The sequence below is a fragment of the Gossypium raimondii genome, chromosome 8, assembly GCF_025698545.1.
Source record: "Gossypium raimondii isolate GPD5lz chromosome 8, ASM2569854v1, whole genome shotgun sequence".
Lineage (NCBI taxonomy): Eukaryota > Viridiplantae > Streptophyta > Magnoliopsida > Malvales > Malvaceae > Gossypium > Gossypium raimondii.
In genome coordinates, this window is record NC_068572.1 from 5,177,140 (window position 1) to 5,238,087 (window position 60,948).

Consider the following 60,948-nt stretch of genomic DNA (forward strand, 5'->3'; position numbering starts at 1 on the left):
ATTCCTGAGGGCTTCTACCAAAAACAGAAGAAAATTGCTAAGAATCAGCATGTTGTTATCTTTAGCCCTTACATTTTTGGGGGTGCTGGAGGTCATAGATTATAGATTTCACCTCGTTATAGATGTCAGTTGATATGGACTCCTAGGGTTTGACAAAATTTATCTACGAGTTATGCTATTTCCTACACATTTGCTTTATTTAAAACTTTTTGTGGTGACCTTTAATTATAAATACACAACTAGACTGATGTTCTTTCCAATTCATCTCTGTTCCTGGTTTCAGGTTCTTCATACAGAAGGCCCCAGAGGACTATATAAAGGGTGAGATTTACATAAGTTTCCATTCTTTCCTTTTTCCTTTTTGATGCTTGCATTGTAAATTTGTGGTCAATAGAAATAAATGCATTATCCATGTAGTATGTAGGCCAGAAGCCGTAGAGTTAGTTGCCGGGCATTCATTGTTAAGATATATATTCATGTTCTGATTGTCATTTTCTTCTTAAAAGTTATTGTTGCTTGTATATATTTGAAAGGGATGGTGATAACTTCAATGGACTAATGAGCTCAGAGAATCTGTATAGATTTTTTCTTTTGATCATGGTGGGATGGTGTAGGGTTGCTAGAGTTTGAACCTATATTGCTTCGACCTTCCGTTTTTCTTTAAATACTCATGTCTAACACTAGTTTTTGATACATTTGAGCATGAGTATGAGAATATGGCACTCCAAGGGCTCTCGAAAAACATGGAAAAACTTTGAAAAAAATTTTAAACATACCTGAGCCCAACACTCACGCTATAGAGTACAATTAGAAAAAAATTAAGCTCTAGAGGTTGTGGTAGAAGATTGTTAATAATTCTTAGCAATGCCATGAGGAGGTTGTTAACTACCAAAAGCTCATAAGCATCTTGCCACTAAGCTAAGAGGTTGTTAGCTTATCCTCGTTTTCCCCATTGATGTTAACGTGCTAAAGTTGGGATATCAATCTTTAAATTTTCATCAGGGGCTTTGCCATTTTTGCAAGATTGGGTCCACAAACTACGATTACCTTTATACTCTGTGAGAAACTGCGCAAGCTTGCAGGATTGAATGCAATCTAGTGGTTCGGATAGTTCATATTTAGCTACAATATTAGTTGTCTTTGATGATATGGAAAATGCTACAAAGCTGTCCTTCATTGCCAACAAAGCCCATTTTGAAGGAAGGTATGATTTTAATCTAAATTTGTGTTCATTCTTTTGGTGAGTAAGAATTCTTTTTTATCAGTATTCAATAAGCATAGGAAACCAATTTTTTAGGTTTAGCCACACTTGGAAATTGGCTAGAACTTTATCATTCATAAAATTGTTCATCAATCTGATGAATTGTTTGTATAATTACTTATTCTTTTGCCCATCAAATCCTTTTTTCTTTTTTTTTTTTGGTTTTTATGATGGGGTTTGGCTATATAATTATGAAGCCAATTTTGGTGTTTTTCTCATTATAACTGCATATTTTAGATCGCCCGAATCATGTTTGCACTTTCGTTTTGGTCACTAAACTTTTAAGTCATTTTCATTTTGGTTACCTAAAAAATATTCTTTTAAATATTGATTGGGGTAAAATAATTCAGAATTAAAGTGAAAAAAAATGTAGAAACTAAAACAATACATGTAAGTTGTCAAATTGTATTTATTTATCACATTGTTGAAAATTTTAAATTTGGATTTTGAAATATAATTTTTAAATATTAAAATTCAAAATTATAGTAACAAATTGGTTTACAATAACTAAAAAGATTTCAACATTTTATTTAATTTATTTTAATGTTTTGAAATTATTTGCAAAAACCATAAATGAAAATTATTGTTTAATATTTTCCTACAAAACCCTAATTTCTTTTGATTATATAATATTGAATCCATGTTAAACTAAAAGTAAAGAAAAATTCTTACAATTAATTAACTTAATTAAACAAAATTAATAATTTTTCCATCACTATTTTACCCAAAAGAAGAACAAGTTGCAAGGATTTTCCTTTAGTTTAGCATGAAATATTCAAGATTAAATGAGTTATTTAAGTTGATTTTGTTAAAGATAATCAGGAAAACATTAACTTAAAATTAAAAAGAGATTAAATTATTTAATTTTAATATTATATTAACCAATTGGTTGACATTATCAATGAATAAATTTTTCAACAATTTATCTAATTTATTTTGATGTTTTAAAATTTAAAATTTCAATATAAAAATTTAAAATTTTCGACAATAGGATAAACAAACACAATTTGATAATTTATGTGTCTTGTTTTAGTTTCTACTGTTTTTTTTTACTTTAATCCTTGATTTTTTACTCAATCAATACTTAAAATGAATATTTTTGAGTGATCAAAATGAAAATGACATAAAAATTAAGTTATCAAAATGAAAGTGAAAATATTATGTGACATGTATAGTTAACAATAATTAGAGATTTAACACTTGGGTGACTAAAATAAAAACATCTTAAAAATTAAACAATAAAATTACTAATATTTTATTTTGGATGATGAAATGAAAGTGTCCTAATCAACGGTGTGGTTGAAATCCCAATCAATAGTTGGAGTGATAAAAAGAAAAAAATAAATACTTGGTTTTTTTCTTTTTAAAAAAATGACTTTAAAAAGTCCTCCAATATTTCGAAAAAATCAATCAAGTTTTTAATTGCTTTTTCACTCAACTGAGTTTGTGACTGTTAAATCTTAATGTTGATCGTGGTTGGATGTTAGTTCGTAATTTTTTTTTTATGTTTGACTTTGTTACATCAGGAATGTGTTATGGTATTTTTCTATAAAAATATTTAAATTTTAACGAAAATATTTGTAAAAATATATTTTAGAAAATTGAAGGGCTTATCTATGTTTTATTTAATATTTTTTAATTTTCAAATTTTAATAAATTATATATGGGATCTCAAATCAAATTCAAGTATATGTTATTTTTTGTGAATTCAAATATTGAGGATTTAAATAATATTCTAAATTTAATTTTAAAATTATTTACTACAAAATTGAAACAGATACCTTAATACCTATTATCTAAATATACATTGTTTATTTGGATAATAGATTTAAATTAAATTTGAATACCAAAATCTACTAGTTTCAAAATGTTTATAATTCTGATCTTATATATGTAAAGAGAGAATGGATCCATAATCAATTTTTTTGAATTTAGGCATCCCAAAATGATTTAAAATTGATTTTTCTTTAAATTGAATATCCGACTTTGAATTGAATGGTAACAATAAATGGATTAAATTTTTAAACAGATTTGCATATTTATCATTCTCAAATGGACATAGTTATATTTGAAATAATAATTTATTTGACCCTCCAACTTTATATAAAAATTCATTTTAACTTTACATTTAATTTTTCGTCTCTTTTAACTTTTAAACTAAAATTATTAATCAAAACACCCAAAATGAATAAAAATTTAACTGCAATATTATATATATCACATTAATAATTAATTAATTTTTAAAACTAAAATATTTTTATACTTTTTAACAATTTTAATAATTCTTAATTTTAAATTTTTTTATTTTTAAATTTAAAAATTAATTAATTGATGATATAACATTCACATTGCAATCCAATCCACGTGACCACAAACTAAAATAATTTTTTTTAATTGAAGAGCCAAATAAGATTATGTAACTATATTTTTCAAAGCTGTATGTTTTCCTTCTAACCAATCAACTTTTTGAAAGGACTAATCGCTCAGGCAATCTTGATTTTCCTTATTTATTCCAGCATGGCGTAAGAGAAATTGTCAAGGACCAATTTTAGTATGACCACTTGAAATCATTAGATGTAATTAAATCGAAAATACTTCGGCAAAAAGGTTCCCAAAGAGGGGGAAATTACCTGTCAAGTACTTGGCCATTCTTCTTATTTACCAGATTCAAGAAGCAACATTGCTATGAACTAGTTGAAAAAGAAGATCTCAGCAAAGATAAATAATTAGGCTGTCAAGTTTCTATCCTATGCTGAACAGCTCAGTTTGGCTGTTCTGAGAAGCATCTATGTTTTTTGGTGCTCTGAGTTCATAATTAAAGCCACTGATGTCAAATGTAAGAACTATCCATGGAAGATTCTCAACTCTAAGAACTCTTTGGCTTCTGGATTATTTCTAAGCTTCCGAATAGTAGCCGGGCTTGGAGAAGCATTCCATCTATTTGCCTTCTATAGGCTAGGGGCTTAGAAGAAATTTACAAATGCCATCCTCGACTTATTTCCAAACATTAATATCAAGGATGCCGATGTGAGAAGAGCGGCTGATGTTAATGAGGTTTGGAGAGATGGAAGATGAAGGTTGCCCAACCCACTGAACAAATTCACCGAGGAGGCTCGGGAAGTCCCAAGTGCTAAGAGCACAAAGGTAAGTTGGTGTAAGCTTCATTGGACTCAAAAACATGTTCCTAGCCATAGTTTTGTAAGAAAAAAGAGGTGATGGAAATACAGCATTAAGAGAAACAAGTGAGCCTGATAATGATATTTCTCAAGCATGTAAAGCAAAATTATAATTAAACAAAATTGAAGAGCTTCTCTCCTCATGAAAATTCTCAAGCATGTAAAGCAAAAGCAAGTAATGGAGAAAACCATAAAATAACATAGAAACAAGCTTTAATTAATTTATCTTCTACCAGCAATCCTTAATAAAGGAGAGATTATACCCTGTATTTCCTGCAATGAATGCTGTATCCTTAGCTCTTCCTCGATCGACCGCTTAAGGTTTCTAATATGACCCTTCAATGCGTCCGAATTTCGGATATCTTCAACCCTCATCTCAATCACCTTTTTCGTCAACCCCATCAACAAACTAGAATACCTTGGCATTGTGGCATTCTTACTCAAAAACGTTAACAATAAACCAAGCTCGTCTGAATCCAAATTCGATACGCATTTCAGTAACTTCTTCCTTGCCACCAATTCCTCCATCACGGCAACCACATTCTCCCGGTTCTTCCTACTTAAAACGGAAACTAGTGCATCCTTATGCCTAAACTTCTTCAGTAACTTATCGTGCTCAGCCAACTTGATCTTCTTATTTCTCATCACTAAATAATCCCCTTCAGTTGGCTTCTCACTCTGCCCTCTATGAAAGTACCTAAAATACGTAGGCTTCAATACCCGTCTTTCCGATTCCGATATACTCTCAAAACCCAAAACGTTCCCCACTCTACCACTCTCCACATTCTCCTTTCCTTTCCTTCTCCCGGCAAATATAATCCCGTTCGATGTTCCGATCACTCTAGTTCGACAATCTGGCGAAAAGCTAACTGACATAAGAGGAGCAGGGAACCGCATCGAATGAGTAACCTTCATATTACCAAAATCAAAAACCTTCATGTAACCATCTAAACCAACACTCAGAATCCTATCCTCCATTGATTCAGCCCCATCATTTTCCTTCCTAACCCTTCCTACACAAATCGATGTAACAGTTTTATTATGACTTTCCATTGAATAAACCATTCTCCCTCCCCCAATCAAATCCCATATCTTCACTGAATTCCCACCAGCAGTTGCGATCAATCCACCAGAAGGCAAATAAATCACATCTTCCACTGGTTTCCCATGATTCACTTCCAAAACCGACCTCGAATTTTCTACCCTAACATCCCAAACCTTAACAGTATGATCATAAGAACCAGTAACAAACAAATCAGGACTTACCGGACTACAATCACTGCACCGTACGTAATCCTTATGACCAATCAAGTCCAATACCACGCTCTCCCCAGCAACATCCCAAAACTTAACGACCGCATCGTCACCACCAGATAGCAAATGGAGCTTGTCGAGAACCGGGTATTTAACGAACCGAACCGGACGGGTATGAGACCGGAGGCGACGAAGCGGGGTCCGGGTTTTGACATCGAAGACCTGGACGAGACCGGAGAGATCGGAAGCGGCTAAGAGGAGACCGTCGTTACGGAAGGAAATAGAAGAAACGACGTCGGAGAATGAGGAGATTGTGGAGGAAGGTGAAACATCGCCGTCGGAGAGGGAGAGCGGGGAGAAGAGGGAAACGGAAGCGGAGTAGGCGGCGGCGAAAAGGTGGGGTGGCGAAGGGGAAAAGGAAAGGGAAGAGATGGAAGAGACGAGGTTGGGGATTTTAGTGGATTTGAAAGAAGACCAGTATTTGGATTCTGGGGTTTGGGGTAGGCTTCTTGGCTTGGATTTTAGCTTGGGTTTGATTAAGAAGGTCTTCGAGATCGTTGATGCTGGTTCTTCTGCTCTGATTTCTGCCATTTTCACTCGGGATTTTGCTGCAAAAAATGGAGGGGGTTTTTTGTGTTTAGGGTTTTTGGTTATTATGTTTTAGGGTTTTGGAACTTCACCGTAACAAAACGATGCGCTGAAGGAAATTTAAAATAACTTCCCCCTGTGATGCCACGTGTAGACTAGAGTGTAATTAAGCCGAGGCGGAATACAAGCGACTCGAGACCTGCTCGAAATTCCGGGTTCATCCAATCAATATCTATTTTTAAATTAGAGCTAGATTTATTTAAGTTTAATTTTATTTATCAATTATTATATTAAACTTAAATTTAGTTTGATAATTAAATTTGAGGTTATTAATATATATTAAAGACAATAATATAATATAAAAATATTTATAATATATTACAAATAAAAAAAACACAATAGGACTTACAAGTCATCGAGCCAAGTATTTTTCAGCTCGAGATTGATTCAATAATTTTAAATCGAGTTCAATTGTTAATTGAATTTAAGTAACTTATGAACATCAATAATTCATTTACGCTCTTAATTTAGATACCAGTAATTGATTAGATGTGAAATACATATTAAAAATGTCTTTTTTTAAGTGTTTAAAAGGATTCGACTTGAAAAATAATTAATAATAAATTTATATTATTTTTATTTAAATTTAGTGTAAAATAGAAAATACTTTAATATAATTTATAGTTGTATTTAACATATGATTAGTTTATAAGTTATATATTTAGCATGAACTGAATTATAATTGTAATGATAAATGAATTTATAATTGTATTTGACATGTATAAATTATACATTTAGCGTAATTTGAATTATAAACGGATAGGGTTAAAGGTTAACCGAACTTTTAATTCTTTAACAATTAATTAAATTAAAAAATTTAAAAGAAATTGGTCAAACTGAAATTTATATGTTTTGTTAGAATAAGTATAAAATATATCAAATAAATAAAATTATAATGTTCATTCAATCAAATTAACCGAACTAGTAATAGCCTAATATCTATAATATATAACATTATTTATTAAGTTTTGTTAATTACTTGATTTCGAACTAAATTAACTGTTAACCAAAATTTCAAAAACCTATAATCGACCTCTGACTGAACTAGATTGATTAACCGACCCATTAACCGAATTAAATCGATTCAGTTAATTAATTCAGTTTTAACCGAAATTTGAACTCCCTCACAAACAAACAGAATGATAAATGAATTATACTCAAATCTTCCCCTAACATCAATTATAGGTTAATTATATATTATTAGTGCATTTGAATAACTTCTATCTCTACCTTTAATAAACAAAAAGTCATGCAAAAGATGTAATCAAACAATATTAAATTTAAGACATTAAAGCTCGAGTTTAACTAGAAAATGTAATCAAGCAAAATTAAATGTAAGAAATTAAAACTTGAGCATAACTTGAAAGAAAATTTGGGTTTGACTTAAAATTTAATGCTTAAAAGTTCTATTTAAGCTCAATTGAGTTATTGTTTTCAAAGTATTAATCAATAGGAGATAATGGTTGAATTGATTAAATAGACGTAGTAAAAAATGTGAGTTCGATTTTATTTTGAACATCAAATTTAATTATTTTTGTTTGAGTTCAAGTTTATGTTAGAAATTTGTATTAGTTATGAAAATATTAAAATTGATTAACTATTAGAGATATATGAATGAAGTATTAAGATACCCGTATTCAACTTTTTTACTAGTTCGAGCTTAATTTGAAAATGATTGAGTCGAATTGATTTATTTTTATAAGTCAAACTCAAATAATTTATCTCCAATCTTGTTGTGATGCTTATTCAATAATGTTGATTGTTAAAAGGCTTAATATAATATTTGGTGTCTATACTTATACTTTTCTTTTAATTTGATATTTTTTATTTAATTTGGTACATTAACTTGACACTTTTTCTTAATTTAGTATCTAAACTTTTGAGGGGTCAAATTTGGTACCTAAATTTATTAAATGTTATAAAATTATGCAAATTACTAACGGTGTTTTTTTTTATGCTACAAAAATATTGTCAGATTAGAGAAAATTTATGTTAAAAAAATAGGTATTGAGCTATGCTTAATGAATTAATATTAAATAAGAAAAAATTTAAAATCCCAAATTAAAAGAATTTTAATTTTTTCAATTAATAAAATAATTAATTAAATAAATAGAAAAAGTATTTGAACATATAAAATACAAAAATATCATATCATCCATAAAAAATATTTTTAGTGTATTGGAGTAATTTGTAAAACATTTGACAAGTACCGATTAAAAAAGTACTAAATTTAAAAAAAGGAGTCAAGTTCAAATACCAAATTGAACCCCCAAAGAGATTAAGTACCAACTTAATAAAAAGTATAAAGTTTAAGTACCAAATTAGGAAAAAGTGTCAAGTTTGGGTACCAATTAGAACCCAAAAAAAGTTAGATATCAAATTAGAAAAAGATGTCAAATTCAAGTACATAATGTCATATTAAGCCTTCTAAAATGATTGTTCAACATAGCATAATAAAAGAGTGAAAATAAGAGTCACCACTTTGTACACGACAGGATAATTATTGGATAATAAATTATCGACGTGATTTTTTTTCTCCAAGTCATTTGTTTTTTTATCTTTTGTTTTCCTCAACTGCGTTGTCAGCTTCCGGGCTGACTATCGCCCGCCTTTTTCCTCTCCCATCAACCATTTCTTTATTTATTATTCTCATTTACTACACACATATTCTTTCTTTTCAATTTGCATATCTATTTTGTGGGTATCTATGTTATCTTTACAAGTTGTGATTGACAGATGACGATATCTGTCGTTCGCTAAAACTCCACCAACCACCAATATTTTTTTTCTTGGAAAGTAGGTGCCTTTTTGTCAACTTCTTAATGTATTTTTGTTTTGAGAATATTTCAAAATAATAAATTATTTCACATGTCGATTTGGACCCGTATTGTCTTAAGTTTTATATTTTTTTGTTAGTTTTTCCATTGTTTAATAAGTATTTAGTTTTAGAAGTTTTTTATTGCTCTTGTAGTACATTTTTTAGTCTTATTTATGCATGTAATCTTAGTTTTACAAGTGATTTTAGGGATGATTTTCTTGTTATCCTCTCTAGTTTGGTGAATACTCGATTCTTTTGTCAATTTTTGCTCCCTGCTTTAGACTATCCGAGGTTGGTTTCCTTATCGTATTAAGTGCTTGCAATCACTCCAGATATATCGTGTTTGAGTTGTGATAAAGCCAATTGTTAACGTGTCATAATGTTCTACTAATGTTGAGGCTAAAACCTTTGTTGTATTGATGGGGCTTGTCCTTTACCATCTACAACGAGTGTTTACTATTTTTTTCTCTCTAAATTGTATAATTCCATTAATTAAATAAATTAATGAATTTACCTTAAAAAAAAACTATCAATATGAATAAAAAATGTAACTGTGATTTTTTTTAAAATGAAAATTGTTGCACATAATTAAAATGCTCAAAATGCACCCTTTAATGGTATCATCTCGTGTTTAGCAAAGTTTGAAGTATAAATTTTATGGAACAATTGATTAGATGTCCATGGGTCGAGTCGGGCTCAATCAAATTTTTAGGCTCATTTGTTAGATCTGAATTCGGCAAGAAAAATGAGCTTAAAATTTTGCCAAAGCTCGACCTAGATAAAAATGCTAAAACTCGGGTCTGGCCAGTATGTATTAATTTTTTATGTTATTTTTATATAAATTTTTTAAAAATTTATAAAATACTAAAACATTAAAATAAATATTTCCCAACAAATTGAAAACAAATTAAAAAAATATGTATATTTAAATAATACTAAGATATATACAACTTAACAAGTAAGTGCCTCTAAAATAGTGACAAAATTAACAATAAAACAAAAATTATACAATAACAATAAAATAGTAACAATATAATACTAAAATAGTAACAAAATAGTGAAAAATATGCATATTTGAGTTAGGCTTAGGTCAAAAAACTTACTTAAGGTCTAGCCCATTTTCTAAAAGGGTCTAATACTTTTATCCAATTCTATTTTTCAAACCTATATTTTATCCAAACATTCCCACTGAGTTAGACAACTTTCATCAATTTAAAATGAATTGTAAATCTCATTTGGATTTTATGTTTGAAATAAGATATCACAACTCCATGTATAATCATTGATTTTATCGTTTAGTTTTTGCAACTAAGTATCAAGCACAACATTGAAATTTGCTAGTTTAAAATAATGTTCCAATGTAATGCGGTTTTATTAACGACCAAGCTTTCCATTTTATTAACAAACCATAATCACTTCTAATAATTTCTTAACCTCTGCAAATTTGATTCCATTCAAAATTTTAAATTTTGAATTAAATAGTTTGAGTTATTTGAGTTAATTAAGTTATTCAAATCAACTTAAATAAAAAATTTAAAATATTTGCTTTTACTCGAATATGAATTACACAATTCGAGTCATTCGAAAATCTGAATAAGAAAAGGCAAAACTACATCGTTTTGATAAACATTTACATTTTCTGAAGTTAAAAGGTAAAACTACGTCGTTTTGATAAATATTTACTTGTCAAGTTAAAAGACAAAATCATTATATTATTTATATAGTTAAATGATATTGTACTTCGCCTACTAGTTAAATAATCGATCTATGTAAATACAAGATTGAGTATAAATAATAGGTTCGTTAACTCGACTCGAAATTTTTTGACTCCATTCGATTCAATTTAAACAAATTAAAATTGAGTTCGATTGCTAAAATAGAATTCGTCAACTCAACTAACTCAAAATTTTTTAACTCGATTTAAGCTCGACTCAATCGAATAATCACCCGTACACTTAAAATCAAAGTTGATGAAGCCATTCTACTCTCCTCTCATATTACTTGCATTGTAATGGCCTTATCCTAGAATATTGTGAACATTCAAATTACACTGAGAGATGGCATAAAATATTACACATCCATCCTTCAATGCAACCATGTACTTAGCATCAACAAATTCAAGAAATTTAGCATCACCATGTAACATTTTTGGAGCTTTTTCTTTATCTGTGAATACGATATCAAACTAAGCATAGCTTTGTCATGTTTTAGCTTTCCTCATCACCTCTAAGAGCATGTTCTTGAAATGTACATCAATTGAAGTTTTAAATCAAACATGTGAATATTGATTAATGAGATTTTTTTTTTTGCTCCTTTCTAACATCTTGAAAGAACAAAAAAAACTTAAAACTTGTTTTTAATTAAAAAGCAAAAAGCTTGAAAGAACAAAAAAGAAGAAAAACATGGAAAAGAGGGCATTGATTAATGTAAGATTTTCAATTCTAAATTTGGATCTTGCACTTTTTCGAAGAAGAAATTAAAAGAGTAGAAAAAATAAATTCATAAAACTAAAAATAGAAGGGACTAATTTTTAAACACGCAAAGAGTATAGGGACTGGAAGTAGAATTAGTCCTCAAATAAAACATACCAACTTTTTTTAAATCATACTAAAATACTGTTTTCAGATCCACGTTGGCAATCCGTGGCGTCCAACTCCTGTACCAATCGAAATAAACTCCTTCCCCGAAACGAGTTTCCCACTCACTTTATAAACTTCGTTCCCACGCCTTTTTCTCTCATTAATCACCAAAATTGCGCCAAAAAAGAACTTAATACTCTACAATCTCCATTAACAAAATCTAGGGTTTTCAAAAGAAGATGAGCTCAACAGTATCAACAAAGGGAGGCAGAGGCAAGCCTAAGTCCTCCAAATCCGTCTCCCGATCTCAAAAAGCCGGCCTACAGTTCCCCGTTGGCCGTATCGCCCGTTTCCTTAAAGCCGGGAAATACGCCGATCGTGTCGGCGCTGGTGCCCCCGTATATCTCTCCGCCGTCCTTGAATACCTTGCTGCTGAGGTATATCCTCTTAATCTTATTTTGCTTTGGTAATGTTGGAACCGTAAACGAAAAGTTTAATCGATTTTTTTGCAGGTTCTTGAACTTGCTGGAAATGCTGCTAGGGATAACAAGAAGAATCGGATCGTGCCGAGGCATATTCAATTGGCTGTAAGGAACGATGAAGAGTTAAGTAAACTTTTGGGGACTGTTACCATTGCTAATGGAGGTGTTTTGCCTAATATTCATCAAAATCTGTTGCCGAAGAAGATTGGTAAAGGGAAGGGTGATATTGGATCGGCTTCACAAGAATTTTAGACGATTCTGGAGCGTGAAGAAGTCTCTTTTGTTTCGGAAATTTATTCTTATAATTGGAAACAGTTAAAACGATTGGGTAATCTTATATTTTGTTTTCCGATGGGTTGTTTTGTGAGCTTTCAACTGGTCCTGTAAATCATATTTTGGGCTCGTTTTGATTTTGGTTGAGTAGGTTGTGCAAAATTGATATCCTTATATATATTTACTTTGCATTTGCAGTAATTTTTTTGCAATTCAACACACCAAACAAAACTTATATATACATATATATTCAAAAGTATTCTGTGTAGTTGGCAGTCTTCTGCCTTCCATTCTAAGCATCTATGTATATATGTTCTATTCTATTTTGCAAGTATGGGTATCTAGTTGTTCCTCAGTCTGCTGAGACCAAGGGCAGAGTGATGAAAACATTGGAAAATGGGTTACAAAGAGGAAGATCTTTGATGATTCTGTTGTCATTGCGACCACCAAGGTTAGCTTCCTTTATTTGTTGCCTTAACAAAATTAGATGATGGATTCTGATGATCGGTGTTCATTTTGATCGAAACCCATATCCTTTAATCTAGGGTTGTCTTGTTTGAGTATGATTGCACAGGCTTTTGTTTGTTCTCATTGTATGGAAAGAAGGAAAATCAATTCCATAATCTAATTTCAGTTTTACACATTTTAATCCAGGGTTGTGTAAGCACTAGTATAGTAAAATACACTGTGAATAGGTTCAATTTGAAAAGAAAATGCTTTTTTTATGCTTGCATCCCTTGGACCTTAATATACCTTTTGATCCATTGGTCTGAATAGTAACAAGTATTCCAAGAATTAGCCGTGAAGACTTAATGATGATTCCTATGATGTATAAATATAATTTTTAGATGGGTTATTTTCCTAACAATGTAAATCTGTTAATCTATTAATATTTGCTGCAGTGTATAGCAAATTGTAAGATGACTTGCCTGCCATCCAGGCAAATGAGTTGGACCTGATATCACTGAGGATTAGATAGAATGTTAGTTCTATATGTTATGATCTCCTGTATCATTGCACTGGAAATGTGTCTGGATTGTTCCTTGTTTGGAAATTTTTACTGGTGTAATTAGTGCATTAGGATATTAAGCTAACCTGCTCTGTATAATTTCATTATTACTTTGTAGCAAGGTGAATTCTTTTGCTGGTTCCTGATTGTTCTTGCATGTTAAGTTACCCTTTTAGGCCAAGTGTCTTAAAAAGCATGTAATTTATTTCCTTGAAGCTGTTCTTTCTGGTATTTTTGATATTTTGGATAATCAACCTTTTACTTGCTGAATACAATAGTTCAAACTTACCTGTCTGAATCTGGTCTTTTTGGTCTTCTTTCATAGCATGTTATTTGTTTACTTGAATCAATAGTTCTTTTTGGAGTACCTGATTGTAGAAGTTTGAAACTTATATTATTCTTATTTCTATAGATTGAATGAATAGTATATACCTGTAGTTCTGTAGAAGTGGACTACTCTAGCTTATCAGTATAAATGGATTTTAGTGTAATTATATTTGTATACCCTAAGTATAATAATCTACTTTACCAAGATTCGGGTAAATGTTATGGAAAAGCTCATCTCTTTCCAAGTTTTTCCATATAGTTGGATGATTATACTTTCATTCCATTCTTATGACTGAATATGTATTGGATATGGAAAATTTAGGAAAAGTAAAGACTCCAGATAATGTAAGACCATAACTATTACAATTTGATTTCTAGTGGAATGATATACATGCCTTTGTGGGTGGATGTGTAACTTTTTATGCTCTAATGGCTTCGAAGTGTCTGCAAATGGATTATTTTGATCTTTATCAAATCTATTCCTTTAGGGGATAGGTTGATGACCAGTGTTACTTGTGTAGGAATGCATATGGGTATGATTAGATTTTTTTTTTCTTTTTCATATATTTGGAGTCTTGAAGGTTAAATGAGTATGGTTAATTGTATTTTAGTTTAATTGATATGGGTAATATTGTCAACGTAGAATTATATGGGTTTGAGTGTACCTTCTATTTATGGGTTTACCAAGGGGTTATAAGTAATTTTAGATATTTTATCAAAAATAAAAAAGATTCAAATTTGGACTTGTTTTTGGCTTGCACACTATAAAAAGTCCATTTTGTTATTAAATTTTAATAAAATATTTAGTATATTTTTAATTAATATTTTATATTTTTAAATAAAAATAAAAAATATTTTATTATTCAAATTAAAATGGGTCAGGCTGGTTTGAAGTGCAAAAAAAACTTGTCTAAGTTAAGCCCATTGGGTTGGGTGGGCTACTTGGCCATGGACTTGAGGTTGTGGAGTTGCAAAAATTGAGCACAATATCTTTTATGCCATTTTTCAATATGTACGTGAGGTGAGTATGTGTCTATAGAGATGAATTTCATAAGTAATTTTAAAAATTGATGTGTTTTTTTTATATTTATATTTTTTATTATTTTATTATGCTTTTATAAGACACATAGAGTTCTTAGACTCTATGAAGAGATTGATAAGTGTCTTATAAAGTTGTAATAAAGAAATAAAAATAAATATTTAAGAACAGCAATCTATACCAATTTTTTAAAATTATTTAGGAAGTAAAAGAAATACATGCCAGATGCTCACTCTTATAGACTCAAAGAAGAGCAAATTTGGATCAAAGGTAATTTAAGGCTCAAAGTATTGTTGAAGCTTGATGGCTTCTTTACTAATTAAAAAGATAATTAAAGTGGTGAGCAAGCATCAAAGTTGTTAAATTCAGCAGGTTGAAGATGTTAAATTGTTGGGGTTTCTCTTTTAAACCAACACAAATTATTTTGAGACGTTGAACATTCTAGTTTTCCAGGGGGCATAATTGGACCATTTCTCATTGTCACCCAATATATCGTAATTGGTCCCCACCCTCATTTCTGACTTTTTTAATATCTTATGTTTAAATTAAACAAGTAGCCTGAAAAAAGATTTGTTAAAAATGTAACAATGATTTTGATTTTATGAATTAAATGTAATTTTTTCCTTGTTTCTTAAAAAGAATGGATAATTAATTAATTATTGGTTAAACTACTAATGAACATAACAACCCATTATGTGTTCTCTTTCGGCCAACAGCAATTAAGGGTGAGTAAAAGAATAGTTGATTTCTCAGGTTATTCACTCATGGTAATTAGTTTATGAATGTTTCTAACCTGAATTGTTTTATAATTAAGGGTAAATTACACTGATTGTTCCTAAATTTTATTTAAAATTACATTTCAATCACTCAACTTTTAAAAGTTATATAACAATCACTGATATTACCAAATTGTTACATTTTCTGTCACTCGATTGTTAGCTTCCATAAGAAAAAAAGTAACATTGCATCTCAATTCAAATGGTTTTTAGCTAATTTTGGCCCTTGAGCTATGGTTAAAAAGTCATTTTGATATTTTTGAAATTTTCTTAATAATAATTGTAAAAAAAATTCATATACAAATAAATTACGTCAAGAAAAATCAATAATTTTGTAGCTAATTTTTCACATTCAGTCTCATAACAATTCACAGTATTTGAACATTCACAAAAAGAATAAATAAATAAATACTCATTTACTTATATTTGCCTTGTTGTTTTGCGTTCTTTTCATTTTTATCTTTCTTTGCTTTTTTCTTTCCTCTTTTTTCACGCACATGACATCAACTCCGCTCTTCTCAAATCATTAAAAGCGATATATATGTGTGTGTGCGTGCATGTGTTTTATTTATAGTTAAAAGCAAAATCTTAACATGAAATTCGAGAGAAGGAATGGTGAGTTTGGATAAAAGAATAACACTTACAATTTTAAAATTTTAAAAATTACTCATAACCCCAATCAATCTAATAACTGGAGTTACCAAAAAGAAATGATAGGTTTAAAAAGTAGTATACTTTGTATTATAAATTAAAAAATTCACAAATTTCAAAAATTAAAACTTGTGAAAGAACCCAACATTTTGCTCTCCTCTCTTGCCTTATTTCTTAATTTTTTCATAATTATCAGGCAAATTCGTAGATATGTTATTGATTGTAGAAGTTTTACAATTTTCAATAATGAAAGCAGTGTTGCAATCCTAAATTTTGTTTCTTGAAAACTTTTGAATATTGCATTGAGATATATTTTGTTAAAGCCTTTAAGGTTTTGAGAAAATAAAATAAAATAAAATTTGAAAAATAATTTCGGAGTAAAACACCATGAAATTGTTAATGTGATAGAAAGTACTGTTCATTAATGGTGGAAAAATACGAAATTTAGTTAAAAATTTTAAGGTTTTTTATATAATGAAAATTTGCAAGAAATGCTCGTTTAAGATTTTCTTTTAGAATTATACATATTTAAATAAAGGGTAAACTACACCCATGGTCACTTTTGTTTACCTAGGTTACATTTCAGTCACTTATGTTTGAAATGTTACGTTTTAGTCACTTACGTTATTGTGTTGTAACATTTTAGTCACTGAGCCGTTAATTGTCGTTAATGGTGTAATGGTAGTGACGTGCACGTTAAATTATCATTTCAAATAAAAAATTTAGGTTAAATTATACAATTGGTCCCCAAAATTTTTCGTTTTGAGCAATTTAATTCTTTTATGTTCTTTTAACTTTCTTTCTTTATTTTCTTTATTTTCCATTCTCTTCTGCATCTCGCTCTGTTTTCCTACCTTCTTTATTTCTTTTAACATACCAGGAAGTCGAATTGGTAGTGAAGAAAGAAGCATGGTATGAGTTTATGGGTTTTGGTTATAGGGTTTTGGTTATAGGCAAATGATGATAGTCGACTTCCTACTTCTTTTTCCACTGCCAATTCGACTTCCTAATAAGTTAAAAGAAATGAGAAAGATATGAAAACAGAGGGAGAAACAAAAGAGAATGGAAAAAAAGAAGAAAGTTTAAAGAACATAAAAGAAAAAAATTAAATTACTTAAGACGAAAAAAATATGGGGATCAATTTTATAATTTAACCTAAAATTTTGTTTGAAATGATGATTTAACGTACACGTCACCACTGCTACACCATTAACGATTTATTAACGCTCAATGACTAAAATGTTACAACATGATAATGTAAATGACTAAAACGTAACATTTCAAACATAAGTGACTAAAACGTAACCTAAGTTAAACAAAAGTGACAATGGGTGTAGTTTACCCTTAAATAAATTTTAGAAAATATGATTTTAATTATTTTATATATTTTCTAATAGTTTTTAGTCTAAGTGGTTTTTTTTACAATTACTGTTAAGAAAATTTTAAAATATCAAATTGATTTGTTAACTAGAGCTTAGAGACCAAATTAGCTACTAACCCTTTGAATTAATGTGTTACGTTACTTTTTTAACCGAAGTTAACAATCAAGTGATAAAATGTAACAATTTGATAACATTAGTGACTATTATGTAACTTTTGTTGAAATTTTTAATGGTGTAATTAGTGCATTAGGATAATATTATGCTAACCTGCTCTCTATGATTAAAAATAAAAAATTACATTAGCTAATGAAAGTTAATTAATCTAAAAATAATAAAATGCTAACATTAATCAACTCAATTATGGTTTAGTCAAGTAAAAGTATTATGGATGTCCCTATATTAAGAGGCAGATTACAATTTTTCCCTTTTATTTAAAATGACAAATCGGTCTCGGCACGAGGGATTAAAAAGCTCTTTCTTTTGGTCAAAACCAAGGTGTCCACCTTGACCGGTGCTCTCCAAAAAGGGTGTTCAATTATTATAGGTAATGATTGAAACCTTGACCTCATAATTAAGAGATAAGATTAAGAACTACTATACTACATGGTTCGATCAATTTGCTATTTATTCTAATGTACAATGATTAATTTACCTATATTTTTAATAAAAGAGTAAAATACAATCTAACTTTTAATTAAATGACTTCCTTATCAGTTTAATCATTTTAATTTAACATACAAAATTCAATTTGGTTCAATATGTAATAATAAATTTTTCGATTATTTATGAATAAAAATCAAATTGAAAAAATATATACCTTTAATACCAACATTTAGTCTGCAAATAAAAATCCAAACAAATCCCGTATGGCTATGACTAATGTGGGAAAGAAAAGTCATTTTCCTTTTCTTTCGACGTAAGAGAAAAGTAAAAAAGAGAAAAATAGAAAAGCAAAGGGAAAAAAAAGTCTTCCGTTTTCAAGGATTTTAGTTCAGCTTTTGAATTTTATACGGTTATGTCATATTTCTTCCTTTTTAGTATAATTATAATTTTAGTCCTTAATATTCATCTTTTATCAATTTAGTCTTTATATTTTTAGTTAAATTTTATCATAAACGTTTTAAAAAGTCAAAATTGACCATCAATCTTTCAAAAAGTTGCATTATTAGTTTCTTTTATAACGAAAATACTAACTAAAATATTAATTTTTAATGATGGTAATCCGTCTGGCAAATCACATGCACTTCATGCTTCTTCTTTTTTCTTTTCTATTTTTATGAACTTTTCTATTTTTTGAAATTTAAATTTTAATAATTTTTAAATTATTTGTGATGTGGTACATAGGGTAAAATAGTGGCATGTCAAAAGAAAAAATTTTAATGTTTTAGTCCACATTTTCATTAAAAGGTAAAAATATGCCATAGGTTCCTATACTCTTTTGGATTTAGAATTTAGCCCTATATATATATTTTAAGATTTTAGTCCTCTACTTTTCGTGTTTTAAATTTCAAGTCCAATTTTAAAACTATTAAAATCAATTTGTTAAATTTAGGTTCATTACAACATCATTTTTCTAATTATAGTGCTACTAAATGAATTTTTATTATTTCAAAATGTCGCCCCAATAAATTTAACAAGTAACAATTGAATATGAATTTAGAAATCGAAAAGTAAATGAACTAAATTTCGGAAATAGGAGTACAAAGACTAAATTCCCAATTTGTGAAGAGTACAAGAACTTATAACATATTTTAACCTAATTAAAAAAGCAAATCAACCAAATTTAACTAAAAAAATAGTAAGAGTCAATTGACAAAAATACAAACGTTAAGGACTAATTTAGGATTATACCTTTATTTATTTATTACAAAGAAGGGACAGCTATACAAACACATCCCCATAAAATACTTCACGGTTTACAGTCGTCACCAGTGGTTGACCCTCTCTTTGTGGGAGTTTTAGTGGGGTCATACCACCCATTGTGTCATGTCTTAATACACAACTCACCAGCAGCCAGTTTTTTTTTTTTTTTTAATTTTTTTACTGCTCCCACCATCCCCATTTAATTTTTTCTTCCAATCCATTAACAAAGAAAAAAGATTTACTATATGCAATCAGTTTTACAACTTTCAACATGTATGAACAGTGATCTCATTTCTTAAAACCCCACAAAGAAAGTGGAATGAAAAAAAAGTGATGGTCCCAACCAAAATCTGGGTCCCCATCATTGAGCTCCCGATCTTGGGTTTTGTTTTGGTTGAAACTTAAATGAGGTTATTGTGAGAGAAGATCAGGATTTGAAGGTTTGGGTTTTGATTTTTGTTTGTGAAGGGATTTTGGGTTTCTTCTTCTTCTTTTTAGGGATGGGTTCGAAACTGTTGTTGTATCCGGCTCCGACTTACCGGACTTTGGAGACTTATTGGGATTCCGATGAGGATGCACCTGGTCCACGATGTGGTCACACTCTTACCGCCGTCGCTGCCACTAAGACGCATGGTCCTCGACTTATTCTCTTCGGTGGTGCCACCGCCATCGAGGGTGGTGCTGCCTCTTCTGCTCCTGGAATCAGTTAAAACCCTTCCTCTTTCTATCTGCCTATCGACCACCTTTTTTTTTTTTATAATTTGGATGTGATTTGTTTTAAACATTTTTTGGTAATCAGGATTAGCTGGTGTTACCAATTCAGTTCATTCATACGATGTTCTTACCAGAAAGTGGACTAGGTTTTTACTCATGTCTTGTCCCTTTTTTCTTTTTTTTTTTTCAAATCTTGCTGTGGAATTCATAGCTGATCTTTTGTTTTTAATTAAAATTTGCAGAATCAGACCAGCTGGAGAGCCGCCTTCACCTAGGGCTGCTCACGCTGCAGCCGCGGTTGGCACCATGGTTGTGTTTCAGGTCTGTAAAACAGCAGAATCATCACTAAAGATTGCTGCATTTATATCATTTTATGGTGTATTGGTTATTTTATTGGTTTATTTGTTTCATTGGCTAGGGTGGAATAGGACCAGCTGGTCATTCTACTGATGATCTTTACGTGCTTGATCTGACCAATGATAAGTTTAAATGGCATCGGTGAGTTCCAGTTCTTTGGTTTTTGGCTATTTCTCATCGTGAATTGCCGTTGTTTTGATATAATCTGATTATATTTCCAATTCGGGTTTATTTTTGGCTAGAGTTGTTGTGCAAGGGCAGGGACCCGGACCTCGCTATGGCCATGTTATGGATTTGGTTGCACAGAGATATCTTGTCACTGTAAGCGGCAACGATGGTATGAACATTTCACTTTCCAGCTTTAATTTTGTTAAAAGTGATCTGAATGCATTGAAACAAGAAGTTTTGGATATTGGTCAACTTATTCACTTTGATGACCACTCTTCATTCTTCTACAGCAATATCCTTATGCTCGTAAATCCTTTGGGATGACTTATATATGTTGCTTGTCTTATTATGTGGCAACTAAGATCAAAGCATTGTCAATTTTGTGATTTTTCATGTTCATCCGGTGATTTCCTCTTGATGATGTTTATTTGGTTGCATTAACATTTGAGCAACGGTTCTTATATTTTTAAATAGGAAAACGAGTTCTTTCAGATGCATGGGCCTTGGATACTGGCCAGAAACCATATGTATGGCAGAGACTAAACCCTGAAGGCGATAGGCCTTCTGCTAGAATGTGAGTTTGTTTATTTTAATAATATAAACAAGCCATCAACTTGTGTATGTTTTCACAATTTGCGATCTAAATGTTCCAATTACCTCTACTTTTGTTATAGGTATGCGACTGCTAGTGCCCGCTCGGATGGCATGTTTTTGCTTTGTGGTGGAAGAGATTCCTCTGGGGCGGTATGATCAATCCTTGTATAAAATGTACTTTATGCATAATACATTACGATTATTCGGTTCACTTGTCGAGGAAAAAGGGAATACTCTTATTATTTGTTACTTCAGCCCTTTATTTTTTCTTGAAATACCTGTGTCGTCTAGCGCCATGTCTGACACATTTGAACATGGATGTGGGGATATGACTGAAAAAAACCTTCGGAAGTTTTGTTAGACACAGACCTGTAACCTACACTCACACCTGAGTTCAAGTATCATGGGTTTTAATTGCTGAAGTCAAAGGTCATTGTGCATTAGGCTTTATTGGTAAAAGTACCATGGAGGTTCTTGTACTAGGAGCCAAATTGCATTTTGCCTCCTCTACTAAAAAAATAGGAAAATTAGTCCTTATACGTTAGACCAAAGAACAAACTAGTCCTTCTGTTAAAAATTCCATCAATTTCTACCATTAAATATTGGTCCTTGTATGTCAGCATGAGGTACATGTTACACATTACATGTAATTGTCTGGTTATTCTCTCAGCTACACCAGTTTTTAACAGAAGAAATAGATAGAATTTTTAACAAAAAGGACCAGCTTGCTCTTTAATCTAATATACAGGGACTAATTTGCCCATTTTTTGAGTAAAGTGGAAAAATGCAATTTGACTCCTAGTATAGGGGCCTCCATGATACTTTTATCGGCTTTATTCATTAGTGTGTGCTTTGTTTTAACATAAGTCACAATGTTTAAGTATGTTGCCCTTGAACATTATATAGCCATTTAACTTTTAGACTGAATAGTATAATTTACTCTAATTGATATTCTACGTCAAACTATAGTCGGCGCTAACAATTTTACAATGTGAGATGCTGTTTTTGAGTTTATTGATTATATATGTTCTTCAACAGCCTCTAGCAGATGCATACGGTCTGCTTATGCATAGAAATGGTCAATGGGAATGGACTCTTGCACCCGGAGTTTCCCCTTCACCAAGGTATCAGCATGCTGCGGTAAGTAGATGCCACTGCTATTGCATATAGTAGTTATGAACAATTGAACATAAAATACAATTACTTTTTTGGTGAAAACAATCAGCCTGATATTTGCTTTCTACCAGGTTTTTGTTGGTGCACGGTTGCATGTTACTGGAGGTACTCTTAGAGGAGGACGAGCAATAGAAGGTGAAGCAACTGTTGCAGGTAAGCTTTTGCTTCTCATCTTGAGATAGAGGGTATGTATCGTGCATATCTCAAATAAGTTTATTTTCCAATTTTCTCTTTGTTTTTGTAGTACTGGATACTGCTGCTGGAGTATGGTTGGACAGGAATGGGCTTGTGACTTCCTCACGGAACACTAAGGGACATGTTGAATACGATCCATCTTTGGAACTTATGCGCCGTTGTCGCCATGCATCTGCATCTGTTGGTGTTCGTATATATATTTATGGTGGTCTTAGAGGAGGTAAGGAAACAGCTGTGTCTGAAACTATGCACACATTTCACTCACTGATGTGTACAATTCCGTAGCTCACTTTTGATTTTATATGTCGAAATAAAAGTTACCCAATTATATCATTTATCTAGTCCCGTGTGTCAATTTCTCGTCTTGAATTAATTATTTGATTTTCTGCAGATATGCTATTAGATGATTTCCTAGTTGCAGAAAATTCGCCGTTCCAATCTGACATGAGTTCTCCTATATTATCCCCTGATCGAGCCTCGAGTGTGTCGAGCCCCAGATTTAATCAGCCTAACTTAAGCTCATTTGGAACATCACCAACTTCAGATGATGGTCAAGAGTTCTCATCTTCTGGGAGCATGAGGTCTGACCTGATAACTCTCTCTCTTATTGATGAACAATGCGGGAGTATTGATTGATGATTAAAATTTACCTTGATAGTATGGACAAAAATTCGATGGAGAAACTGAGGGAGGCTTCTGCTGCTGAAGCTGAGGCGGCAAGCGCTGTATGGCAAGCTGCACAGGCTGCATCTGCTGTTCCAGCTGAAGAAACATCTGTATCTGATGACAACTCACCTGCTGCTGAAACAGCGTCAGATGGTAGTGATAATGAGGGTGATGTTCGCCTGCATCCTCGAGCTGTATGTATACTCCAAGTCGTGTCTGTTCAGTTCTCTAAATGTCCAGCCATATTATTCTAATGAAGCTGTATGTATATTTTTTCCACACAGGTCGTGGTAGCTAAAGAGGCTGTTGGTAACCTAGGTGGGATGGTTAGGCAACTATCTTTGGACCAGTTTGAAAACGAGAGCCGAAGGATGATTCCCTCAAATAATGACTTGTCCTACCCTACCAAAAAGTTTGCTAGACAGAGGTCTCCGCAAGGCTTGCATAAAAAGGCAAGCATTACCGGAATTAATTAGTCGTCTGTCATTTAAAACTTCTTAAAACATAGTTGAATATTTACCATCCTTTTGCAGGTCATTTCTACATTGCTTAGGCCCCGTAACTGGAAAGCTCCGGTAAATAGGAGGTTTTTCTTGGATTCTTATGAAGTGGGTGAGCTCTGCTATGCTGCCGAACAGCTATTTATGCAAGAACCCACCGTCCTTCAGTTGAAAGCTCCGGTAAAAGTATTTGGTGATCTTCATGGACAGTTTGGTGATTTAATGCGGCTATTTGACGAGTATGGATTTCCTTCAACCGCAGGAGATATTACGTAAGTTTGATAGTCTTGCTGTCCTTCCAGATCAGATAACCCCTTGTTAGAATTGAAACTTAAGGCCTGTGACTATTACTTCCTATTATGATGTCGAGCTAGTTCTGAAAGCTTTCTTTTTGTGTGTGTGTGTGTTTTAGGTACATCGATTATCTGTTTCTAGGAGATTATGTCGATCGAGGACAGCACAGCTTGGAGACAATTACATTGCTCCTTGCTCTTAAGGCAAGCTCTGGACAAAACAAGCCTTAAATTTGAGCATGAATGCAACGTTGTGCCATTTCTCTAATTTGATTCCATTCTCTTGTTCGTTACAATTGTGCAGATTGAGTATCCTGAAAACGTTCACTTGATTCGTGGAAATCATGAGGCTGCTGACATAAATGCACTCTTCGGTTTTCGTATTGAATGCATCGAGCGAATGGTCCGAATGAGTATTCACATGCGGATTAGTTATTTATCTTTTCCAGATAAATTGTGCTCATTATTATTTATTTGTAGGGGGAGAACGATGGTATATGGGCATGGACACGGTTCAATCAATTATTCAATTATCTTCCACTTGCTGCTCTTATCGAAAAGAAAATTATCTGCATGCACGGTGGCATAGGAAGATCTATACATTCGGTCGAACAAATAGAGAAACTCGAGCGACCGATAACAATGGATGCAGGATCTATTATTTTAATGGACCTGTTATGGTATGCATGTTATAAATCTATTAATCCGATTAAAAGTAAATCTTTCTACTGACTAAATTTGGCTTTCATTTACCTTTTCAGGTCCGATCCAACAGAAAACGATAGCATAGAAGGTTTGAGACCTAATGCTCGAGGTCCCGGTCTTGTCACTTTTGGGGTATGCATGCTATTGCTTTATGTGTAAAATATAGTTTCTTGAATGCATCAGGGCAATCCTACAATGATTCATGTTGCCATATGCAGCCGGATCGTGTGACGGACTTCTGTAAGAAAAACAAGCTACAGCTTATTATAAGGGCACACGAATGTGTAATGGACGGGTTCGAACGATTCGCTCAGGGTCAATTGATTACTCTTTTTTCTGCAACAAACTATTGTGGTAAGTAAACTAACCTAACCACCTGTCACTGAATTTTCCGCTTCCTAATCCGGTAATATATATACATCTAGGTACTGCAAACAATGCTGGAGCCATATTAGTCGTTGGTAGAGGACTGGTTATCGTCCCGAAGTTAATACATCCCTTACCACCTCCCATTCAGTCTCCAGAAACATCGCCGGAGCGTGTTGGAGACGACACATGGATGCAGGTAATGCTTATATATATTAAACATCGATGTATATATACATCCCTGCACACCTCACGTACATTAACATGTAATATATTTCCATCGGCACTGCAGGAACTAAACATCCAAAGACCACCAACACCAACTCGTGGTCGCCCTCAACCCGACCATGACCGGAGCTCACTTGCATATATATGAACACGATGTTACAAATTCAAGGACTTAAAACCTTTTTTCTAATTGACAAATCTCCGTGTACGTATTATTGCTCGTGTAGTTTCTCGAAGATGGAAGCCATTGTTTATTGTATGCATGGCTATGGAGTTTGAAGATCAGTATTTAACCAGTGAAATTCAACAGATGCATATAGTTTTGTTAGTTATTTGAAGAGGGATTTTATAGGATAATTTATAGTGATTTGGGTCAACTTAAATTTTTTGTTTTCTTTTTCATCAGTGCATTGTGGCATTAATGGTGATACATCTAGGTTTTATATGAAGAAATATATATTTTTTCTTTGTACTTTGGATTTAATATTTAAGGCACTGTCTTTATAAAGTATAAAGATAGTATTGCGCTTTCAAGTTTATTATATATTCATAAGCTCAAGGTTGGTGTAAATGGTGGGCTCTATCAACATATGTTTTGATTTTGTTCTGTATTTTATATTGATTAATTTTTTTTGTAGTTATTTAAATGATAATTGTACTTGTAACTTTTTTATAAAAAATCTCAGATTTCAACTTTATTATATATATTCCTACCCACCCACAAATATTTGGAATTTGACTGTAAATTTCATTTTTGGTTCAAAGGATTTCACTGTAATATAGGGATCGGAATTGTCGATTGAGCTTATTGTTGTTAATGTAGGAAAATGAGAGTTTGAGTACGTTAAAAACACATTATTTTTCTATTTATGGGTTGGGATGAGATTATGAAAAAATAGATATAATCAGAACCACCTATTAAACCCAATGAAGGTGACATGTCTAAAATTAAAAAGATTTGTAATTGTCTTTCAATCTGCATTTCTTTTTAAAAATATAGTCAACCATAGCACTCTATTGAGCCAAGCTTCATACAGAGAAGTAAACTGTTTTTAGTTAAAAATTAAGCTCAAACCCAATGATTCATGGTGGAATTAAGATTGATGGGATATAATATTTATCTTATTTACTAATGACTAATTCATTGCCATGAAGAAATTAGAAAGAGAAGATATTTTATTTTTTTTCATATATAGATTATAGTCTGAGGATAAGAGAAAGATTGTGGATACTAACATTTAAGTTTCAAGCATTGGATATCAGGCTTTAAAGATAATTATATGAATCACTCGAATTCGAAATAATATTTTCTTATAATATAATTATGTAATTATACGATTTTTTTTCCTAAAAGAGTAAGAACAAACACTGTTTGACCTATGGGCTATTGATCACAACCTTCTTAAGCTTACCAAATCGGATAATATTCTAGACAGATAAGTAAAGTCCCCTCAACTCTTCAAAAGTCACATTATTTAGCATGCATCAAAGATCAGTTTTAACTCAATTGACATTAGTATTATACTACACTAAATATTCACCCTAAAAACAAATGCTTATTCTTAGATCTAACAACCAACATAGTTAAGCCATTTGTGTGGTTTGAGCTCACTTTGAGGAATCTATGGAGTTCAACACACATGCTCCAGCAAGATGTCAGACAATGAGTGGGATCCCAATTTGATTAACATTATAAATTTTAAGAGTCTAAAGAACAAGGTCTCTGTCTCTCTTTTGGAGAATAATACATTTGAAATCAGTAGTGAAGTGTGCTAATATACCGAATGTTACACTAACCACACACGCACAAAAAACCCCTCTAAATAGAAAGAAAATTGTTAATGATATAAAAGAATTTATTTTAACACTTATGATCACATCCAAATACACTCACGTTTCCTACCAAAGTTACAAACAAAATCACTCAATGGAACGTGCCTTCTAAAATCCATCAATCCCATGATGCAATGTTTACTTTTTCCTCTTTTAATCACAAAACTTAGATAAATTGAATTATAATATGATTTAATTCATAATTTTAAATAACTTAAATTATCAATAAATGTCACAATGTTATCACTACATTAAATATTCACATCATCGCCCTATTATTATTTAATTAACTTTGATATTATTACTTCACAAATCTAGGCCTACCAATAACAATGTATTAGAAGCGAAAGGCCAACATTTTAATAGCCTCTATCTTTATGATTCTTAAAACATTAAGTTAAATTTTTATCATTTTTAAGGGGCCCAAAATATAATTTTACCTTTACTAATTTAAAATTTTAAAAATCTCAAAGGAAAAATTTCCATTTTAGGGGGGCCAAGGCCCCTGCCACCCCTGGTTTCGCCCCTATATCTGTACATGTTTTTTAGCACTTCATAGCCTCAAAACTGAAATCCTCTCATACATTTGTCAAGAATCAAGATTGAAAAATATATTTTCGGATTTCTCTAGTAGTCGTTGACAATCCAACATCTAACAGATTATATTATTTTACCAAATTCGAATTATTGGTTTGTTTGAACTTTTCTTTTTCTATATAATCAATATTATTGTTTATATTAGTCCTTTAATAAATATTGAGCGAAAACATATTATATAAATTAAATTATTCAAAATTCAAAAATTCAAGCAATATTAATAAAATCACAAAAGAGACCTTTTGATAAATTTGTAACTACCTTATAAAATTTAGGTGATTGTTCCATGAATGAACAACTTAATATCCTTCCATATCTAAAACTTTTCAATAATATATCATTTTGTTGAGCAAAATAAAAATCAACCATATTTCAACAAAGATCTTTTAATAAAATTTAGGTGATTTAGTTTGTTCAGGTCTCGCTTTTGATTTCTCATAATAATTTTACGGTTTGTGTTGTCGACTTATTTTAATAAAATGAGCCTTATTTTAATGACTTTTGGACATTATATGGTAAAATTTCAAGAATCTTTCCATAAATATTTCTAAAAAATATTTTACATAAAATTAAAATTTAAATAAAAATAAAATTTTATTCAAATTAAATGATAATAAATTTTATATTCCATAAATCATCTAAACATTTTGATTTAAATCAATATTTAATTTCTCGATTTTTATTTTTACTTAACCCTACAAATAAAACACAAACCGAATGAGACATGAATGTAGATCTCGCACTGACATAATGCATATACTGCCAAATATAGCATATAGATCTCAACACTTATTCAATTCTACAAGATTTATAAATTAAGGGTTCCAATAAAATTATTATATACTAAAAATAATTTAAAATATATATAGTGGTGGAGATCTAGGAGTTCATAACCCTAAAATGGTAAATTTTAATTTATATATTTTATAATTTATAAATTTTAAATTAGTAATGATAACATTACATTTTGGGCCCCAAAATAATAAAAATTGATTTAACTATTTAAAATTATAAAGACATAAGCTATTAAAATGATGAAATTTTATTTTTACCATCATAAAAATATATAATTTAATTCCCGACCTCCCCAAAAAAATTTCAGGCTCTGCCACTGTGTATATATATAATCAAGTTTTGATTTGAATAATTAAGGTTTGAGTCTATCTGATGTAAATTCAACTCCAACGTTTTTCTTTTTGGTAATTTTGATCCTAATATTTTTTTGGGTTCTAAACCTTTAAAATTTAATCAAATTGTTTTTTTTTTTGAAAAAAAAATTTTGGTTGGTCTGTTAAAATTTTAGTGACAATGACATGGTAGCTTGTATGACAATTCATGTGTATTTTATTGTTGATGTGGATAATATTTTTAAAGTTTTTATGATTTTTTTTTTACTTTTCTTGAAAATTTTAATAATTTTTATTTTTTAAAATTTTGTGTAGTATACACGAACTGTCGTGCAAGTTATCACATAATTTTCATTAAAATTTGAATGATTGAGACAAATTTTTTTGTTTCCCAAATTATCTACTAGAGCGAACCCAATGACTAATTTTTCATGTTTTGTATGTCCATTAAAAGGTTAACGCTAGCCATTAGTTTTAAAACCGTTCCATACCCAAGACGAAAGTCAAACCTTTGACTATTGATTAATGTAACATTTATTCAAAGAAAAGCAAATTGACTAAAATTTGAAGGTTGAGAGCCAAAATGATTTAAAAAAAAGAATTAGGGTCAAATAGACAAATAAAAAAACATTAAGGACTAAATTTATCATTATGTCTATATAATATACATAAAACCAACCTACTATAAAAAGGGTAAAATTAGCATTTAATCCCTTCAAAATCTGTGAAATTACAAATTAATTAAATGATAAAACTACATTTTAACCCCCAAAATTTATAAATTAATTCTAACCCCTCCTTAAAACCATTTTCTGTGCTTGGCACATGTTGATGCCCTATATAGAGTGGACTTGGACCAACCTACCCTTGAACACGACATGACTGAAAACGAAATCAATAATTGTAATTTAAATATCGACAAGATCTCTTTTAATCTCAAGTTCTTTCAATTGGTTTAAGAAAAGAGATGGGTCTGGAAAATGGCGAAAGCAGTATGAAAGAGCCATTACTATTGCACCATGCGAAGAAGACAAGATCACTAGAAGTGGTGTTTCTAACTACTTTTGTTGCAGTACTGGGTTCCTATGAATTTGGCTCTTGCGTAAGTACCCTTTCACTCAATCCTCCTCTCTTTTACCTTTTCTTTGAATTTTGTTTTTGTTGTAATCTGGTCGAGTTGAGCTCAAGTTTATTTAAAATATTTGAAATTTATTGAGGAGTGTCATCTGTAGAGAATTAACAAACCCCTTCAATAGGTTCGATATTAGGATCTTATCCTATGATTTTGTCTTCTAACTTTGTCAAGAGCTCGAGCAAATTCATAGGGTAACTTTGTCTAGAGCTTTAGGAGATGACAGGTTCCAAAGTAGAAGTGCCTCCACCTACCAAAGTATTGCTAAGAGTAAACGTTGAGATTTCTTTGGTGGGTGGAGGCACTTCCGCTTTGTGAACTCATCATCTTCTTGAGTTTTCAGCAAAGTATAAAGGCAAAAACTCGAGGACAAAATCAAATACTGACACTTCGGGCCCAATATCAAATCTGTTGAGTGGGTTCATCATCCTTTCGTAGACGACACTTTATTTTTATGCTTAACTTTCAACTCGATTATTTTTTTGAACTCGAATTCAAACTGAAATTTCTCAATAATAATTCAAAATAATATAAAGCTTAATCAAACTTGTAAGTTAATTCAAATCAAGTTTTACAATACCCGAATCTGGTTCAATTGATGACACAAATTTCTCAAACTCAACTAAATAACAATAGAACGCAATTCAAATTTTATTCTTCAAATCAAATTAAATAAATTGCAAGCATAAATATCTTATTTATGCTCACACTGCTTGACTTTTAATTAAAAGGGATAAATATAAAATTATACATGAATTTTAGTTTAATGTATAATGTCATACATGAATTTTGATTTTATGTAATTTGATTTAGTTTTACAAAACACTAACAACATTATCGAATTAGCAACATTTTACGTTGGTATATTGCATACACAAATAATTATATTATTCAATATGAAAACAAATACATATTTATTTCCTTAAATATGTACAATTGTATCAAATTACAGATTAGATCAAAATTTATATATAAATTTAATATTTATTCCTAATTAAATTTTTAAAATTTTCAGATGGGATATTCAGCACCAGTTCAATCTGCTATCACAAAGGAACTTCACCTATCCATTGCTGAGGTTTGTTTAAGAAAATTATTTTATTCAAATAAATATAGAGTAATAAGTTGTATAGTAATTTCAAAATAATATCTTTTATCTATATTATTTATAAAATTTTATTGAGTTGGTGTAATCCATCTATCGGGCCTCAACTCAGTTAGGGAAAATATTTTAATATCTATTTGTATTTAATTTAAACCATATTATTGAGGATATTTTAGTATTTTTATTTGAAAAAATCAATAAAAATATGCGTATGATGAGATTTAACATTATATCAATTGGGTTAGTAAAATTTTAAAAAAAATCAATTGCGGTCATTTAGTATTCAGTAACTTGATATATTTATGTGTTTAAGTTTCGTTTTATTCACAAATTTAAATTTTTTCATTTTAATATCGTACATTAGTTTCAATTGTACGTTTTATTATTTATTGTATGTTATTTTTAAACATATATTTATAATCTAAATTCATGATTTTACACGTGTGATAGGAATTTTAATATATATAAAAATTGTAAAATAAGTTCGAATTAATGTTATTTTTAAAAGTAATTATATAAAATCGGATTAAATTATTCTAAATTTTCTAATGAATATTCATAACTTTACATTTGGAAAATATATGTAGTTTTCAGTATTTGGTTCCATACTGAACGTTGGTGCAATGATTGGTGCTATCACAAGTGGGCGAATTGCAGATTTCATGGGCCGGACAGGGGTAAATCAAATTCACTAAAAGTATCATACACCATGAATTACCATTTGTCCTTTTTCTCTATTAAAAAATAGATAAATCAATCATTACAGATTAGATTAAAAAATAAAATAGTTCTTCTGTTAAAATTTTTATCCATTTTACTATTAAAATTTGTTCTTATATCGTCATCATGAGGTGTACATGGCATGCCATATATAACTGTTTAATTTTTTCATTAGCTATGCCGCTTTTAGTAGTAAAATGGATGAATTTTTAATAGAAATGATCAATTTGCTCTTTGATTTAATGTACAAGAATTAATTTACCCTTTCTCTTATAAATGAAACAAAATATATGCTTTAACAAGTAAATTCTATAATATTTTTTCATTGTATTTAAATTATTTTAATTAAAATGATACTTAAATTATTAATTTTATCTCATTTTACTTCAAAAATGATACAATGTCAGTATTGGCTTTTGAGTAAAATGAAACAAAATTAATAAATTAAATACCATTTTCACCGAACAATAATTTTAAATATAATTTGGATTTTTACAAATAAAGCATATATAATATATATATATATTTAAAAATGATTCAGGCAATGAGAATAAGTTCAGGCTTCAGCATTACAGGATGGATAGCTATTTACTTCTCCAAGGTTTTACTCTCTTTTTTCTCATCATAAAATAAAAATAAAAATAGAAAAAAAAATTGATCGAAAGAATGGGTTTGAATTATACAGGGAGCTTTGTTGCTTGATATTGGAAGATTCCTGTGCGGATATGGAATAGGAATTTTCGCTTATGTGGTACCAATATATGTAGGTGAAATTGCGCCAAAGGATGTTCGTGGTGGCTTGGCTGCCTTGAATCAGGTTGGTTTATCTCATCTCATGTTATATAATAATAATCTCATTATAGATTCTGACTACATCTGGCTCTTTTTTATATAATATTTAGAAGTACTCATAGTCCCTTCTAACCCTTACATAGGAGAATAATGCGTTTCAGCGTACTCGAACTCACGTCCTCTTGTATTGATAACAATACTCATGACAATCGAGCTAAAACTCACACTTAAATTCAAATAATTAATATATAAATGAGAGCGCAGTAATGCTTGATGCCCCTTTAATTAATGGTAAATTTTCAACATTACATACTCCAAAGTATTAATAATTCAATTTAATCCTTTCCATTTCCTCTCTTTTAAGTAAAAAAAAAAAGATTTCGCCTCAAGAAAAAATTTCAATTAAAATTTTTTATTTTTGTCTAGACCTAAGTATGGGTCGACCCACCCGCCTAAACTCGAAAGTCCTTTTAAAAAGTGGGAATGTTTGGACAAAAGATAAGACTCATTTTCTAAACGAGTCAGGCCTCGGGTAAGATTTTTTACTCGGGCTCATTCCAACCCGAATCAATTGTTTTGATGCCATTTTACTATTATCTTTCTACTATTTTGTTGTTATTATTTGAATATTGTATAATTCTTATTTTATTGTTACTTTTGCAACTATTTTAGAGACATTTTCTTGTTAAGTTGCAATTATCTTAGTGTTATTTAAATATAAAGACTTTTATATATATATATATTCAATTTGTTGAGAAACATTTATTTTAATATTTTTAATGTATTTGATAAACTATATTTTTAAATTTATTTTAAAAAAATCTTAAAAATTTAATACCCGTAGGTTGGACTCAAGTTTAACATTTTTAATATGGGTTTTTGGTAAATACCAATCTTTAATAATTCAAATTCAATACATATTGAATTAAATATTAAAAACTCAATAATTATATTTTCAGCACTTAAAAATTTTTCATTAGTTTATTAAACAACTTAGTTCAATTATACAAAAAAAAAGTTTTATATTAATTTGGTTAGATACATGTAACTTTGATTATCCAATTGTATTTTGTGATAAATATAACTATTTTCATGTAGTAAGTAAATGTAAATTAGTGTTACATCAATCGAATGCTAGTGGTTTGTACAATAAATTAAACTGAAAAATTCATCCGCATAATTGCATAAAATTCACATATCAATGTACACCAAATGAAGGGTCATATATAATTTTAAAATTTATCCTAGATTATTATATTGTTTCAATATTGTTTACTATATAATTTTTAAATTATTTATATATTCATATAATTTTATACAGACTTATAAATTTTAATATGAACTCGAAACTCCAACTTAATTAATCTGAATCTAAATAGAACATAACTTGATTTAACGATAAAAGGTCAACAATGCGAACTCGTTCAACCCTAACCTAAATTAACCTGAACTTGAAATGACTCAAAAGCAACCCTAATTATCTAAATTAAAAATAATTCCACCATAACCCTCAAAACCAAATGAAAAAAAAAGAATTAATCAATCCAAATTAACCTAATTAAAACAAATGCAACTTGTCCAATAATACCTAATTTTTTATTATCATATTTTAAATATTTATACAAGTTCCGGTATATATTTATCAACCTACGAACATAAAGAAAAATAACATAACGTAGATATATGATTGAAGAAACACATGAATACCATAAAATGAATTAGTAAAATGTACTAATACCAAATTATATAAATTTATATTATGTTGAATAGAAAAATAATATGAATGCCAACCAAACACACGTCAAACATATAGTTTTGATCCCATAGAGTTAGATAAAAAGTAGCAACAAATCTAGTTTTATCATTCCCTAATTATCTCTCCTCAGTTTTAATCCCTTCACTGACTTGTCTCACAAATAATAAAGCATCTTCTTGGATTGCTTTATAACATGCATTCAAGATAGCTTTTATATATTTTTATAAGAACTCTCATTCTCAAAATTATCAAATAAGATCTAATCTAACTTATGATCTTAAAAATTTCTTCATTAGAGTAATTAAGATTGAAGCATAAAAAAATGAAAGATAAAATAAAAAACTCCAAATTATGAGAATAACATAACAACTTTAAATTCAAATAATAAACATAATTTTTTAAGTCTAGAAAGGAAAATGATATAGGTGCTTTAGTTTAAAAGGAAAAACTATGATCTGTGAGCAAAGTTCAACAATCACAAAACCATCCTAACATAAAATGATAAAATACTTTTCGATCAAAGGCCATAATAGAAGCAAATAGATAAATGAACTCTCATTTTCCCCAAGGGAAAACAACATTTGACTAAAGGCCATTGTTGGGGTTGATGTTGTCACCAAATTGGAACATCATCCCATTGTCTCCCACATGAGTTTGAGGGTTGTTGTTGTTGTTGCTCATCAGTTCCATGATCCATTGTTCCCTTTGCATTGGATCCATTTCGTTCACATCTGCTTGCACAATATCCTCTGTACCTGTCATCGGCATCGCTTCGGGCATTACCATTTTCATCGGTGGCAGTGCAACTAGGGACGAGGATGATGATGATGACACCCCTTGAGGATTAAGGGGTGTCTTAGCAAGTGCATCTATCCTCTTGTCAATATCACTCATTTTTTTATCGAGCAGCAAGTTGATTTCACTCAAGGCCTCAAAGTTCAAACCATGGATGACCCCTTTGCCGCAAATCGTATTGAACATGACATGGGTCATCTCCTTTTCCCAGTTTTCCTTGCAATGCTTCTTTAGCTGCTCAGCTGCTTTGGTGGTCTTTTGGGAGAGGAAGCTCTCCTGGTTCAACATATTCTTGTTTTTCTCCATCTCGGGGATGGTCTCGAGCTTGGAAAGCACTTGTTGGACTCCCATGGGGGAAGGCCAAACCTTGGGTTGGGACTCATAAGGACTGAACATGATAGAACAAGCGTCGATACCACAAAGGGAACTTAACTCACTTAGTTTTTTCATCAAACCCTTCGTTCTTTTCTTGTAGGTGGCTTTCCTTGTTGAATCATCAGTGATATAAGCAAGCTTAATCTTCTTCCCTGTCATGGCTCTCAAAGCAAAAGAGGATATTGGAATGGCTTTTTCTTTTTCTTATGTATTTATTTCTCAAACAGAAATTGGATGCTTTATATAGAGGTGAAGGGAGTGAAAATGCTTTCAAATTAAATGAAAATAATAGCCAATAATTTTAGTATATAGAAGATATCATTGTAATGCATTACAAAGAATTCAATCGGATGGGTTAGGTTTTAATTTTTAATTTTTTCCATGATTAAAGTTTCATGTAGATATATTTTATAAAGCGGCGCCATATGCATTACAACAAAAATTATTACGTATTTATATGAATCTTAGAATATAGAATAATTCGGTTAGTTATAAAACGATAAAACGACTTTCATCATGTATTTATACAAATAACGTAATATAAAAGATATGGTGCTAGTCCTTGTACAAACAAAATTTGAGACTTAGTCTGTACTTATAGTAAAAATTAAGTCCTCCAACTTTTATTTAAAATATCAGTCCAATAATTAAAATCGTAAGTATTTTCCATCAAAATTTATCAATTTGATAAGTTGATTAAGTTGTCCTCATATGAAGTGTTATATGATTGACTAAAATAGTCATGTTAAGTTGATAGATTTTAACGAAAACTACCAACCATGATAATGATGGGACTAAAATTTTAATTTTAAAAAGTAAAATGATTGAATTATTAACTTTTAAAGTATGATGGCTAAATCTTAAATTCGGTAGAAGTACATGGACTAATAGCACATTTTATCCATATTTTAAAAGAATCATAAATATTTTGTACATTAATCTATAAATGGTAATGCCAGATAAAAATAACGCATACATAGGTATATAAAAGGCAAGTGTTCACACATACCATACATGCATGTACACGATGGCAATTTTAGTTATTAATGGTAATAAAGTATATAAAAACAAAAAATTTATTTTGGAAAACTAAAAAAGGTAAAAAATAGCATTATAATACATAAATGGTATGTAGCAGTTATATAATTACCATGTTAGAGTGTTTAGTATTTAAGTAGTGTAAATTGTTAACTAAGAATTGTAATAATGTGCTATATATTTTTTCTTATAAATTTGGTAAATATTTTAATGTTATGACAAAAATAACAGAGAGATGATAAGTATGCCACCTAGACTAAGTATAACAACTTTTTTTTCTATATGAATAGTCAAATTGTGTAAAGGGTGAGCTAACCGTTGGCTGAAAAGAGATGTTGCAATCATTTATCTTCTACTAATGTTGCACCATGAACAAGATCAGATCGCCAATTAAATACAATCCCTAACGCTAACATTCATCAACTTGAAATAGTGCAATTATCAAGATGGAAGCATTGGGTTGATCTACATATCCATGTTGACGTAGTATATGTTGGTTGAATTGTTTATTATAAGCTTCTACTATATTTGCAGCTAAGCAATCAATCCAAACAACCCAAGTTAGAGTTGTGATCGTGTGAAGCCGAGCTTGAATATTGTCAAGCTCAAGCTTGAGCTCAACTTGAATGACTCGAGCTTAATCGAGCATCTATGTTTAAGCTCGAGCTTCACTCTAGATATAATTGAGCTTGAGCTCGAGTTTGATTAAACTCATTTACCAATTTTTCTGCTCAAGCTCAAACTCAGCCCAATGATTAAGCTTAGGTATAACAATATATATTAAGGCTAATATCATAATTTAATTATATAAAAATATGAAAAACTTGATAAGGTTCGCGAGCCGTCGAAGTCAAGCATTGTTAAACTCAAATTTGGCTCAATTGATAACTCAAGTTGCTTGAGCTGGAGCTCAACTTGATAATTAACAAATTGAGTTCATTTTTTAGTCAAAATAGAAATGCTTACGAAGACCACCGTCTCTTTTACACCCCCAACTCAAGAAAATGTACAAGTGCGAAACAATTGATCCAAAAATTTAGTATGTAATCTGCAAATCAAACAAGTGTCTTCAATTGACATACCTCTCTTCCGAAGCTCAACTTTAATGGAAAAAAGTTAATTGCATAGTTTCCAAAGAAATAAAATTATCTTGAATGGAACTTTAATTCTCCATAAGGATTTTTGTAACGCCTCAAAAATTTAACCTTTGCTTGCTAGATTCTATTAATGACTAAGTATATGCTTTAGTGGTTTAGAGCCTTAATTGTGTGTTGAGATTTGAAGTTTGAGTTTTTGTGTAATCAATGTGGAAGTATAATTTTTGTGCTATTCCGTAAAATTCCCCCCCCCCCCCCCGTTCCCTCTTCTTTCTTTTATTTTTTCTTTCTTGTCCTTCCTATCGTTTTCTCCTTCCCCTCTGTTCATCTTTTTCTTTTATTTCCTTGCGTTAGTTTTGTTGTTGTTCTGTCGAGGGAGTTGCGTATTTTCTTGTGTTTCACTGAAAGGTTATCAACATAACTTTTGGTTGTCGAAATTCTGTTAATTGTTGCTATTGTTCATTATTGAGAGATTAATTTGCTCATTTTCAAAATTGACAAGGACCGTACTTACACCAATCTGTTATTCAAATTATTCGAGTTATTCGAATTATAAAATTCAACTCGATTCGAATTCGAAACTCGAATTACCTATTCAAGTTGACTTGAATAACTCGATTCAATTAACACATAATTCAAATTTTTATTTTTTTTATTTTTTCGAATCAAATCGGGTTTTGCTTACCCCTAATCACAATGCTAGTGTTTGTACAATAAATTAAAAGGAAATATTCACTTATATAATTGCATAAAATTCACGTATCAATGTACATTGAATGAAAGTTAATGTATAAGTTTGGGTAGAATTTTAGGCCCATTTTTTGAACCGGACTCAAGACTTAAAATTTTACATTGATCCGACCCTATCCATGATCAAGTCTAACTTTGACCCCTAATTTTTATTTTTAATCTTATCTTGTTCCCCTGTTACACATTTCCCGACTTTACCCTTATGTATGTATTAGTTTGTAGTATTAACATCCTTACTCGACACTCGCACCCGAATCCGGTATTGCAGCTGATGATAGTGATCGGAGCATCAACGACGTTCGTAGTAGGGACAGCTTTGGAATGGCGAATATTAGCTCTAACTGGTACGATAATATTGAAGAAAACCAAAGAGTTTTCTATCTCCTTCCCCATGATTCTGCTGTCTTTTTTAAATAAATAAATAAACAAATTTATTTGTTTGTTTTTGAAGGAATCATTCCATGTTTAATTCAGCTCCTGGGTCTTAATTTCATCTGTGAGTCTCCGAGATGGTTGGTAAGTCTACATTTATATTTAGTTTAGTATGGCTTTTATCCGCGCTTCGTGTTAAGGTAATTATTTATTTTTTGACAAAATTATACAGTAAAAATTTAAAGATTGCAATATGTTCAAAGTTATTGTACTCTTTGTATATTTGGAATTTAATTTAATACTTTATTTTCAGGGTCTAGTCTATCTGTTATCTTGTTAAAATTCTTCTATTAAATCTGTAATTAGAATAAAGTTTTTAATCTAATTAATGACATTATAAAAGTTGATGTACCACATTACATCAAAATTAAAGTATAAAGATTAAATTTCATATTTGAGCAAAATATAGGATTAGATCTAGAATTTAACCATTTTCATATAATGTCAAAAAAAATAGAAGGATTAGAATTGATATTTTGCCATTACCTTCTCATGTAAAAAGAAAAAGAAAACAATTGACATTAGAGCATTGAATAGGTATCATGTAAAATGTGGAGGGATTAGAATTGATATTTGGCCATTAGCTTCTCTGGTAAAAAAAACAATTGATATGGGACAGATGTCATGTAAGGAAATAGGCATATATATGTGTGTGTCAAACATCAATAAAATATACATCGCACTCCTAAGAAAAAAAAACATGATTTTAGAGGCGACAATATTAAAAACGATAGTCACAAACCCCGAATATGAGTCATAAAATAAAAACGGAATATCACCAAATTGGATCCCTTCCAAAACATTAAAAAGAAGAAAAATGATTTATGATTTCAGGCAAAGGTTGGGTCTGAAAAAGAGTTCTACAGTGCTTTGAAGAGACTCCATGGAGATGATGAAGATGCTGTTTCTCATGAAGCAAATGAAATCCAAAGTACTAATTAAGCATTCCATCTTTTTAAAATTTTCTAACATTTTTTCTTTTTACGTAAAAACAATTCTGCTCAAAATTGTATTTATTTATTGACAGGATTATTTGGAAACCCTAGAGCACCAATCTAACGCCACTATGCTAGACTTGTTCCAAACAAGATACATGCATTCCATCATTGTAAGCATCCAAACTTTCGAGGATCCACATATATATATATAAGTACTCTATATTTGTGATATTTTCAGATTGGAGTGGGGCTAATGATGTTTCAACAATTTGGAGGGATAAATGGAGTTGCTTTCTATGCAAATCAAATTTTCACCTCTGCAGGTTTACAGTATTTTCTTTAAATAATTAAACTTCTTATATATACATATATATTAAAGAATATTTCTGTGTTGCAGGCTTTTCTTCTTCGAAAATTGCTATAATAGCTTTTGCCTCTATTCAGGTATTATTATTAATTCCTCTTTTATTTTGAAAAATGATGGTATATCATCTTATATTTTTTATTAATTATTTAATGTTATTTTAGTTTTTTATATTATTAACACATCATTTTGATAATTTTTTAACATGAACCCTAAATTTTAGACCTTAGATTTTAAACTCTAAATCTTAAATCTTGGACTTAGGGTTTTACGATTTATGATACAAGTTTAAAAATTGCCGAAATGATGTGTCAATAACATAAAAAATAAGCTGAAATAACATTAAATAATTGGTAAGAGATACAAGATAATGTGACATCTTTGTTTCATACCATCTTTTTCCCTTTTCTTTTATATCTCTAATATACCTAATTATTTTTATACCTTATTATCATGTTATTATATAAAATTTTGACATATTTATAAATTTATGTATCCATATTAGGTATATTTTAGTTATTATTGGTATTTAAAATTAAGGATAATTTGTGGTGATAATAATGCCTAATTCGATTATTACAGATCCCTATAACAGCTGTGAGTGCATTCTTAGTGGATAACTGTGGAAGAAAACCCCTTTTGCTAGTAAGTCCCTGAGTACTTTACCATTTTTCTTAAAATATTCATGCTTAATGTGTATTTAAATATAATATTAAAAAAACATGAGTTTGTCTTTTTCAGGCTTCATCAACAGGCACATTCTTAGGATGTTTTATTGCAGCAATATCATTTCTAATGAAGGTAAATCATTGATCCTTCTTTTCTTTTTTTTTTGGAAATATCAAATTTAATTTAAAAACAATAAATAAATGTTGTCGTATTCCTAGTACTTGGTTTTTATGTAAAAAATCTGAAATTCTCAGGAACACAACTTGCTTCAACAATGGGTTCCATTGCTTGTACTGAGTGGATTGCTGGTAATAAATTTTATGTAATTATATCATTATTTCATACAAAATAATTTTAAAACTGCAAGCAGATCTTCGTGGGTTCATTTGCAATTGGAATGGGAGCAGTTCCTTGGGTCCTGTTGTCGGAGGTACACTTCTATTGAAATATCTAATAATGAATGCAAATAGTAAACAGATACTGAAATTGGGATGGGGATGGGGATGGGGATGCAGATATTTCCCATAAATGTAAAGGGAGCAGCAGGAAGTTTGGTGAATCTAGAACACTGGTTTGGTGCTTGGGCTGTTTCTTACACTTTCAATTTCCTCATGGATTGGAGCCCTTCAGGTATTTCCTATTTTAATTCATCACAAAAATAATGTATAGAATTGATAAAAGCAATGTTTGGTGGAAACAGGTACATTTTTGGTGTATTCAGAGTTTGTGCAGCTTCTATTATTTTTGTCAACAAAGTTGTGCCAGAAACTAAAGGAAGAACCCTGGAAGAAATACAAGCTTCCATCAATTCTTCAAGTTCACAACTTTTATCATTTCCAAATTAAGTTGTTCAATTAAATTAAACTTGAGTTCAATTTTTAGACATTTCATATTTAGTTTTATTTAAGCATTTCATATCATAAAAAAAAAAAACATATTAATATTTATTAATTTATTAAAAGTCAAATTTCAGTTAATTTTAAATTGGTGTCAAATTTATTCACATTACATAAATATAGATGTGCAATTGAAAATTAAATACACTCATGGTAAAAACATACTCTCTCTATATATATTCGTAATTGATATTCATCCGAGACAACATAGGTTAAAAACATATTTTAGGGTGGTGAACAAATTTATACCAAAAAAAGGAAAAAAAAACATAAAAAACTGCATCTGTCAATAAATTACAACAATGAAAACATATATTATTCAAAATAACATTATTTAAAAAAAAAGTAATCTTCAATATTTACAGGATATCAAGCAAGTTATAATAGGGCTTGCAGCAAGTAGGGATTTGCATAATTGGCCAAAAATAATGATCCTCATCTCCCAGCTAATAACGTTGGCACTTATTTAAGGGGTCCCGATCACAGGACCGAGACTCCCTGTGCAGTCAGGCTGCTTTCCACCGGAGGTCCAATGAACCCTACATCTCATAACCTGAAACTTCAATGGCAAAAGACTTTTACAACCTGCTCAATACGCCTCCGGCAAAGAGGGCAGCTGGTTAAGTGCGAAGCGCAGGTTGTACAGCAGCACATATGGCCACATCTGCATTAATATCATAAGCAATAAGTATTTCGCTACGATTCCGACAATTTCAATGCAGTGAGACTTCAAACAAGACTAAAGTTATTCATGAAGACACAACTTCCCAAGCATTCTAGAACAAATTGAAAGAAGGCATGTATACATGTAGATACTACTCTCCGCAGGACTAGCAATCACCACAGGCATAATGCCTCAGGCTTAAGCTCATAAAAGAAGACAGGGAATTCAAGCAACAGCCAAATATGAAAAATACTAAACCCATATTCTAAATCAATGCTTGAATGACATATTCTAAGGCCTATGTTAATCAGGCACATGCATATCCGACATATACATTCAATTTTTTCCAAGTTTTTTCATGTATTTGGAGGATCTTTAAATAGCTATATCCCCGTACCCACGTCCAGATATACGTCAAACATGAGCACTTCAATAAAAAAGAAGTCTCAGAAAATGCAGTCTAAGGCAACTATTAGGTGATTCCATTCACAACCCAAAAAGGAGGAACAGAAAATGACAAGGACATATACAAACAACAATCCTTCATAAGGAAAACCTTAGCATTTATGTAGAATATTGTTGTTACAAGGTAATGGAAATGGTTATATACTGCTGTCTACTGGAATATATGCACAACGAGTGAACATCTTATTTGCAACTCAGTATATGTAATAGAGGCAATAGAAATTCTCTTATATACAGAAGTGACTGATCCAACAGAAAATTAGATATTGATAGAATTTTCAAATGAGACTGATATGAACTAAGCAAAATCATATAAGTACTTAATGGAAATTGATGCATAAACTAGTCAGACGTAAAGCCTTTATTTTCACAGCAAGCAGCATCTTGTTAAAATTTGGTACTGACTACTGAAAGAACAGAGAGCATAAAGGGCTTGGGTAGGAACTACGAAGTCTCTTTGATTGCTTTATATGCATTACTCAAAAAGAATGCAACTACTGAACTTACTGAATAAAAACGGCATTGTACTCTTGCTCGAGGCATATTACACATATATTTGGCATCATGCGATCTCTCTTGGGTTCTGCTCCGTTTTCAACTTTCAAAGTTGGATCTACAGAAATTAATGTGAGATCCCAACATCTTACACAGATAAGACCATAACAATAACCATCATTTAGACAGCATATTACCTTCATTATCTGGCCCTGATCTCTTAGCTGCAGCAGCAAGAACCCTGAATGAACAAAGTTTACAATTGAGTTTGTTATTACAGAAAATAACATAAGCAGACGCTTGTAAATACATGCCTCTCTTAAAAGGGGGATACTACTAAATGTTAATTGCTCTCAATATTCAATTCATACCCTGGTGTTTCTCAACAATTACTACAAGCACTCATCAAGCATACCTTCGCTGCAATTCACGTCGGCGTCTTCTCTCCAAGAAATAAAGGATTGCATGCTTGGTGATTAGGAAGGCGCCAAAGATGGTCAGTCCAAACGAAGCATACTTGTACAATCTAAAAAATTGGACCTGTTACTCTCTTAATTTTTTGAAATAATCACTGAAACTTGAAAATGTGAGAAAAAAAAGTCCCAAGTCTTGAATATTTACAACCTAGCCCACTTTCCAAGGTTGGAAATGAGTTGATCAATAGATTTGGGGGACACATAAAATGGTCCTTTATGGGGTTTCTGAATCCGAATTGTTCCAACGTCATCCTTGACAGCCTACCATGTATAGGAGAGGCAAAATGAGATAACCAAAATACAAATTATGAACCCAGTAATAGCAGCAACAAATTTCTAGCAAGAGCCAAAACTATGGCCTTGACTAAGTTATCTGGACCAAAGATCAATCTCAAATACTAGATCAAGTTTTGTTTCATATCCATTAAAAACTATGGTCAAACTGCTTCAGCACTGGGCCTTTAATGTTTTAAGATAAGACTTCAGTGTCCAATCACGTTGAAATATAACCTTCTACTCATTTAGGACCATATATGCATCAGGATGGACCACTTTAAAATTATACTTTAGCACCCCAAGTTCTTAAAAAAAATTTTAAAAAAAATTTTGATTTTCTACCATAATTGCACGCACAAGATACTTCTATACAAATATCCAAGAATTCAACTTCAAAACCTTGGTAGGGAGAAAGGAGAAAGCACCAAGCATATTAACTAGTACAGCATTGCAATTTCCTAATATTTATATATTTTTGTACACTGGAATTTGCATCGATATTCCTGCATCATCAGAAACTCAAGGCAATCATTATCCAAAACCTACCTCACCAACAACAGTCAAGGAAGAACCAATGGGAAGCACACGCTCTATTCTCTTGACTCCAAGCATCTAGAAGCAAAATTGGCCCTCAAATAAGCTTAATTCAACTGAAAATGTTACAATAAAATGGACAAAAAAAGACATTGGAGGAAATACCTTGAGACCTTGGAGATAGTCTAATGTTCCACGTACAATTGATCGGCCTGAATCTTCAAACACTTCACTTCCAACAGTTAGTGCAAAACCTGCTGCACTGCGAGCACCAACTACATATGCCCGACCCGTCCCATCATCCTATAATTAATAATTTAAAGACAATTTCAGAAAATCAGCTACATTAACAACCTCAATTCTTATGCAACACAACATAGTTCCTTCAAGTGTGATTTCAAATGACAACCACCTTAGAAACCCAGAAAACATAAACAATTCCAGCATACAACTCAAACTAAAAGGATGAAGAGAAATATGTTCTAACCAGGTACCATGGAACCTCTTTACTCATAGAAAGCATCAAAGCAGAATCTTGTATCCAAGAACCAGCATCATTGTGCTTTAGAAAATGCTGCTCGGCCTAAAGATACATGAACAAGAATTATTACATGCAAGCAGGAAAAAATCCAACATTAATGCTCTTTTAATTTAAGAAAAGAAAGTTACCGTTTCCTCTACTATAACACCTCTTAATCCACTATGTTCACAATTAATTGGGGTCTCAGAACCAACTCTTCCGGAGATTGTAACGATTAAAGGAATCACTTTACTTTCAATATCTAGCAATTGAGCTGAAAGGTGAAAGAAACATGGTATCATCAAGATACGGCGTAGCAAATTCAAATGATGGAAACTAATCAAATCATCACCAATTAAGTCTGTCACCTAACATTAATTTAATGATGAACATCTTTAGAGCAATAACAAGTGAAAATGCCTATAAAACTCACACCAACAATCAAATACATGTGTCCAACACCCATTTTTCATTAGTTAATGTTTAAGGTGGATAATACCATTTCTATGTTACTTGGACTCGAGTGCAAGTGTTGGATATAAGTACTTATCTAACAGGGGTATACTTAATTTTTCCTACGTTTTCCCCAATAGTTGACATAAAATAGGAAGTTTTAATTTTGAACAAGGATATGTGCTGAACACGAATACACAAGTACTTCAAAGAAATGAAGAGTTGACATACCATAGGATAATTTCCAATGTTATCCGAAGTTTTTAACATAAAATAATGAAAGTCAAACTGGTACTCAATAAACTTGCTGGCAAATCAATGATCAAGGACAATGAACTTATAGCTACACTCGTGAGCACTTGGGATGTTCCAAGGTAACAGATTAGCAAAATAACCAATAAATTCTTAAATGATCAATAAATGCAGAACCAGTTCTCGAACTTGATATACAATCAATCCTCTCTATAACAGCCCCATTTGTCGACCAAAATTTTGGATGTTACAGAGAGGCGGTTGTTATACAACTATAATAGCATTTGAGATTTAGATATATTTGAATTTTGAAATTTAAAAACTATAATATATTAATAATATTATTAATTAGTGAGATTCAGATTGCAGTGTATCTTTAATAAAAATTTGCAAAAGAAATTACATTTATTAAAGATTATTTTCATTTAATAATGTATTATTAATATTTTTATATAAAATTCAAAATTTTATTAAAATAATATCTTAACTATAAAAATTCATTTCATTTAAGAATAGAACTACTTTTATCAAAATTTGAGACAAAATGTTATAAAGAACTAATTTATTAAAGAGTAAGAATGCTGTTGTTATAGATGAAAAGCTCTTATAAAAGGTAAAAGCCAAACATCAAAAATCGGTTCTACAACAAACTTGATTATAACTTGATTGTTATAATGAAATGATGTTATAGAGAGGGCAGATAGTATTAAGTTGACACAAGTCAGAAAATGGTACAACTTAAACCAAATCCTAAATTATTTGCATACTTCTCACATTTCCTTCTAAAAGTTATAAAAACAACAGAAACCAATACCCAACAGCTATAAATCTCAAAAAATTATGAAGAAATCAAATAATTCACATAAATGATAAAAACGAAAAAAGAGAAATTAGCTCCATACCCAATTCCTTAAGCTGATTGACTCGAGTGACCGTCTTGAGAATCTGTGCATCCCTGTTCCACCGTTTTAAGCATGGAATTTCATTAAAACTTTCTTTTCTTTTTTTCCCTGAAATTTCTGTCAAATGCATAGATAAAAAAAAAACAAATAAAATCAGTATTACTGATACAGTTAACGGAAAAACTAACCTGCCACTGCTGATTCCAAGAAGATAAAGAGCGGCTGCACTCAAGCAGCAAGTGAGGCCGCCCCACGGAACCATATTAAAGATAGGGAAACTCAAAACGAAACCCTAATTTCTACCATAAATCAGCACCAGATTTTTTTAAGAATTGCCAAAAAAAATTGAAAAAGAGAAAAAGAAAAGAAAGCCAATCGGATTCCGGATAATGAATGCTTTAAAAACAAACGAAAGTCGAGTGAAACAAGAATTTATAGAAAAGAAAAGGAAAATGAAAGGAAGAAAGAAAGAAAGTAAATCTGAAGGAGAATAGGTGAAGAAAGGTCCAAGACACAAGAAAATTAGTAAAGTTAAAAGCTTTTATTTAATTTAATATATTATGGGGATGAGAGAGAAAGAGAGAGGGATAAAATGAAGAAGGAATTAGATGCGAATTGTGGAGGAGACCGACAGCCAACTCAGAGTTTATGGAACTAGGTAAAGAAGCTTATCTTTTGCACGCAAACTTCCCTTTTTCTCAAACAAAATACAGTTACTACTGTTACTACAATTATAATTTTAATAGATAGTATATTTGTTAAAATAATTATAAGATTCTACAAATAATAATTTATTTCCTTAAGGTTTCATGGTTTTTTTAATTTATTGCGGGTTTAAATAGTTTTTTTATTGATTTTATATAAAATTAAAATATCATTGTAATAATATTTATTACTTATAAAATATATTTTTAAATTTTGTTCGATAAATTTTATGATTTACTCATGACACAAACTTAATTAATGGCTTAATAATGGTAAAGATATAATGACAATCGTATTTAATATAATTTAAATAACCATAAATGGAAAGCAAAATCAATCATTGTAATAAAATAATAAATTAACGGACTATCAATCGGAATAAATCTAAAAAAGAACTTATATATGATGAGTGAGACTCAATATAAAACCTTAAAGTTCTCAAAACTTCTATTAAAAGTTTTCAGAACTAGACCGATAATCAAAGCGGTCAAACTATTTACCAATTCAATCGGTTCGATTAAAAAAATTATTAAAAAATTCACAAAAAATTTAAAAATTGGTTCAATAATTCCATATTGATTGAAGGCTCAATTGGTCTAAAACACCCATTCGCATTGAAAGGAACTCTACTAAAATATTTTTAGATATAATATTTTAAGGATTTTATTTTTGAAATAAAGATTATATGTTCATTAACGTAACTTCGTATGTTTGTGCTAGTATGTAGATAATGTACTTTGGTTTTATTTAAAATATAATGAAATCAAATTAGGTATCACAAAGTTCCATCTATCCATATTAGTTTTAAGTTTTTCATTTAGGAATAAAATATTTATTTTATATTATAAAATTACAATTCAATTCGTTTCAGCAATTACCATTTTGTGTCATGTACATCAATCCAAATCGAATGTATTTAATTATAATTTAGATCAAAACCAAACTATATTTTAAAAAGTCAATTTAGAACATTATAATTCCAATTCCAATTTTCTTAGGACTTTATTTGGCATTATCATTGTAGATGTTAAACAAGTAAATATTCCTTCATTGTTCACTCGGAAACTCAATCAATATATCAATCTAAATAAAAAGATAGAAACAACTTTTCAAAGAACAGCTCAAAACTAATTGAACCAATTTTTTAAATATATAATTTAATTTAATTAAAATTGAACCGGCAATCAAACCAATCAGATTGGTTCGACCACCAATCAATCCAAACTCCATGATGGTTTGGTTTGGTTCTTTTTTTCTTCTTTTTTTTGGCTTTTAGATAATTTGCTTTCTAACAATAGGCAAAACGTACTAAAGGGCATCTACTTCCATGCGAACACAATCAAGAATGCATATAAAAGAGCTAGAGCCTTGAGGCTTTGGGTGACATGACTCCACCCATAAACATCTCCAGCTTTAGTATTGGCCTTGGTATTGGATTAAATAGTTGTCAAAGCAGTTGGTTTTCAAGAAGTTCAACCCAACGCAATAAAAAAGAAGCTGATGTGCATTATACAAAGGCCAGAACGGCTAAATTCATTAAGGGAAAATAAAAAGGTTTCAGCAGTGACTTCCTTCATGGGACAACACTGAAGTAGTCAATGAAAATCTCACATAAAACTAGGGCAGACTGGTCCCTTGGAGAGGCCGAGACGAACTTCCATGCTGTGGTGCAAGTCCAGTGGCCGAACAGTCTCCGAATCTCGAGGATCTGCAACAAACACCATTAATTTCAAATTTCAGCTAACCCGCAAAATAAACATTACCATGGGATGAATATGTACAATAGTCACAAGGAAAAGAGTGCTTATTTTGATTTTTGTATGTATTGCTATACCATTCAGATAATCCTCGAAGCCAAAATCATCTAAAGTTCCTGTCATCGCTTCCAACCCTAGCATCGAAGATGGTAGCAATGGCCTCTGAAACCTGCATAATTTTCAAAGAATATACATAAAAGAAGTTATTCAGCAGGGAATTCTAAATCTGTTAATTGCCACTAAAGATGTCATACACTATATAAATCTTGGTAGTCTTTGTTCACTATAGGGATAATTAGGCTTTTCTAATCTGTCTGGTCCAAATCCATGCCCTCTCTAAAACCAGTAAAGGAAATTTTTAATTACCATTTAGATATATGCATGTCCCCTAACATAAAAGAGACGCTAACACAACACACAACACAAAACACAAATGAGTCAAATCTATATAACATGGATCATTAATGCGTCCAGATCAAAATTTTTATAAATATATAACATCTTAAACATGATTATAACATGGAAAATAGATACAAACACCAAGTAAAATAACCAAAAAAATAAAGTACTCCTGTACGAGCAGAGTTGTTGACATTTCTTCCTATTTCAAATAGATGCACAGACCTTTAAGAATAAAAACCATAATACTAGCACATTTTATACACACCATGGTGGAAAGAAAAATCTTCATAAAAGAACTTTCCAACAATCTACAATCATTAATAAATAAAAAAAAAGGTCCACCCGTTTCTTAATTTGGATATGACAAGAAGATGAGTGCTTCCATATAAGCCTTCTCTTCCAGAAATGACTTTTCTTCATCATTTGGATTCATTTGTTATATTATTGAATAAGTCTCTTCATTTGTGCCTAAAAAGTACCAAAACCTACCCTTTAGAAGTTCTTAAGAGATTCAAGAAAATCCTTGAAATAGAGGGGATTCAAGGTGTGCAAGACCCTTGACCAACTAAAATTTGGGAAGAAGCCTTAGAGGATACAAGGTTGCTACCTAAGCCTAGAAAAGACAGGGATTCTAAAAGTTATACATGGAATAAAGCATAAATATATATATCAATTTAGTGGATTGAGTACTTTGACGAGGGAACGAAGTGAGCATACAGGTGCTGAAAGAAAGGGTAGAAACTCTATATTGTTCTGTTAGCTCTACTTTCCCTATTCTTTTACTTTATTTACAGGCCATATACTTGCATGAATTGTTTATATTTTTCATCAAGTACTTAATTTCTAGACATTTTTCACTTGGATGAAAATTTCACTTCAATTTTTGTAAGAACCATTCATCCCCCACTTGGTTTTCTCCACCACTTGGAGCTAAAAATAATGTATTCGAATTCTTTATTCCAAACCTCTTCTAAACTCTATTCTCCATGTTTATGCCATTAAGAAACTGACAGCTCATATAATTACGTCATCAGGGAAGATGAAACTCTAATTATGCAGACAAGTCTAAAGTAATTTGTTGAACGTCAACAGCTTAAAATTGGGATTAAAAGAGCAGTAATTCGTCATAAAGATAGAAACATACCGCGAGAGAATTTGCCTATCGAGATCCATTTTGAGTGGCATTGCTGTCCCATAAGTATTGGCCAGGACTTTCCTCTTCATCTCTTCCTGCGTTTTCTTTGCCTACAAAAAAAACACACATAAATAAATAGTATTCCATTCCCAATACTATCTCAAACCCTAATTAAAAATCTTTAAAAAAAATAAGTAACTATTTTTAACTTCATAAGAACCATCTGGCAACAAAAACCCTAAACCACTTTTTTTTTTCAAAAATATAATGCGGTCGATCAACTATGCTCAGGCGTGCTTTTGAGATCTGAGTAATGAACGCAACAAGATGAAACACACACACAAATAAACAAACAAAATAATAATATTACGTCTCGTATATTTTCCAGGGAAACAAACGGTAGTAGGGATTACTGATTCGTAAGCAGATTGGAGAGGGTGAGATCCGACGAGGTCGCTCTTAACGCCGTGGAGACCGAATCGCAGCGCGTCGTTCTGGACTCCTCCAATTTCGTGCTGAATCGTCTTTGGTGCCTCCATTTTCCTCTTCTTCTTTTTTTCTTTTTGAATATAATCTCTTGTTAAATTTTTCTTTTGGGATTTTTTTTATAATGTCGCAGGAGGGTTGTATCTTTGCGAGCAAGAAAAGGAGCTGATATAGGGAAAAAGCTTGCATACGATGTCGTATTGAGGAGTGCAAGTGCCAGCAATCCAGTTCTTCAAAACCTGCCAAACTACATATGGGTCTCGGTTTATATTATTATTGGGCTGAAAAATGGACTTAACTTATTGAAGTACTGAAATTTAAAGTAAATTATAATTGGGGAAGAAAGTAATTAGCTTGGTAAACCGTAAATTCGAGAATTAGATCTAATTCGTTCAACCAAACAATTGAATCAGATTCTTAATATATATTTTTTATTTTTATGAATTTTTAATAATTTTTTTAATTGAATTGAACAGATTTACTGAACAACGAATCGATAGTCTGATGATTCAATCACCGATTTGATTTTAAAAATTTTAGTTTGCAATCGAGGAAAAAAATGAAAAAAAAAACACATGAAAAAATAACAAGAATTGTGGGAATTTTCTCTGTGTTCTATTCCTCCCAAAATCAAGAACATATATACACAGTAAAATACAAAGATAGAAACCAAAATATTATCTCTTAAACTTAGCATCTAATCTCCTAATTAAAACAAAATATTATCTCCTAAACTTTAGCATCTAATCTCCTAATTAAAAGAAAATAGATATACACAAAAACTACCATACATATTTACATAATTAATTCCAATACCCCCCTCAAGTTGGAGCATGAAGATCACGGATGCCCAACTTGCAAAGGACAGAACGAAAAGATGTCTGACCAAGAGCCTTGGTAAATATATCCGCAAGTTGTGACGTTGTTGGAACATAGGTAGGTTTCACATTGCCGTGGAGAATTTCATCCCGAACAAAATGACAATCCACCTCGATATGTTTGGTACGCTCATGGAAGACCGGATTGTGAGATATATGAAGAGCAGCTTGACTATCACAAGCAAGCGTTATTGAGTGCGAATGAGAGACTCCAAGACTACCTAATAATCCCTTTAACCATTTGAGCTCACATGTGGTCACAGCCATGGATTGATATTCGGCTTCTGCGGAGGATCGAGACACCGTGTGTTGTTTCTTTGTCTTCCAAGATACCGGAGAAGTACCCAAGAAAATCAACCATCCTGTGAGTGATCGTCTTGTCAACGGACAACCGGCCCAATCCTCATCGCACCAACCGTGCAACCGCAGATCACTTTTGCTACTCAAAAACACTTCTTGACCCGGAGTTCCTTTCAAGAAACGAACAACTCGAAGCGCTGCATTCCAATGAGCAATGCGTGGTTGTTGCATGAATTGAGATAAAATATGAACACTGTATGCAAGCTCCGGTCTTGTGAAGCATAAATAAATAAGAACACTGTATGCAAGCTCCGGTCTTGTGAAGCATAAATAAATAAGTCGTCCAACCAAACGACGATACGGTTCTGGATCATTTAAAAAAGAACCTGTAGCAAGAGCTAACTTATGATTCTGCTCAATAGGAATACTTGATGGTTTGGCTCCTAAAAGTCCAACTTCCGAGATGATGTCAAGAATGTATTTACGTTGATTCAAAACAATCTCCTCTAGAGAACGCGCAACTTCCACCCCAAGAAAATATTTTAAGGGTCCTAAATCCTTCATATGAAAACAATCACTGAGATAAGATTTAAAAGACTCAATAGCTTCATGATTATTACCTGAGATAATCAAATCATCAACATAGACGAGAACATTGACTTGAGATGTATCTCTTTGCAAGGTAAAAAGTGAGTAATCCGAATACGATTGTTTGAATCCATAATCTTTTAAGGTCGTCGAAAGCTTGGCAAACCAAAGATCTTGGCGCTTGCTTGAGCCCATAGAGAGATTTCCGAAGCTTACACACTTTTCCCGGTTGTGTTACTCGATATCCGGGTGGTATCGTCATATAAACTTCCTCTTGAAGATCCCCATGTAGAAAAGCATTATGCATATCCATTTGATGTAATTCCCATTGCTTGGCTGCTGCAATAGCAAGAAAAACCCGAACAGTAACCATCTTTGCAACCGGTGTAAATGTGTCAGTGTAGTCAATTCCAGCCACTTGATGATTACCAAGAATCACAAGACGAGCTTTGAATCATTCAACGGAGCCATCAGAGTGATGTTTTATTTTATACACCCATTTGCATCCGAGTGCCTTTTTCCCTTTCGGAAGATCCTCAATCTCCCAAGTTCTTTGCTTTTCTAAAGCCTCGATTTCACTAGACATGGCATCACGCCATTCTTTGCTTCTAGCAGCTTCAGAATAAGATTTCGGCTCTCGCTCTGCGATAATGGTCGCAAGAAAATTCGATGTTGCATGAAAATTTATCACAGTTCACATAATGCGCTATAGGATAGGACTTACCTTGCGAATGCCGTGGAGGGGAGAATTTCGGGGATGGACTTTTCCTCTGAATGGTGTGTATGATAAAGTCCCGTAGCCGAACTGAGGACTGCTTTAAACGCCGTCCACGTCCCAACTCTTCTTCACCACTTCGAGTATCAATTTCGCTACTTTCATTTTCAGCCTGCTGCTCATCTACATCAGTAGCTTGACTATCATTTGAAACCACTACCTCATTCCATGCCTCATCAAGTCCTTCACTTTGAGGGAGTGCAATTGTGTCGATCATGGACTGACTTGCAAAAGCTGTAGCAAAAGGAAATTGATCTTCAAAGAAAACAACATCTCTAGAGACAAAGAATTCTAGTTTTTCTAAGTCATATAAACGCCAACCTTTCTTCCCATAAGGATAACCCATGAACACACATTTTCTACTTCGGCTGGCAAACTTATCCCTAGTCTTACAGTGAGCGTAACAAAATCTTAGGTGACCAAAATCTGGTTGTCGACCATAGAGAGCCTCATATGGCGTCTTTCCATTTAAACCCGAACAAGGAGTTCGATTAATTAGGTAACCTGCAGTCAAAATGCACTCACCCCAGAACTTGATAGGAAGCGATCCTTGAAATCTAAGAGCACGCGCAACATTTAAGATGTGCCTATGCTTTCTTTCGACTCTCCCATTTTGTTGTGGAGTGCTTGGGTACATGAAGATTGGAAAATAATACCATGTTCATAAAATAATTTTTCATGCAAGTAAATTCTTTCCGTTGTCACTACGTACCATCTTTACTTGTTTATCAAATTGTCGTTTGATCATAGTGAAGAAATTTTTAAACATTGAAGGTACTTCAGATTTATTGTTGATCAAGAAAATCCACACACTCCTTGAAAAATCATCAACTATTGTCAGAAAATATGATGCTCCACAAGTAGACAAAGTATTATAAGGACCCCATAAATCACAATGTATTAATTCAAAAATATCAACGCACGATGTTCACTTAAAGAAAAAACTTCTCTAGTTTGTTTTGCTCGAAGGCACACATCACAACATTTATTCAAAATCTCATCCCTACTATCTCTATCTACCTTCGAAACAAGTTTCGTCATCTGCATAGATGGATGACCTAACCGCTTGTGCCACATTTCTAACGAGTTCTTGGCGGTCACCCTCATTGCCTTGATCCTTGAATTTCCGAAAGTAGTAGAGTCCATCCCTTTGTTCACCCGCCCAATCAAGATCCTCGAGGTACGGTCTCAGATAACACATAATTTTTAGTGAACTGGATAAAGCAAGAAGCATTTTCCATAAGTTGTGACACAGAGATAAGATTGCATGTCAAATTCGGCACAAATAGAACATTTCACAACAATAAATCTCCTCCAAGAGCAACAGATCCTTTCAAAGTAGCCACAGATTCACTCCTATCCGGTAACCCGACGAGACAATTAGGAATTTTATGAATATTATGTAAAAATTTTAGATTACCCGTCATATGATTTGACGCTCATGTGTCAATAATCCAAGACAATTTCTTACCCGTCATCTTCTCAGTCGTAGTTGATCTCATACCCTTTAAGGTTTGGAGCAAAACTTGCCACTATTCGTTGCTAAGCCCAGGCAAAGTGTTTGCTTCAGTATCATCAGTGTTAGCATTTGAAGACGATACTCCCCTGTGTGGGTCCGGACAAGATTAGCTCATTGCCCCCTCGTCCTCGATCGCTTGATTGACGTTGGCCTAAATTCTTGCCACGGCTTCCACCCTTCATAGTTCATCAGGGTCGATCTCCCCACCATTCAGGATAACCAATAATAGCAAAACAATTATCAATATCATGTCCGGGTTGTTTGCAATAGGAACAAACCCCCCTTTCTCCTTACTTTCTCCACGGCCTCGACTTTGCACCGCCATAGCCATCACATCGGAGCGATCTTCCATCTCACGAGATATGGTCTTCACTCGTTCTTCCTGAATAACCATCGAATAAGCCTTGATCAAGGATGGCAACGGATCGTTAGCCAAGATGTTGGATCTAACCGTGCTATATGTCCCATCCAATCCCATCAGGAAGTGGTGAACTTTTTCCTCTTCTCGTCACTTTTCCAACTCGGCTGATAGTTGACAAGTACAATTCCCGCATTTACAAGTCGGCAATTGATCAAAAATCGCCAATTCATCCCATATCAGTTTCAATTTTCCAAACTAATTGACAATAGTCAAACCTTTTTGCTTGCATTCTACAAGATCAGACCTGAGTTGTTGGATTCTTGGACCATTGGCCATTGAAAATCTTTCTCGAATATCATCCCACAAATCCTTAGCCACCTCGACATGAGATATGGTGGATCGAAGAGTTGATTCAATGGTATTCCGAATCCACGAAACTAGCAACGAGTTAATGGTCCACCAATCTTAAATGTCGTCTGATGTATCATCTGGTTTTTTAATCGATCCGTCAATAAATCCGAACTTCTTCCTAGCACGCAACGCCGTTCGGAAAGAACGAGCCCATTCTTCATAGTTTTCCCCTTTCAATTGTAGTTGAGTGATTGCAAGTCCAGGATTATCAAGCGAGGTTATATCGTACGGAGAAATCATTTTTCGCACAACCGCCCCTTCGCCGAATTTGTGACCAGAATCACCTTTCCCACCAGCCATTAGCAAAACTTTACACGTTCAAAACCTGCTCATGATACCATGAAAAAATAACAAGAATTGTGGGAATTTTCTCTGTGTTCTATTCCTCCCAAAATCAAGAACATATATACACAGTAAAATACAAAGATAGAAACCAAAATATTATCTCTTAAACTTAGCATCTAATCTCCTAATTAAAACAAAATATTATCTCCTAAACTTTAGCATCTAATCTCCTAATTAAAAGAAAATAGATATACACAAAAAACTACCATACATATTTACATAATTAATTCCAATAACACATGATAGAGTAGGGGTCAACTGAACAAGAAGTCCATATTGGTTGTCATTTTTGCCCAATTTTAATTTTTCTTGTAACTTGTTCGTCTTCTTGTATCGATTTTATTATTTTTATATCATGCATCAGAGTTTCAATATATATAAGAGTCGGAATGATGTTCTAATTACGGATACTTATTCTCCCCAATAGAGTAAAATCAATCAAACAAGATGAAATAGAATACGATCTTTTACAAGTTAGAACTATATTGTTAGCCTAATCTTTCGCATAACTACACCTCTAAAGCTACCCATTTTACTTCTCTTTATGGTTTTAAGGAAGAAATTTCATTTACTCTCTATTCCTTCGTCTATTCAAATACTTTGGTACTTATCTATCCAAATACTGAATAACTTTCATGGTATTCTATTCTTTATAAAACGCACTAAAGACTAGTTTACCATTAAGGTTGAAAAATGCGGTAAAAAAGAGCTTTTGAAAGTTTGATAGTGTTTATCATTAATATCAAAAGGTGCTTTAGAAGATAAAATGACAATTTTAGATATAATGTTGTAAAGTAGAATATTTAATGGGGGATAAAAAGGTAACTTCATTGAAAATCACTTTTAGCTTGGGTTAAAATCTCAATTTAAGAACCTCATGTGATATTTTGATAGTTAAGGATGTTCATTGCCCCAGATGTAGCCTGGGTTCAAATTGCATTAGTTGCATTTGTTATTTAAGTTTTATCCTATTATTGTAATTCATAAAAGGAAAATCTCAATTTAAAATCAATGTTTTGTTTGAAAAGCTAATTATTTATTAAATTTTTTCATTTGAAATTAAAATTTTGAAAAATACTTTTCAACCTTAACGATAAACAAAGCCTAAAGATGGAGTCCAACATGGAAGAATTTTACGTAGATGCGAGGATGGTATAAAAATATCTCATTTCCATGTTGTTTAGATCATCGACTAGTAACCATTACAAGATCTGATCAGATTAAGACTGAGAATTGAATTGTGATAGAGAAAGTTCCTACAAACCAAACCACTTCTGTGAGATCACAATTAACAAATTTGTGGTCCATTGCCAACAAGTGAGAGTCACATTGATACATATTTTGTGGACAACAATCTTCAACCTTTAATCATTTTTCGATCTTTTTTTTTCTTTTTTTTTTGGCTAAAACAGTTTTGTAACTTTTAATTTTAATTTTTATATAAATATATTTATAAGTAACACTTTTGCTTTTAACTTATTAGTTGTTTTAGTATATTGATGTGGGCCTGATTATGGGTTAAGTTATTCGTCTAGATTTGAAGGCTTATTCGAAAAGTTAGAGGATTTAGACAAAAATATAAGTTTGAATAAAAATAAAATTCATTTTCTAAACAAGTTGGGCCTCAGGCAAAATTTTTTTGGTCCGGGTTGGCCCGAATCACATGGCTATATATATATATATATATATATATATTTATATTTTATATTTTCAATTTTTTTGAAACCATTTATTTTGATATTTTTGGTGTATAATATATTATATTTTAAAATTTATTTTTATAATTATATTACAATCGGGTTGGATCGGACTCGAGTTTAACATTTTAATATAGATTGGTTTGAATAAAATTTTAAATCCATTTTTAGTTGGATTTGGATATAAAAGCAAACCTAAAATTCTAAATCTGTTCTACCCGACACATAATCAAATTTATCTTATTGTTTAAGTAGGGTGAAAACAAATTTTATTAAAATAGAGCTTGTTTTTTAAATTTTGGTTGAGACTTAACTATTGAATTTTTTTATCAAAATATGTAATTCATATGTTATGTAATAGTTGCAGCTTTATAATAATGGCAAAATCCAGCTTTAAGTCATATGTTCTTATCATCACTCTTGAAGCACTCCATCCCCAAAACTTATTTCATTAGTTTTAGAGCAAGGTCAACTCGTTTCGCTTCCAATGATCAATGAGTCGCTTCGTATGCTCATCTACTCAGCGACTCAAGTTTTTTTTTTTTTTTTGGATCAAAAAGACCTAAAAAGGCCGAGACTCAATTAATAGCATCATGAATTACATACTCGTGAATTTCTTTAGGGTAATTCACGTCAAAATCCCAAGAGCAATTGTTATTTAAAACAAAATTGCAAATTTATTACAACTTCTAGGAGCCCACGTCACGTCGGCCGCTTCAAAAGTCTTCAATTGCATGCAAGTATCGTACGCACGCTGCCCCAGAATCGTGAAATCCTGCCCATTTCTTCTAATCTTGTTTACAATGCTTGCGTTGTCTGATTCAAAGACCACTCTTTGAAGCTTTAATTTCCTGGCCAGCTGCACCCCTTCTTCTAGCGCCAACAGCTCTGCCCACTCGCTATTCAACGTCGATTCTTTAGAGCCCCCACAGCCGCCCACCACAAAGCCCTCGTCGTCCCTTGCAATAACCCCGAAACCCATTCTTCCATTTGAGACAGTAGCATCGACGTTGATCTTGACCCAGCCCAGGTTTGGTTTTTTCGAGTTTTAACAAACTGGGTTGAGAGGGACAATCGGCTTATAGTTAAGGTTGTGAAGCCGGAAATCATTACACAGCCACTTAAGTTAACAAGAAAAAGAAAGATTAGGGGTGTTTTTAAATAAGCGATGCGTTTATTTTTAGTAAAATTAAAATAATAGTGACGGCGAAATTAATTATTATAACTGTAAAATAAAAAATTTTATCACACCACAGTTATCATCGTCTATCCAAATGGAGTTTAGAAAGCTCTGAAAGAGATTCTTGCACCTTAGAATCAGAAGAAAATGAAGATGAAGACCATGTGAATGAAAATTTTGTGCTAGTCAACGACAACTCCTTTGATAGGCAAATGACAATTTATAACCTTCCCAGTCATACCCTTAAGTTGTGAGATGAAAAGCTCCTAATACATGTTACAATAGGAGAAGGAATTAAAAGAAAATGATAGCCATAAAACCATCTCAAAATTCAAAAAACAAAAATAGATAAGCAATTCATCTTCTTCAGCTCTCTCTCGTCCTCATTTGCATTTTTAATTAGATTAGGAAGGAGTAAAACACGATTTAATTTGAGAAGATAAATAAATAATTCGAATTTTGAGTTAATCGAATCGAGTTATTCGGTTTTTTAAGTAAACTTGAATAAATAATTTGAGTTTCGAGTTGAGTTAAAATTTACAATTGAATAATTTGAATAACTCATATAATTTGAATAAAATAATAGATCGGTGTAAATATACCTTTGGTCCATGTTAGTTTTGAAAATTACAAAAATTACAAAAATTATAAAAATTAAAAAGCTAAAGAATATATAAAAATTTAAAAAATTCTAAAATAATAATTTTTAGAATAGTAAATTCATGATTCAAGTTTATAAGTTTTTTCTTTCAGTTTTTTTTTCAGTATTAATACTACATGTTTAATTATTTTTTTAAATTTAACTCAAATAATTTCATTCGATTCAACTCAACTTGAAAAAGTTTTAAATCGAGTTAGAATCATAAAATAAAACTTATCAATGAGAATTTTTTGCACTCGATCTAATCGAAAGCTGATCAACAATCAGATATGCCTCTAGCTTTGTGATCTATCTGTGAAATCTGAACTATAAGCATGCATAGTGGCGGGGAGCCAAGAACGAGCCTTTCCCCTGCTAGAAATCCGATAATGAAGCTTATCAATCCGGTGGATCCACCCACACCACCTGTCCCCCATTATTGAAATGGGCGCTTCTTCTACCCAAAAGGTACTCTCTAATCTGTTGAAACATTCTTTTGCAAGACTATGAGCTACTGTGTTGCCTTGTTCAAAGCTTTTCGAGATAATTTTGGCATCTCAAATGTAAGCACTAACCCAAGAGTTGTCCTCTTTTGTCTCATAGAGTTTATTAATGATTGATTGTGAGTCTGTCTCAATTTCGATGAGTCTAAAACCCATTTCACTAGTAAATTGAATCACTCGTAGACAAGCTAAAACTTCAATAACAAAGGAGCTAGCTAGGTATGTCTTTGTTCACACTCCTATCACTTGTCCATCATTATTTCTCACTATTATCCCCATTATTTGAATCCAGAATTGAAACCCACATCAAAAT

At 31.6% G+C, this 60,948-nt stretch overlaps 6 protein-coding genes and 1 pseudogene across 10 annotated transcripts in view; 4 read left to right on the forward strand and 3 right to left on the reverse strand.

The window, feature by feature from the left end:
* LOC105790459 (uncharacterized) overlaps positions 1 to 1,479 on the forward strand; it is a 4,574-nt gene extending 3,095 nt beyond the window's left edge. For all 3 annotated transcript variants that reach the window (XM_012618066.2, XM_052634206.1, XM_012618065.2), the window contains exons 8-9: positions 284 to 321; positions 1,003 to 1,479. In XM_012618066.2, the coding sequence (XP_012473520.1) occupies positions 284 to 321; positions 1,003 to 1,099 (135 nt within the window). In that variant the 3' untranslated portion in view covers positions 1,100 to 1,479. The remainder of the gene's footprint in view (positions 1 to 283; positions 322 to 1,002) is intronic.
* Positions 1,480 to 3,871: 2,392 nt separating this feature from the next.
* On the reverse strand, positions 3,872 to 6,363 carry LOC105790461 (protein SLOW WALKER 1). Of its 3 annotated transcripts, none has more exons than XM_052620329.1 (2): positions 4,701 to 6,363; positions 3,872 to 4,391 (listed from the first exon to the last, which is right to left on the reverse strand). In XM_052620329.1, the coding sequence occupies exons 1-2, from the start codon at positions 6,280 to 6,282 to the stop codon at positions 4,225 to 4,227; spliced, it is 1,749 nt and encodes a 582-aa protein (XP_052476289.1). In that variant the 5' UTR covers positions 6,283 to 6,363; the 3' UTR covers positions 3,872 to 4,224. The 3 variants fall into 3 exon arrangements, with proteins under 3 accessions (XP_052476289.1, XP_052476290.1, XP_012473522.1); XM_052620330.1 differs by lacking the exon at positions 3,872 to 4,391 and adding an exon at positions 4,417 to 4,445; XM_012618068.2 differs by lacking the exon at positions 3,872 to 4,391 and having other exon boundaries at positions 4,491 to 6,363.
* A 5,516-nt stretch (positions 6,364 to 11,879) lies between these two features.
* Positions 11,880 to 12,692, forward strand: LOC105790466 (histone H2AX). Its single transcript, XM_012618074.2, has 2 exons — positions 11,880 to 12,173; positions 12,249 to 12,692. The coding sequence occupies exons 1-2, from the start codon at positions 11,976 to 11,978 to the stop codon at positions 12,468 to 12,470; spliced, it is 420 nt and encodes a 139-aa protein (XP_012473528.1). The 5' UTR covers positions 11,880 to 11,975; the 3' UTR covers positions 12,471 to 12,692.
* Positions 12,693 to 19,800: 7,108 nt separating this feature from the next.
* LOC105790462 (serine/threonine-protein phosphatase BSL1) lies at positions 19,801 to 26,071 on the forward strand. Its single transcript, XM_012618069.2, has 21 exons — positions 19,801 to 20,243; positions 20,338 to 20,398; positions 20,495 to 20,573; positions 20,671 to 20,750; positions 20,852 to 20,946; positions 21,252 to 21,351; positions 21,452 to 21,521; positions 22,410 to 22,511; positions 22,619 to 22,700; positions 22,792 to 22,962; positions 23,134 to 23,323; positions 23,401 to 23,602; positions 23,693 to 23,860; positions 23,942 to 24,180; positions 24,321 to 24,405; positions 24,506 to 24,604; positions 24,682 to 24,881; positions 24,963 to 25,038; positions 25,125 to 25,260; positions 25,332 to 25,471; positions 25,565 to 26,071. The coding sequence occupies exons 1-21, from the start codon at positions 20,039 to 20,041 to the stop codon at positions 25,646 to 25,648; spliced, it is 2,664 nt and encodes an 887-aa protein (XP_012473523.1). The 5' UTR covers positions 19,801 to 20,038; the 3' UTR covers positions 25,649 to 26,071.
* A 3,922-nt stretch (positions 26,072 to 29,993) lies between these two features.
* LOC105790463 (sugar transporter ERD6-like 7) lies at positions 29,994 to 41,936 on the forward strand (annotated as a pseudogene).
* A 250-nt stretch (positions 41,937 to 42,186) lies between these two features.
* On the reverse strand, positions 42,187 to 47,602 carry LOC105790464 (E3 ubiquitin-protein ligase SP1). Its single transcript, XM_012618072.2, has 11 exons — positions 47,142 to 47,602; positions 46,954 to 47,006; positions 45,496 to 45,620; positions 45,314 to 45,409; positions 44,992 to 45,129; positions 44,839 to 44,904; positions 44,165 to 44,277; positions 43,956 to 44,066; positions 43,738 to 43,781; positions 43,553 to 43,658; positions 42,187 to 42,580 (listed from the first exon to the last, which is right to left on the reverse strand). Exons 1-11 carry the CDS (start codon positions 47,213 to 47,215, stop codon positions 42,478 to 42,480), a joined length of 1,029 nt encoding a protein of 342 aa, XP_012473526.1. The 5' UTR covers positions 47,216 to 47,602; the 3' UTR covers positions 42,187 to 42,477.
* Positions 47,603 to 49,004: 1,402 nt separating this feature from the next.
* LOC105790467 (cyclin-B1-2) lies at positions 49,005 to 51,588 on the reverse strand. The gene is made up of 4 exons (XM_012618075.2): positions 51,366 to 51,588; positions 50,962 to 51,062; positions 49,493 to 49,584; positions 49,005 to 49,366 (listed from the first exon to the last, which is right to left on the reverse strand). Exons 1-4 carry the CDS (start codon positions 51,489 to 51,491, stop codon positions 49,266 to 49,268), a joined length of 420 nt encoding a protein of 139 aa, XP_012473529.1. The 5' UTR covers positions 51,492 to 51,588; the 3' UTR covers positions 49,005 to 49,265.
* Positions 51,589 to 60,948: the final 9,360 nt, after the last annotated feature.

Excerpts from the sequence above, each read along its gene's own strand:
- LOC105790462 (XM_012618069.2), top strand. The coding sequence starts at position 20,039 with ATGGGTTCGAAACTGTTGTTGTATCCGGCTCCGACTTACCGGACTTTG. Across the intron at positions 20,947-21,251 it reads CACTGTAAGCGGCAACGATG|GAAAACGAGTTCTTTCAGAT; the intron begins GTATGAACATTT and ends ATTTTTAAATAG. Across the intron at positions 23,324-23,400 it reads TCATCTTCTGGGAGCATGAG|TATGGACAAAAATTCGATGG; the intron begins GTCTGACCTGAT and ends TTACCTTGATAG.
- LOC105790461 (XM_052620329.1), bottom strand. The coding sequence starts at position 6,282 with ATGGCAGAAATCAGAGCAGAAGAACCAGCATCAACGATCTCGAAGACC. Across the intron at positions 4,392-4,700 it reads TTCATTGCAGGAAATACAGG|CACTTGGGACTTCCCGAGCC; the intron begins GTATAATCTCTC and ends TTGTGCTCTTAG.
- LOC105790464 (XM_012618072.2), bottom strand. The coding sequence starts at position 47,215 with ATGGTTCCGTGGGGCGGCCTCACTTGCTGCTTGAGTGCAGCCGCTCTT. Across the intron at positions 47,007-47,141 it reads CTTGGAATCAGCAGTGGCAG|GGATGCACAGATTCTCAAGA; the intron begins GTTAGTTTTTCC and ends ACGGTGGAACAG. Across the intron at positions 44,278-44,838 it reads CCTTGACTGTTGTTGGTGAG|GCTGTCAAGGATGACGTTGG; the intron begins GTAGGTTTTGGA and ends TATACATGGTAG.
- LOC105790466 (XM_012618074.2), top strand. The coding sequence starts at position 11,976 with ATGAGCTCAACAGTATCAACAAAGGGAGGCAGAGGCAAGCCTAAGTCC. Across the intron at positions 12,174-12,248 it reads TTGAATACCTTGCTGCTGAG|GTTCTTGAACTTGCTGGAAA; the intron begins GTATATCCTCTT and ends ATTTTTTTGCAG.
- LOC105790467 (XM_012618075.2), bottom strand. The coding sequence starts at position 51,491 with ATGGAGGCACCAAAGACGATTCAGCACGAAATTGGAGGAGTCCAGAAC. Across the intron at positions 51,063-51,365 it reads TCCAATCTGCTTACGAATCA|GCAAAGAAAACGCAGGAAGA; the intron begins GTAATCCCTACT and ends TTTTTTTTGTAG. Across the intron at positions 49,585-50,961 it reads GATAGGCAAATTCTCTCGCG|GTTTCAGAGGCCATTGCTAC; the intron begins GTATGTTTCTAT and ends AAAATTATGCAG.